Below are 72,089 nucleotides of genomic sequence, written 5' to 3'. Positions count from 1 at the left end.
GCACCGATTTCCCTGCGATAAGTCATCCCGGCGACCATTTACTTCCCGGCTTCGGTTATCCCGGCCACGGGCAGTCCCGACTTTGGTCGTCCCGGCCATTTGAAGTCTGCGAACGGAGGGATGGAAAACATTTAAGACGCGGTAGACATATGAAACAAATTCATATTGAAACAATTCACCGGAAAGTTTTCTGATTTGCTATTTTATACAGTGTGATTTTTCCTTTTTAGATATAATACAATCTGAATAGGGACTATAGTATCAAATTGAAATGATGTCATTTATAGGTAGGTAAAGTTTTCTGGTATCTACCTGCGTAGGTAAGTGGTAAAACGCAATTTTTAAAAATGGGTCCTTTGCACCGGTGGCAATTGTGTAAACAACACAACTTATATAACTCTCGCCAGGAAAGATTGCCGGTCACAGCACACCTTGTGTGGATCTACAATTTATGTTTTTCTTAAGATGCGAGCGACTTCCGGAATAGGATCGTGCCAATGTTGAACGAAAAGTCTTTTTGTTCAACATTGACACGATACTATCCCGGAAGTCGCTCACATCTTTAGAAAAACATAGATTGTAGACCGGGATCAAGTGTTCTGTGACCGGCAATCTTTCCTGGCGAGAGGTTTATGAACTTTCTTGCATATGTCGGTCTCAGGGTCGGTCTCCTATACCTATTTCTAAGCATTAATCACAATGCGTCCAGGCACAATAACAGCTACTTTCCGTACCAAATTTGACATCCGCTTCTAAAGTATATCATTATTTATGTCCAAAAAAAAAACAAAAGAGAAATGACGTTGGACAGACGGCGTTAGGAAAGTGTGCATTGCCGGTAGAACCGATACCAAGAAAGCAATAGTCGCTGAGATAGGTCGTCGCCGGGATGACCGATGACGGGATAGTAATGATCGCCGGGAAAACGGTGCCGGGGTGTACGCCGCCGAGATTACATCGCCGGGGTGGGATGCACCGCAGGTAACAATAGGCATTGGGTGCGGGAGTTCCCAGCCTAAAGTTAAAAGTCGAGATCAGTCCCGGCCTTGTTAGGTGTCCTAACTAACGCGGTTGCAGTTATTTACCATCCCCGTGACCGCCGTCACGAAGACAAGCAACGAATGTTGAGTATAAAATTGTCAAACAATGCACCTTAAGGTGGGAATAAACCAAGCAAATATTGTTGTGCAACAGTTGAATAAAAGGTAGGCAACTGTTGGATAACTTGTTTCCGTGGAGAGTAAACATTGACGACAAACGGTTGGTCAACAGCCGGCTTTCTCCGGTGTTTGTCCAGTGTTCGTTCAGTAAAGTTGACCCGTATACGCGTCTACACTGAAGATGCTGTGTGCACACTGTAGGGCAACATCTCCTTTGAAGTACCGCCTCGTGAGCGAACACCGCGCATCGGTACGGCAACAGCTGCACAACTGTTGCGCAACACGTACTCACTGTGTAAACTTGTGTTTTTCGACTGTTATTCAACTGTTGCACAACAATGTTTGCTTGGTCTATTCTCACCTTTACATTTTAGCATTGGAAATGCTTATGTTTTGTATGGGTATGAAATTACCAGGTTTGCCGATGGTACAGTCAAATTAGATCAAATTTCCACGAATAGCGGAAGTAATTGAAAGAAAGTTGAAAATTGGTATAGCGGTACATTAGGGCTTGTATTCGAACATACTAAAAGTCGGGACCGAAACTCCTAGGGCTCGAGCCGTCATCTTGGAGAAAAGGTACTCCAAATCAATTTTTCGCTGATATCTCGGAAATCGTGCATTCTAGCAAGTAAAGTTTTATATAAAAAAAGAAAGGTAACAAAATTTTGTATAAAAAAGATGGTATGCACTTTTTTTGTATTTTCGTTATTTACATCGATATTCCACATTGAATTGAATATAGAGCATAATCTTTTTTCAGATGTAGGTGCATTACTTTCATCGCTCGCGAGCTTTAAACATGAATATGTTTAAAAAATTGATCTAGCGGACATTTTAGGGTCTGTTGACCAGTGAAGACAAGGGCAGTTTTATCTAAAATTAAACACTTACGACATATCGTAGTCACTCAACAGATGCGTGTTTTGTATTTCTCGTTAATCCAATCACTGTTAATGTATGAAATTATTGGCTGGGGGTATTTTATGCTAGTGAATTCTTATACAGGGTGGTGCCTAGCACGACGCAGCACAGGGATTTCAATGGTAATTTCTTTATAGTTAATTACTAGCTCCCCTAATTATTTTAGAGCAAAAGTCTAAAGAAGTTTTTGTTAGAGAAAAAAATACTGCATATCTATGTTCATACTATTACTTATAATTTTCCGTTTTTCAAACTCGTAGAAATCGACAAAATAAAAAATTACATTTTTATAAATCAATGATGCTTGGGAATCTTTTAACAAACTACAAGCGCATCGCACCTATTATTAAGTTATTATTGTTTGACGTCCAACGATTTTTATATATAAAAAAAATTATTAGTTAGTTTGTCAATTAGATTGTTCATTACTGTTAATTTTATTTGGTGTTAATTCAACTACTCTGCTGCTGTACTTGAGCAAAAATAAAAAAATTCTTATTCTTATTTAATTCTGTATTCTTGTACTACTTGGAATCGGCAAATTGGGGTACATAACACTAAATACACACTCAGTTAAATACATGATAAACAATTTTATGATTACACAAGTATAAATTTAATAAACGTCATAGGCAAATAATGAAACGTGATCGCTGTTTTTTTAGGTAATTCCAAGGCATACCTGTTTTATTGAAAAATGAATCTTCTTATTTTGTTAATTTCTACGGTTTTGAAAATCGGAAAATGATAAGTAGGTAATGGTATGAACAGATGCAGTATTTTTTTCTATAAAAAACGTATTTAGACCTTTGCTCAAAAATATATAGGGGAGCTAGTAATTGACAATAAAGGAATTACCATTGAAATCCCTATGCTGCGTCGCGCTAAGCACCACCCTGTATAAGGAATCAAATGTAATAAATTTACGCCAACTTTACTGTAACAAAATCCTCCAGTTCATAAAAAATCCAAAATTACTGCCCCACATGCACTCTCATTATACACACCAGGAAGACCGCATAATATACTTTTTCCAAGGTCTGAAAAAACAATCGGTCAACGATGTACTCAGTACATTGCTCCAAGGCTTTATTCCATTCTACCGCACGAAATGAAAAACATATCTACCTATCCCGCTTTCAAAAGTTCGGGTGTGGATACTGGAATAGCGCTATGTACTATTTGGCGAATTGTTAATGGAATTGTTTAGTTTAGTTTACCTATTATTTTAAGTATTTTTTTTATGAAATGAAGTCAAGTTTGATTTATATTTTTTTTGTAAATACCCCATATCCTTTACAAGGAGTTCAAACGACCGGATTTTGGCATTATTTATTTTTCTTAGTTTCCTTATGAAGGTATCTTTTGTATTCAGCTATATAGTAGAAATAGTTATTTGTATCACAAGTCCAGAAAATGGATGCTTGCGAGTGTGAGTAAGCTTGCAGGCCGAAGCGGAGCTGAGGCCTGCAATACGAATACTCGTAAAACATTTTTATGGACGTGTAATACACAAGATTTTTTGTGTCGAAGTAAAAAATTTGAGGAAACAACGTTCATTTTAAACTTTATGTTTCTACCTCGTATAATATTATAAGCTGTAGGTAATACTTGCATTCAAATTTCGAATATTTCGATGTTATGTTGGTAGTACACATGATATAAATAAAACAAGATAATGCTAGATTGCCGTTCCAAATTCGTCCAGTTCGCGCATGACGTCACGCGGTGATAAAATTTGAATTTAAAGCCGGATTTTTTTCTTAATTCTACTACAAATACTAAAATTTCTTAATTATAATGGTTTAGGGGAAAAAGAGAGTTGAAATTATAAAACCTAAACGCAAAATATGCCGAAAAATATCAAGAGATCGTTAAAGACCATCTTTAAAAATGCTATAAGCTATAATTAAGCGCACCATAAAAAGAGGAAATGCAGGCGTTTTCCATAATATGGTAAGATACCTACTTATGTTAAAGTATCTAAACATTGTGGAGTAGATATTAAAAACGAAATGACATATAAAATATTGAATTATGTAGGTTCACAAGTTATAATTTACTAGACTCAACAACGCATTCGATAAGATAAAAATATGTTGAATTATTGATCTTTATTGCTAGATACATTGGTAATATAGAATTTAAAAATGTAAATCGGACATCAGGAAGTGTAAAGGAGTAGGTACAAAAAAGACATGTTTGTTATTAGAATAGTCTCAAGTTATTTACAAAATATTAAATAAACAAGTACACATAACATATTAAATCAGTAATCTCGTGAACACTGAGATATGAGATGGAGTCAAACACTAAACAATTTGTGGCGTAGTGAGAAGTGTTAAGATGGATTTTGACGAAACTGAAGATGAAGAAGGTATGTGCACCCCGCCGGACGTTGCGGAAATGGCTAATGCGGTTTCGCATGAATTGCTACCCCAAAAGTCTAAGCAGCGTTTCGGAAAGGAGCGTTTTCATAAGGGAACAAATCGCTAAGTTTTTGGGAGAAGCGCCTGATGAAACATTTGTAATGATGAAGGTTTGTGAATTTCTTATTGTATTTTTAAATAATAAATAAGCATAATTTAATTAAAGGTTGCTCTCGTCCTTGGAGTGGCTGGAGCTTGCCGTCGGAGCGAACGTTGTAAAATGACTGTAACGGATTTCACAGAACAAGATACAATTTTATTGATAACGATTCCTGACTCCAAGAATCATGTCCCAAGAACGTTTTCTGTAGCAGAAGGCCAAGAAAATTGGATATAGATTTATACCAAATCCCGAGCTTTACGTCCCTCTAATGTGCCAACTAATCGGTTTTTCTTAAATTATAAGAAAGGTAAATTTACCGTTCAACCGTATAGGTAAACACGTTTTGCAAAATTCCTCAACAAACTGCAAATGATCTAAATCTGCCAGATCTTTTTGCTTTTACCGGTCATTGCAGTTTTCGCCGGACTTCGGCCACGCTACTTGTTAATGATGGGCAGATATTCTGAGCCTAAAGCGTCACGGAGGTTGGAGTCGTCAATGGTAGCAGAGGGTTACATCGATGAGTCTTTAAGAACGAAAGTTGGTTTCCAAGAAAATAATTGGTAATGCTTCTGATATTTCTGAATTAACTGGTACCTGCACATCGTCTTGGGCGTTCAATGTAATAACTTCCAATCTTTCGATTTCAAAATCTATTAATCAGTTAAAGTCGACAATTCCAGGTGTAAGTACAGGTAATTGTTCATCTTGTACCTTTTAATATTAATATTAGTAATTAGTCATATTTCATGTATGATTTTTTAGTTGTAGTTTAATTGTAGTTTTAAGTGATCCAATTTTTCTGCCATTGTCTTATATAACGAAACTGTGAATAAAGCAATACAATTACAAAGAGTTACTTCGCATATGTTTATTAGCGTGTAGAAAATGCGTGCAGAAAATATTTTTTTCTACAACTGTCAAAAAAACCTGTCATTTTCTGACGGATTTCGAAACGCGAAGTACTAGATTTTTAAACGGTTAATTAATAAGTAAGGTTGCTCTTGACAACGTGCGCGAAATCGTCAACAGTGAAAAAAAGTATTTCGCGCACGGGACAAAGTTGAACTTAAACAGCAAATTTAATTAACAATCGGTTCAGTTGTAGAAAAAATATTGTATATAACGCTAGCGCGAAGTTATTTCGCGCATTTGACTGATATTTTAACTCGGCTTCGCCTCGTCAAAATACCTTCAGTCTCAATGCGCGAAATTGAACTTCGCGCTCTTGTTATATAAATAACTATTGCCGCACTAGTGTTTCAAAGACCTGTTTTCACAATCAATTTACCTACAAAAACAATCGTGTTTCTACACTTTCGTAGAAAAAAAACTTTCCATGTCCCGAATTGTATTAGAATAATGTTATTTCTTTGCTTCAGGGCTTACCAGTTTGCTTACAGGTGTTCATTCACATTTAATTTTTTTCTACTAGTTAGCTTAATCCAAATAAATCTTTTCTCTAAATACTTTCATTGACTACTTGACTACAAACTATCAACAAATGCATTTGATTTGTTTAGGTATTAGTTCTCTTGAATGAAATTGGGCTACGTGCTTGTTGCCGAATATTATTGAGGAAGTTTTTTTTTAAATTAAAAGTTACTTGAAATTGTTTTGGATGATACCTAACAATAATTTAATTACTGGGCCACCGGGTCAAGACGGGTCACTGAGTAAAGCTGGGTCAAGATGGGTCACTGGGTCAAGCTGGGTCACCGGGTCAAACTGGGTCACCGGGTCAAGCTGGTCACCGGGTCAAACTGGGTCACTGGGTTCAAACTGGGTCACTGGGTCAAGCTGGGTCACCGGTCAAGCTGGGTCACCGGGTCAACTGGGTCACCGGGTCACTGGGTCACCGGGTCACTGGGTCAGTAAACTTTCAATTTAATTTAAATTTAAAAATGTCCGTAGGCCAAAAAGACTGTACACAAAACACCTACACAAACCTAGCTAGCTCAAACCTTATCTTTCACGGAACAAAACTTCTCCCCAGCACAGAGGAGGAATTCGACTCTGCTCTCAGTTAAATTATTAACTTCTACCAGATAGTGGGTTGGACCAAAGACCTTAAATTCCAAATCGATCTTAAGAATTTTGATTAAATAAAATGGACCTTGGGCAAGCATCCAAAGAACACAGTAAATGAAAGACAATGAAATCGTTGGAATGACATACACAGAAATTAATGTGAGAATTACAAATTTCAGTTTTAATGGTCACACAAACAATGAAATTAAGACAACAAGAAAAACAAACAATTATTACACAGAAAACTAAAATTAAAACTTATCTACTTACATTAGGTACATGTCCAGGACTTCTAATCCAAATACGGTACACAAAAACAACAAATTTCAACTTAAACAAAAACACTTAAGTCGGCGCCGACCACACCTTATTGATGAACTTTATTGAAGGCCCAAACTTCCAAAAATGCCTCGAAAAATGCCGCAACATAAACTTGCCGCGAACTCGGCTTGTTGCTACGTATAACCAACGGAACCTCTTCTAACTTCCAATGCTGGTTGGCTTCTACACAAAACAAACTACGGCGGTAACTCGCACAAAACAATTAAATTTCTTCAATGTGAAGTAATAACAGCCCTGACTGGCAACAAAACTGACGATAAAACTTCAAGACTCCAAAACAAAACTTCAAACTTCAGCAAACGTGGATCCGCTCTCAAGCTCGCAATACGCTGATTTCAAATTTTAAACAAACGTAGTTCCGCTCTGAACTTGGCAAAAAGCCGAATAACTTCTTCAAAGAAACGTAGTTCTGCGTTGACTGTGGCAAAAAGCCCTTCCTCTTCTCACTCCGTTCTATTTAAAGTGGAAACCCTTCTTCCAAAATTACAAATTATAATAGCCAATGATAGGCAGTTGACAACAGAAAATTTCCCCCCTAACGTATGTTAAACTAGAGGTAGAAATTAATTTTATAATCAATTTTTAACCGACAATAGCCAGGTTGCGGACAGCATTTTCCGTTATGTTAGACGGCCATTTTTTCTTATAACATAAGAAATATAAATTTTTGTAGAAATAATTTACGGTATGAGGGCTTTTTGTACGATATATTTATAAATAGCGGAACCAATGAAAATCAAGTTCTTATAATGTGTCACTGCGCAGTACGTAATCACTCATAAATAACATTTTCCTGCTAACCTACAATTGTGCAGTGTTTATGTTGGCGGTAGTTCTTTTCTTTTTGTCTAAGAGCATAGTAGTGAACTTTGGACATTTTAACACAATGTAAAATAAAAGTGAGGTTAAGACTCCTTCAAACTTATAAGCAAAATTGAACACGCCCAGCACACACCGCAACTTAACTTTGCTATAAAAATGTGTTATACTTATAAACTTATATTATAAGGAAAAATGGCCGTCTAACATAACGGAAAATGCTGTCCGCAACCTGGCTATTAAGAGATAACAGAAAGCTTAAAATACTAGGAAAAATAAAACTTTCTTTCTTTTAAATACAAACAAAAGGCGATAAATAACATCCACCTGTCAATTAAATTAAGCGTTTACAATGATAACAGAATAAAAGCGATATAAAATTCTCAGAAATCTACGTTGAATAAAATTAAAAATGCCATTAAAAAAAATGTAAACAAAAACAACCTTGACCCCTTTCTCGTATGACAATAATTTCTGTTTCAGTAATTAACCAACGACACAAAACAAAAATTTAAATTATGAACATTAATTACATGGAAATAGGAAACCGCCCTTGTCCATCCTAGTTATGAATCACAAAATTTCGTCTTGCCAGACCAAATAACACAGCAATATTATTATTTCCTTCTCTTAGGTGGTCAACAGGCCTTAACAATGTCAGTCAATTTTTTAAACATTAAGCATTAAGATTATGCTCTATATTCAATGTGGAATATCGACGTAAATAACGAAAATACAAAAAAATTACATACTATCTTTTTCATACAAAATTTTACTATCTTTCTTTTTTTATATGAAACTTTACTTGCTAGAATGCACGTTTACCGAGATATCAACGAAAAAGTGATTTGGAGTACCTTTTCTCCAAGATGGCGGCTCGAGCCCTAGGAGTTTTGGTCCCAACTTTTAGTATGTTCGAAGACAAGCCTTAATGTACCTCTATAGCAATTTTCACCTTTTTTTCAATTATTTCCGTTATTTTTCCTAATTTGACTGGCCTACGAGTAGAAAAGAAGACAAGTGGTGTCGCGTCTAGTGTTGATTGTACCGTAATCGACTGCAATCGATAGATTCGGGAAAAGTCGCGGATACTGTCGCTACGGTACTTACTTAACAGTGCGCAGAACTCGAATTTAAAATTCTCGCACATCGCCCGTGATAGTATTACAAGCATGGTACGCCGCTTATTATTCAGAAAGTTTACGTTTACGACGCGAGCGAGATTGCGAGCGAGTGGAGCAAGATTATTCCGTGTGGACAAGGGTTATTTACGGCTTTATAGGTTATACGGTTATCATTTGTAATGTCTCCGATGGTTGCAAATTGCGAAATCTGTGAATTTTTTTATCTACGTAAGTGACGATTACCTGTAGCCACTACACCGCCTTGCTTTACCTTTCATCGTAAGGTATTTAATGAAATTTTTAAAGGCATGAAACGTAAATTTTGAGCTCAACAATCTACTAATAAGAGGGACTACTCATATTACACTCAAAAAGCTATTATTATTCCTGCACAGATTAAAGGAGCAATGACTGAAGAAGTCTTCTCAAATGCGATGTATTGATATGGTACTGTTTTAGTGAAGTAGTAAACAAGCAAAATAAACCACCAGGCACCAAACCATACCAAACCAAACCAAACAAAACCGAACCGAACCGAATCGAACCGAACCGAACCGAACCAAACCAAACCAAGCCAAACCAAACAAACAATCTATAACAAAGTGCCTTAAAAACAAATGCAATAGAAAACGTTCACAGAAATTAAACACATGAAAATTTTAGGTTTCTGTTTATATAAGTAATGTACAAATAACCGTTCTTTATACGAAAATATACCTATTTGAAAAATTGCACTTACATATTGCACAAGATAATGCAGTCGTCTTGCGCAAGGATAGTAATGTCCTCGGTACCAATTTAGAAAATGCAAAGCATTAATGTAATGGAAGGGTAGCAGTAAGTTGGGGATATTTAATAGTTTAAACCTATATTTTGCTTTGATGCGATAAAGTGCTGCAAAATTGAAAGCTATGCAATAATTATTCTATGCATAAATAGCAAAATCCTTTTCACGGACAATCAATTGGCAAGGTAGACCCTCATTGTTATTTTATTGGTTTGGATTTTACTATATGCTGGTACCTTACAGAGGTTAGGGTTTTGAATTTTCGATGCCTAACCGGCACTATTTATGCAAATGGACGATCCATAATGAATGTAATTAATCGACTAAAGTAGTTCACGCTATAATGACACGTTGAAATTGATTACCTTTAATTTTAAGTTATTTAGGGCTAAAACATAGCAAGGCGGAAGTATATCTGTAGTTGCTAATTGAATTTACTAATTTAAAGACGCACTTCACTATTCTAGAAAGGGAAGCACGGCATTATTAATTCAGTACACCCGTTACGTGTTGTGGTATCGGCATAATGCTCTACACTATACTGAATGACAAGTACTCAACGCAAATACATGTATTAGCGTATATTATCTGGAATGTGAGCTTACGAATAGTGTTACTTTAATAGTAAACTTTTCTATGAAACTCTGCAGGAATTAATTGGTTTGACGTTAGGTAGTGTTCATATTGATCCGGCGGGAGTATTATTAATATCAAATTGAGATTGGTATTTGGATATCACTTGCAGAAACCTAAATCAAAGCGATTTCGCAGAAAATTATGATGATCGTTTGATGTATCGTAAACAACAATTACCAATCGATTATATTATTACCTACCATCATATTACCTACTTGTTATCGACGTTAATTTTGGTAGTTATTGTAAAATGTAAATCGTCAATGTCATTAATTCGAAATTGTTTTTAAATTAATGAATCCGTGCTGACAGGAAAAGATCGACGTTAATTACAGTTTCATTTTGATAGGTACGTCTCGTTACGATCACGTAATAAATCCAACTTCCACTCATGCCTTTCAGTGACAGAAGTTTCTTTTATACCTAAGACAGATTAGCTGTGCAATTGAGGTAACTATTTTATTTTACCAAGGAAAAAAATGTCAAAGTGGAATGATGTGGGGGGGGGGGAGTTTCTAAGAAAGCACGCTATTGCTTTTCAGGAAGCTGGTTCAACAGGACCAAGGTTATAGGGTGAGTGAATCGGGAACAGGAAAAACTGCGCGCCATATATACGAAAATCGAGTTCCGACTTTCGCTAAATTATTCCCTATGACCTTAGATGTGTAACAGTTCAATATAGCTCTTCTCTGTGGTTTAGGTCAAACGTTTGAGAATGTACCCAAAATTATTTCTTTACACATGATTTGAAGTTGTACAAGCTTTAAACGCATTATCTTGATGCTAAAAGGGGTAATCACATGCACACATTTGATAACCGCGTCACGCGTGTACGTAATTCAAATATATTGTTAAATTCTTTTCTGAGGCACACAGATTTTGATCAAAACATATCAAATCGTTATTCTATTTTTTTATTCTATATTTTTTGCTAGATATATTATTTTTATTTTTATTTTTTCTTCTTTGTATTTTCTGTTAATGAACGGAATCACATGGGTTAGATGGAAGAGCAGAAATTGTATGTACATATGTTTCATTCCATTACTGAATCTCGCCCTTTGTACACACTTCTATGTAATGTAACCTATAGGTACTATTAAAGACATTTATTATTATTATTATTATTATTATTATTATTATTATTATTCTTGCCCCGAGAACGTTAGGAAAAAGACCAAGAGCATTATTTCAATACCCAAGACATAAATTTAATACATTTTTGATGACCACATGGATTTTGATCAAAACATGTCAAAATCGTTATTTATGGACCAAGATCGTTGGGAAAAAGACCAAGAGCATTATCTCAATGACCAAACCATGCATTTGTTTTATTTTTGGCGACCGCGTGGATTTGGATCAAGACATGTCAAAATCGTTATTCTTGCAATGAGGTCGTTTGGAAAAAGACCAAGATCATTGGGAACAAAATTAAGAGCATTATCTCAATGCCCAAGATATGAATTTAATGCATTTTTGTTAACTATAAAATGTAATTTGTAAGATTATAATAAATGGTCCTTAAAAAGTGATTGCAATACTGTTGCATTCAGACACTATCTTGTTAATTGCTTATTCTTTTGAAAATTTCCAGTACAGTTAATTACAAATTAATATTGTAGGTCGACTATAAAGTTTATAACGACGAGTTTGACTGATGCAAGACTGTACACATACCGGAACACTTTTTACATTCACAAAACTACGACGACATACCTTTCAAAAACTCGGCAAACCTGTGATAGAAACTCAACATTCTTGAGCGCAACAGAGCGCCCGCTAGCGTAGCTGAGTGTTAAGATCCAAGAAGATCTCGCACTTTTCTTTCAACCCTCATTTTATAAACAAGCTAACGCGAACCACATCCACTTTTTTAAAATGCAAGTTTTCGTCTAAGTCCATTTATTTTAAGCACAAATGTCCCTTTGACACGAAATCAGATAATTTCTAAAGATAGTAAAATTCTATAGAAAAAAACACCGGCACCTTTATCATTTTACAATGCCTTAGCAATTTAATTAAGCACTAATTTCGCATTTTTAATTTTAACGCCTACCACTTATCACATTTACTAAAAAGACTCTGATTCCACCAAGAGAGTTCTTTCCAACAAGACCCAACGTGAAAATCTGTTAACCTAAACCGAAGTTACATTCATTTCCTTAAAGAGATGTTCCCCATCCCCCATCTCTCATATTTTATAAGCTATACTCTGTTTTTTAACTAGGAAGACGGATTTAAAAGTTCCCGCAAAAAATCTTAGTTTCTATTGGCTCGCGCTGCGCCCATTTTACACCCAGGTAAAATTGCTATTGACATGATTTAACTGTCAAATTTAATCGCGATTCTCGTCCGTAACTGTTGTACTTATTTTTGAGATTTTCTGTGTTCTGAGTCTATTTGCATAAATTTTAACAAAAAAAAAACAGTTCTTTTAAGGACCAAAGTTGATATATCGCGTCCTAAGTGTACTGGCATTAGTGATGGATTCAACTCCAAGTACCAGTAAAGCAAGCTTATCTCCTCCGCTTTAACTTGGGTCATTTTATCAGTCTCCGAGAAGTAGTTTATTATAAACACATAAACAAATGTTATGTCTGATACTCCGGATATGAATTTTGCTACGCTTGTGTTGAAGATTGCATCTACCACAGGTAACGTACATAATGATGTAGGTATACAGGGTCATTCTTCACGAGCGTCAGTTAGAAAGATATGGAAAACCTTTGAAAATGAAAATAAACTGATAAGCCCTTTAAGGGTTTTGGCACATGATGAATTGAACTAAAATATTTTCAAAATGGCACCACTTCCGGAAATACCGGAAGTAGCCATCAACTTTGTTATTTTAAATAGGGACCCCCTATTTTGTCTACATTTTCGGATTCTACGTCGAATTTGGAGTACAACGATACCCCATAGTTGACCCTTTGCTCCAAGGGCTTCGCCGATATTCAAGTTTTTGTGTCAAAAATTGAATTTGCAGGGATAACTTTAAAAATTTATTATTCGAAAACGGTGAGCGATATTGCAAAATAGTTTTCAATGCTTTATTAAGGAAAGATCGAATTTTCTTATGGTATGCGTAAGAGTGTAAAAAAGTGAGACTACGTCACTTTTTCAAAGCTCTCAACTTTTAAACTTTTAAATATTCGTAACTCCATTTTTTCAAATGGCACCCCCCATTTTGTTCTTCACCCTTGTTTTCCTTTTTCCCAGACCTTTAATTTGATGCAAAATGTCAAAAGCTGCTCCAAACGGTTTCCGAGATATTCCATGTTTTAGTTACTTCTTGTGGAAAGTTGATAAAAAAATTAAGTCGCTTGATGTTATTCTTTTGTTTTTATTATGATAATGTTTAAACGTCAAATTTTCGCTGCTTGACCTTATACTTCTCAATTTCTCGTTGGATATCATTGAGCGATGCAGTTGGATTTGCAGCAAAATACGCCAGTACAGTTATTTCTTGTTCTTCAGAGTCTACCACAGGCTTCCTTTTTTGTATTTTTGTTTGAAAGATACCGTTATTCCTGAAATTGTGTAGCAATTTGCGAATTGTAGCCTCTGTGGGTTGCGCCTTGTCAGGGTATCTTTCGGAAAAAAGACGACAAGTCCTGGCAGCTATTCGATTACATTCACCGTGTATTAATATTAAATTCAAAAAATCTTCATTAGTGTAACCCAAACGAGCCATTATTGACGAGAAGTATAAGTTCAAGCAACAAAAATTTGACGTTTAAACATTATCATAATAAAAACAAAAGAATAACATCAAGCGACTTAATTTTTTTATCAACTTTCCACAAGAAGTAACTAAAGCATGAAATATCTCGGAAACCGTGTGAAGCAGCTTTTGATATTTTGCATCAAATTAAAGGTCTGGGAAAAAGGAAAACAAGGGTGAAGAACAAAATGGGGGGTGCCATTTGAAAAAATGGAGTTACGGATATTTAAAAGTTTAAAAGTTAAGAGCTTTGAAAAAGTGACGTAGTCTCACTTTTTTAGACTCTTACGCATACCATAAGAAAATTCGATCTTTCCTTAATAAAGCATTGAGAACTATTTTGCAATATCTCTCACCGTTTTCGAATAATAAATTTTTAAAGTTATCCCTGCAAATTCAATTTTTGACACAAAAACTTGAATATCGGCGAAGCCCTTGGAGCAAAGGGTCAACTATGGGGTATCGTTGTACTCAAAATTCGACGTAGAATCCGAAAATGTAGAAAAAATAGGGGGTCCCTATTTAAAATAACAAAGTTGATGGCTACTTCCGGTATTTCCGGAAGTGGCGCCATTTTGAAAATATTTTAGTTCAATTCATCATGTGCCAAAACCCTTAAAGGGCTTATCAGTTTATTTTCATTTTCAAAGGTTTTCCATATCTTTCTAACTGACGCTCGTCAAGAATGACCCTGTATATTTGGTTATTAAAGTATGACACATAGGAATTGCACGATCTACAGTAAACCGGATAATTAAACAATGTCGAAGTACCTACTGGGATTGTTACCCCTTCGAAACGTTCCGGTGGTCATAACCTTAAGACTATGAAAGAGAGGGGACCCGTAATAGAGAGCGCGCGCGTGAAGCAAATTGCGATCATACTGCCACCACCAGTGGCGCCCGCTCGGGTATTACATTAGGAAATTACAATTTATTTATACTGCCATCATGGTATGATTAACCTGTGGCGTACAGTTGTCGGACATAATATTAGGTTCTTATCTGAATAGAGAGACAAAAAACGCGATAAACGTAAACATACGACTGGACTTTGATCGTTTCAGAAACTGGGTTCGCGATATAAGCGCAATATTATTGAAAGTAAAGGGTTTTTCATTAAGAGCGCTCGAACTTTGAAATGAAATAAAACAACCTGTTTAAGTGATATTACCACAAGTTTTATAATATTTTAAAGGATATTCGATGACATTATTTATGAAAAATAATTTCAGTGAAATGGCCCCCGCGACTCCGCTGTGGACGTTGCATTGTGATGGACCAAATTTGGACATGTTCGCTTAAACTGGGCTGAATTTCACGAAGAAAGCGGGTTATACTGGTCTTTAGGGCAGCAATTGACTGTGGTTGGTCTGCATAGACTAGGGAACTGAAAACCCAAGTCTCTGCGCAAAATCCGCCAAGTTAACGTCCCAGAAAGACCCATCTCTTGCGCACTCTGCAGAATGGGCTGCCTGGGGTTTTCTCGCACACTATTCCGAACGGCAATAATATTCTCCAACGATCTTGCGTTTCTTTGACGTACAGGAACTGCTTCATCAATCACTGACCCCGTTGTCTCAAATTTTTTATTAAACAACGGATTGTGGACTCTGCAGGATGTCCATGAAAGCCATAAATTGGACGCACCGCACGGAACGTTAGGCGAACGGAGCCCTGATTTCGATAATCAATTGTAACCATTTCTACGCAGCGTTTTTAAAATACTAATACACAACCTCACTCTTTCGTACATTAATTTGTCATTCCTGACCACTACTATATAACATCGTAAAAAAAATGTTGTATTCATTTCACTTCATCAATGACGCTCGGCCTGAAGATGACCAGTTAGGTCAAAATCGATAGCTGCATAAGACAAATACAAAACGTGTCTAAAAAGAATTTCTTTAAACTCCTTCCTCAGTTTCTTGTACTTAAGTAATAAGCTGTTGATACTATAGCAAACCGTTGACGATGACGACTGTGATAATATTGAATTGAGATGTCTTCTCCCCTAACGGGTTTAATCATATCGATCTTCCTTCAGGATATCTTGTGTTTATCGAATGTGGCGGCGATCGATGTGTATTGCTTCGAACATCGATCGATGACCTCTCTCTTTTGAAGACCAAATCCTATCTATCGTACTACATGTAAGTACAAAGGCAACATACACTGTAGTTAAACTACTCCATACAAAGTAATCAGTCGCCTAAGGGCATCCAAACATGTACATATCTGTTACGTCATGTAAATAGATAGTCACGCCGTCACTGGAATATCGCTTGCAGGTTATATCACTTGCTTACTGTAATCGAGAAATTATCAATGAAAAGAAGTATAAGGCAGTATTTTATTGATGCACAAAAATATAGGACAATTGTAAGATTATGAAAATGAAGACCTTAAAAGTGTTTTATTAACTACCATGAAGATTTAATTAAATTAAGCCAAACCAGACAACGTTCCGTTTTTTATCTTGCCTATGAAATGATATTCCTGCTGGACAACGACCACTGCAACTTTTACAGTTGTACGCAGAACAATTCACCACGTTTATATCACACAGTTTTGCACACACAAACTTTATCAATAATGAAGAAATGTCAAAAAATTCACACTGCCACCGCGCTTTGAGTGCCACCGAAAATATGGCGGTCGTCTCGAAATTCGCGTCAAATTCACGCATGCCGTGGATGCGGTATTACGGGTCCCTTCTCTTTCCTTGTCTAAGGTCATAACGGTGTTGCAAATGTGAGCTCTGACGATTGGCGGAATTGTGTGCAACACGACGTTATTAAGGAAGAAAATAAGATGTGTAGATTGGATGGCCTAATGGATACACTAGATACAACCATTCATTATTTCACTCGGATCGGAGGACAGTGACAGTTTTAGTGAACTTTCGGAAGACAGTGACTCGCTTATACATAAAACAGTGAACTGTGCTGTTTAATAATATGAGTATAATTCCATTGTTATGAATTTGTCCAATAACTTAACATTTGTTGTAAATTGTAATGCGGATTGTGTAGTATTACAACTGATAAAACATTTAAAACTACAATTCAAAATAATGTTTCAAAGGTCAAATAATGTATGCAGGATGATTACCTATTATCAATGTATTACCTCTTATTATAATTCGCTTTTAAAAGTATGATGCATGCATAATATAAAGGAGTTCCTACCCAATAATAACCCAAAAGCATAAATAACGAAATCTATCCAAATGTGAAAGAAAATCACATCACGCAACCCACAATACATGTCTGTATAAATTGAGTCTATTATTTTTGTTACTAGATCCTAGATCCTAGAGACATTTTCAGTGTAAATCAGATTTTTAAATCCGTCTTCCTAGTTAAAAAACAAAGTATAGAGCAATATGTGCTGCATCAAAATGACGCAAAATTGATACAAGAATGCTATGCATGTATTTTTTATGCATATTTATTGGGTATATTTTAGAAAAAAAGTAATTTTTCTACTTATAACCTAAAGTATATGTAGAAAGTACCGCAATCATCCGCCATTTTTGGGCAAATTTGCTGCCAACTTAAAAAAATAAAATGTGAACAGCTGTAATTTTTTATAACCTAACTTCATAGTACTGTCATGTTTTATAAAAATATATACAGATATCTCCAAACAGGTGGAACAATCCCTAACATTAAAGTCACTAGAATCTGGTAACTTCCGCCATTTTTGGGCAAAAATCATGCGTTCTCTCTCTAACACACGAGCCCAATGGATGGATGGTACTTTCTATATTTAGTGACTTTATTATAACCATGAATCGTACGCCTTCTAGTGGCGAAGCTAGAAACTTTAAATCAATTCCAGCGATTTCTCTTGGCCCCTTTTGTTAACAAAATTGTTTTCCCGAAGCTGTGCAATTAACGGTTCCATAGATATGGCCTGTGACCATTATTAATGGGACACCCTGTACATTCAAAACGCACGTTATGGAATTATTTAGGTAAACTATAGACCTTAGTGTTTCACAATCAATGTGCAACAGTCACGTTGATATTGGTAACACTGAATGTAATACGATTAACGATTGTATTTATAAACGAATATAAATATAAATACAATGTAATACTTAACGGCACCGTATCATAAATATCACTATAACTTTATTGTGTGGGGAACAAAAGCAGCACATTCGAAGATAGTATATTGTAGCGCTTGTAGTCTTCAAAGTAAATCTTATCATTTCTTTCCCGTCTTGATCTCTAGAGTATAATGAAAAACCTATTATTGTAAATATGCCAAAGGCAAACGTATATGTGACCCTTACGATCAAAATTATTGTTGTGGAAGAACGTAGGTACATAAAGGGACAAATAAATAAAGTGATTTGTTGTAGTTGTATGACGATTGTATCGCTTTTCTCAAGTGATAAACTGATGGCGTAGTCTCATTGACCGGAGACAAATATTCTGTTATCAGTCATCTCTCACGACATTTTCTTTCACGCTCCAAAAATAGTAAGGTAGCTAATTCCCCTTTGACATTAAGCAATTTAGAGCATATATTCTGAATAATTATTACAAAAAGTTCTAACAATAATTTTCACTCGAATTTTCAAGTAATGGTTGGCTATGCGGGTTTTAATATTTAATTTTATTGAATGAGAAATGTTTCGTGTTCACGAGTGTTAGATATACAGGGTGTCTTTATAGGAACTATACTCGTAGTTAGGAGTTGGTGCTAATAATAGGTAGGTAGGCATAATTAGTATTTAGGTTTACTCTGAAAGGTGAATTGAAGTAACTTCGGGAAATCCCGCAAATTCCTATTAAGTTTATTGTTTTAAACAGTAACCATTATTTTTTATTGTCAAATTTTGTTTCCATTAATAGCCACATGTCAATATTCACCATTACAGTTTTTAAGTTAGGTTACATAAAACTCAGCTGCAGCTCTTCAGAATTCATACGCTCAATTTTTTATTTTGTCATTTGATCGAAGATTAAACTGCACATACACGGTGTTCATTTCAAAACTTCCCACCAGGGATTTATCGAAAAGCACTGAATAAAGGATAAAAACGAGTAATGTAGCTTGTTTAAAAGGTCTGTCGAAGTCCTTTATTTTGACGTTTGATTTTTTTAAGATCGGTCGAGTGGTTTTCGAGAAAATTAGAAAAATCTTTATTTAATTTATTTAATCGACCTATCTTAATATGTTCAAACAGAAAACAAAAAAGCCTGTGAAGGGCCCAGAACAAAAGGGAAAATAAATAAATAAATAAATAATTAAATGAATGAATGAATTAATTAAAATTTTAAAATTAATAATTGAAAACGCCGTGATTGGTTTCTGCGGGGTCAACATAATTATCCTTTCGTTTGCTCTCTGACGCTGAAAATGCGCGCGGGGGGTTAGTTAAAACTCAAAATAAAATGTCCAACCCTATGAGTTCAGTTGCATAATAAGTTAAAGCGGATCTAAAAAAGAGGCAGAGCACCTCGGTTGGACTCTAAGACGCAATTGGATTTAACCCATTTTGACTTGTTACATGTGGCAACGGTGCAAAGTTTGAACCGAATAGGCTCAGGAATCGCTCCCAGGCGGCATCAATAAATGGATTCCTTTCTAAATTCTTTGAAACATCCTCACGGATACCGCAGGGGTCGCACCTGGGCCCCTTATTTTTTATCCTCTACATTAGTGATATCAACAGATGTTTTAAATATAGCAATTTTTACTATACGATTTAAAAATATTTCTAGAAATCAAAAACCATAGTGATTGTTACAAGCTAAATTCCTACCTCCAGAGACTTCACACATACTGCAAAGCGAATAAATTATTTTTGAATTTCATAAAATGTTACCAAATATCTTTTACTAGGAACTTCAATAAAATAAATTTCCTGTACAAAATTGGTCCGAACGAACTTAATAGCGTAAAAGACCTTGGACTTGTGTTGGACTCTAAATTGCTGTTTGATAGTCATTTAGACACTATATGTAAAGAATGTAACAAAATGCTGGGATTTATTATCAGGACGACAAAATTTTTCAAAAATCATAAGGCAATCATTACTTTATTCAATGCGTTTGTACACTCTCGCTTAAGTTACTGTTCCACCATTTGGAACCACTTTTACACACGATACATACTGCGAATAGAAAAAATCCAGAAAAAATTTATGTCGTACTTAACTAGGAAAACCCCTAATTCATGTAATAACTACTTATCATCTTGTCTATATTTCGGTGTTCTTACCCTTGCAGATAGAAGATCATTGTCAGACGTAACACTTTTTGTAAAAATATTGAAAGCACAGGTGGCCTCTCCAGAATTGCTATCTCTTATAAATATACATGTTCCAAATCGCTCGTTACGGAACAAAACTGGATTTTATCATAAAAATTGTCGAACAAACTTCAATCTTAACTCGCCGCTACATAGAATGGCACGGGGAGCGAACCAGTTTGGGATAGATGTTTTTCATGAAAGCATATCTTTGATAAAAAGTAATATAAAAACAGAACGATTGTCAGTCTATGAATGTCTATGAAAGTTGTCAGTTAAGTTTATAAATAGCTTTCTTTAGTTTTCTTTGTAGTTTCCTATTATTTTTTGCCATTGTAAATTGCAGATGCCTTGTGTGGGCTTGACCCGTTGGCAGCTCAAATTATTTAAATAAATAAATAAGTGTTTGCCGGAGACAGAGAGCCGGCATATTTGTAAAATATTTTTGAACACCAGGGACGTGCTGTACTCCAGTGGCGTATCAAACTTGCATTTTTTTAAATGGAACACCACATATTTTATTACTGATTTGGAGAGTACTTGAAAACTACTTATTTTTTATATAACATGTTATACCTCTAACTTTAACGATTTCGCGGTTCTAACCTTTTTTCTTCAAAATTGATATTTGGAAATTTTTTTAGAGAAACTTAATCGCGCAGGCCGATAATTTTTGAATTGAGGCACAGTTAAATACCTCTTCCACTGTCACATCATTTTTCTAGGTAAAAAATAAAATTTTTGATTTAACCTCGCCAACTGTCATATTTTTTAAAAATTTCAAATGGCACCCCCTCATCAGAAAAAATAAAAACAGAATCGGTAAATTTCGGGATTTCTGGAATATCTTTGGAAATAATCCCGCTACGTTTACCACTGGTATTGTTGATTATTTGGGCACGTAGCGGGTCTCGGGTTTACTTTCGGGTAACAGCCAATCGTAGACTCGGGTTGCATAGACACAGTACAGTACAATGAGATGACAACTTTTATTTACAATTGATATTTATAATAACAGAGTTTGTTACTTATTTCAAACTCCTCTCCTGCCGCTCCTACTCGTGGACACCGCTGTAAAAGACGCAGCCGGATGGAAGCTGTCAACCCTTAGACCATATAATGGGCGATCAAAAATGAGTTGCTGTCGAGTCACCTTTGGAAGTTCAATTTAAGAATGATTTCCCATGTAAACAAAAATTTCAAAGGTGACTCGACAGCAACTCATTTTTGATCGCATTGTAGTACATGGACTGCTATTAAGCCCATCACGCAATGAAAAAAATAAGGAATAAGAAATATGAAATAACAAATAAGAAATAATAAATAAGGAATAACAATTTGTTACATATTTATTTCAAATGATCGATCGATTTTATACGATCCTTAACGATTATGTTCGCTCTTATGCATTTCGGTAACGTAGCTTATTACTACGAAAATATTCGAAAAAGCTGGCCGTTAAATTTTTCTTCGCTAAAATAGTTGATCTTTAAAAATAGACGCATTATTGATATTGGTGTCTCTCCGAAGTTGTTGGAGGATTTGAGTTAACTATTCTACATAATTACAATTTGTATATCCAAATTGTGGGAGTTAAGCGTGGAAACTTAGAAGGTCAATAAAGAACCACGGACGTTTATTATAACCCTTTGAAATAAAGGTATGTGTTTTTTTAATTAGCTTTCAAATTTTGAGTTTAAATTTTTTAGGGTTTTTTTAATTGTATAAATACTTTGAAATTTAATTCATCTTGGATGAATGGTTTATGGGCCATTTAATTTCGTCTATAATCGAGAATTCAACAAGAAGAGCAAAATCGTTGCGATCAATTAATCACGTACATCTGTTTACGGGAATGCAGTCCGCTTATCAATATGTAACACGGCCGCTCGCACAATAGCTGTTGAAGATAAGAATTTGGGGAAGTTTGCTAATCCACATCAAGGCGTTCAAGGCTCCATCTTGTACAGTGTAAAAACACGTATGTAAGTGCCTGAATACACTATGCGTTTTAAACGCATCCTTTCAAAAGGCATCCTGCGAAACCGGAAGGTTGTGTGCGTTTACATTACTTGCGGCGACCGGCGACCGGAACGCAACCGGATAAGTGTAAACGCTCGCATTTAAATCCATTGGATGCAGTCATCCGTTCAAAACGGTCCGGTCAAACGGGACCGGTTAAAACGCATAGTGTATTCAGGCACTAATCTGTCCTTTTCGTACGATTTTCCAACACATTTTGATCAGCGTGTTTACTAAGAACGTTAATTGATATTTTGATTGCGCTGATAAAATAAAAATTGCTCTGATCTCATTTTTGGGAGTCAATCCTGGAATTTGAATTAAATGGTTACAATTATCAAAACCAGATTGTGTAAAATTAAGGTGTAAATAAAGTGTTGTCGATATTTTATTTTGTATCAATGTTAAGTGGCCTTTTCGCCCTCTTTTGAGAGGTTTATTTTACTGCCCTGGAGCTAGCCAGGTCAATTTCTCTTGCTGTACTGAATTATAGAAAAAAAAATTACAGAAATTTTCGATCTATTGACCTTTATGGATTTGCGCACAACACTGAAATATGAAATAAGCCTAGGAGACAGAGAGCCGGCATATTTGTAAAATATTTTTGAACACCAGGGACGTGCTGTACTCCAGTGGCGTATCAAACTTGCATTTTTTTAAATGGAACACCCCATATTTTATTACTGATTTGGAGAGTACTTGAAAACTACTTATTTTTTATGTAACATGTTATACCTCTAACTTTAACGACTTCGCGGTTCTATCCTTTTTTCTTCAAAATTGGTTTGTGGAAATTTTTTTTAGAGAAACTTAATCGCACAGGCCGGTAATTTTTGAATTGAGGCACAGTTAAAGACCTCTTCCACTGTCACATAATTTTTCTAGGTACTTTATCGAAAAAATAAAATTTTTGTTTTAACCTTGCCAACTGTCATATTTTTTGAAAATTTCAAATGGCACCCCTTTAAAAAAATTATACCTCTGGATAGCCAAAACCATACATTTTCCACTTGTAACAATTTTACGAAACTCCAAATATGAAGTATTTATAGACTGAATTTACAGTCATTTTCATAATTTAAAATTCAGCTATTGAGCTATTTTTGGGATAAGAAGGGTTTGAAACCGTAAGTGCGTTTTTTACTTCATTTCAATAATTAATTATACACATATTTTAGCATCTTTGTTTTGGTTATTGATATACCTACCTAATTGTAATACCGAGCATCGGACCAATCGCCTCGCCAGTTTACATTAAGGACCTTTTACGTTACCATCTACCCAGAACCAGACGAGCCGGAGGAAGACCGGCCACTCACAATCGCAAGTACCTTAATTACAACTTACGAGTAGCAATTTAACAGTAACTCAATAAAGAAAGTTAGCCGGTGCGCATGTGTGCATTTTTATTTTGCCTTCGATATGAGAACAGTTTTATTGTTCCTTTTCTTTTGATATCGAAATACGGCACACACTGATATAAACAAAACCACACATTCCATAAGAAAATTTCAGAGAAAGACCAATTTGTAGTTCTTTTCCGAACCCAAGTGTGCCATGATGGAACAAAACATGTTCAATTCTCACAATTACCAGTACAGTGTCGGCAGTGTATATGATATCTCACAGCGCACACTAGTGACGCCAAGCAATTCAGGTAGGTAGCGGTCTCAGAATAATCACTATATCGACCATTCCTGCTTGAGTTTGGGATATTTTTGCAACGTTGATTAGAAAACAGTTACTTTACTATTAATTGTGAGAATCTTTTGTTTCATCACGGCACACTTGGGTTCGGAAAATAAGGTTTTTTTTACAAATTAGCGTTTCGACTTTTCGGGTTTTCTCTGAAATTTTCTTTTGGTTTCTTTGCATCAGTGGAAAATTTGGTTTGGCTACCCTGAGGTATAATCATACTCAAAGTACACTATGGAATAATTTATTTAAGGAGATGCCATTTAAAATTTGAAAAAAAATAGGTATGACATTTGGCGAAGTCAATCAAAAATTTAATTTTTTTGATAATGCATCCAAAAAAAATTATGTGACTGTGGAAGAGGTCTTGCGCGATTAAGTTCCTCTCAAAAAAAATTTGGAAAAACTGACAAATTTTGAGGAAAAAAGGTTATAACAGCGAAACCGATAAAGTTAGGGGTATAACATGTTACATAAAGAATATAAGCACTTTTTAAGTACTCTCCAAATCAGTAATAAAATATGAGATGTTCCCTTTAAAAAAAAACGCAAGTTTGATACGCCACTGGAATACAGCACGCCCCTGGTGATCAAAAATATTTTAGAAATATGGCGACGGTAAATGTGTACAATTTTGCTCTGTTTTTTTTCGGTATCTTTCATGGTAAAGGAATTATGATCCGAGGGGTCTTAGGTGCTACACCCTGTACTTATAATAGTAGGTACCTAATAGGTATGTAGGTATGAGGGCGCGTCACTCATAGTTGTTCTTCGACTAATGAAACCACGAAAGAAAGCGTTACTTCGAATAGTCACAGCTCTGAGAAAAACGTATCAAATTCACGTCTAAATTATCGCATAAGACGTTAGGATCAAAATACTTGTCAAAAATAAAATAAGCAACAACGAATATTGTAGTTCGAACTATTTCTACTTTATATAACAGTGTACGTAATTACCATTGGGGAGAATTCGGGTTTTTTTCCACCCATGAATTGTTAGTTTTGAACGTGAGTGCCTACCCTCACCCACCTACGAAGCGTCGCCGTCGGTGAGATTTATAAACTAACGAACTTGAAGAAAAGTAAGTAAATTAATAATTTTGCTTTTGAACCTACACCATTTGTAATTTGGAACAATAATTTTTAATTTTATGCCAAAATGTGTAGAATGCTATAGAACCTCTGATTAGCTTTCAAAACCATCTGCCGTGTTTTTGCGCATTTTCAAGGCAGTTCTAGAAAAGGATAAAAACATTTGCAATGTTCAAGCTCTCTGTAGTTGTTGAATTTTATTTTTGAGATACACTTCTCCCACGTTAAATTAAACTTTAAAAATGAATTGTGAAGCGCAGCGGTCATTTAAGCGTAGAACTATTTTCCATATTTACCTACTTTTACAAATGGGGTGATTCGTTCCCGGTTACAAAGCGATGAACGGGGACCGTCTACGGTAAAACAATGCATCATAAGGTAGATTTGCACTGGGGAAGTACTCGGCAAATTGGCGATACAGTTTTGTAAGCAATGATCCTGCAAGTTCTATCAGGATTACAGTGCTAAAAAAAATTTAACTGCTTTTCTTTTGGACTACAAAATGATATAAACTCCCAAACAGTTATAATTTAAGTAGCTGTATTTTGACCGGGAATTAAAAATTGTCCAACAGAATGTTGTGTGTATGTTTATAACTCAACAGGGAATTGTCACGTGCAGGTGATCTGCAGTTACAATCTGGTTACGTTACCTAGAATGTATATTGACAATTCCTGCTGCAAGTATATTTTATTTAAGTGAGGATACTTGAAAAAGCGCTATAGAAATAGAAGTGGAGATGTCTGTTTGCATTGAAACATTTACATATAACGTAAAAATGTTAATATTGAGAGCTGTAAAGGAGAGGTTCTTCAAAGTACTTTCAATAAAATCGAATCAACCAAGCGCAAGTGAAAACGTATATCTATAAAGCACGGTCGAACGATCATTAATGGATTTAATTTATTTAATGCTGAAGAAGCACCTCACGAAAACTACTCTGATATCACCTTTTGTAAGGGATTAATTGTTACATGCCATTTTAGCAAAATTAAAGTGTTGTACAACGCATTACATTCTAATGTTGCATTGTATGAGTGTCTACTTTATTTTTGTTTTTATAGTTTGTATTTGATTGGTATTACTAATTCCCTTATGAAGTGTATATAATTACGTAACTGCGGCTTCGAGTATGAGTAGTGAAATAACGTTACTATTTGACTGCTCATTAACATGGATATGCACTAGCTTTACGAAAGCTTCCATTAGCACTTGCACTTAACCACTTTGCACATAACTGGATATCCTTACTGTCGCGTTACACTCTTGCACCGAATACATTATGAATTTGAATTTATGCCATGCAGTAATCCATTGTCTCAAAAACACAAACTTATGCATTCGCAATTCTATTTAGCACAGCCTAAACGCAATGTAGAATGTCGCAGCATTATTGAAAGGTATAACCGATCGATAGGTACTGGTAAACTGGCTTTAATAAAATTAAACACCATAACGGAACTTCATACAATGGAATAGCAAGACTTCCATATAAATGCTAGTAACGTTTTATAGATGCACTTAGTAGATACCTAATAGTATAGTAGTCTCTACTACCACATTTACATATCCCGCATTGGTATAGAAGTTGTTAAACTAACTAATCAAAAATTGTCAATTTGTTTTCTTGAAATATTAATGTTAAAACGCGTTTGAATGTTACCCATCGCATATTTTCAGTAAAATGGCTAAATTATGAGATAATGTAGAGTAGACGTTGACGTGGACGTGAAAATCGTCGTGATATTGCATGAATTTTTATCATTGGAAATTATTATGTTTTGTATGGGTATGAATTTACCGGTTTTGCCGAGTAGAAAAAAGACAGTGGTGTCGCGCCTAGTGTTGATTGTACCGTACTCGACTGCAATCGGTAGATTCAGGAATAGTCGCGGATACTGTCGATACGGTAGGTACTTACTTAACAGTGCGCAGGGGTTTTGTTAATTCCAATTGAAAATTCTCGCACATCGCTCGTGATAGTATTACAAGCAGGTTTATTCTGTTATCATTGTAAACGCTTAATTTAATTGACAGGTGGATGTTATTTATCGCCTTTTCGTTGTATTTAAAAGATAGAAAATTCTATTTTTCCTAGAATTTTAAGCTTTGTGTTATCTCTTAATGTCGGTTAAAAATTGATTATAAAAATAATTTCTACCTCTAGTTTAACTTACGTTAGTGGGGAAATTTTCTGTTGTCAACTGCTTATCATTGGCTGCTTTAATTTATGATTTTGGAAGAAAGGTTTCCACCTTAAATAGAACGGACTGAGAAGAGGAAGGGCTTTTTGCCAAGTTCAGAGCGGAACAACGTTTGTTTGAGTTTGAAATCAGCGTTTTGCGAGTTTGAAAGCAGATCCACATTCGCTGAAGTTTGAAGTTTTGTGTTGGGAGTTTTGAAGTTTTTATCGTCAGTTTGTTGCCACTCAGGGCAGTTTTTGAGTTTAGTGAAGTTGTTATTTTCGCTTCGGCGAGTTACCGCAGTAGTTTGGATTGTGTAGAGGGTAGCAGCATTGGAAGTTGGTGGAGTTTCCGTTTTACGGAGTGGCAAGCCGAGTTGTAGCAGTTTTGGAAGTTTGGACCTTCAGTAAAGTGCGTCACCAAGGTGTGGTCGGCGCCGACTTGAGTGTTTTTTTGTGTAATTTTGAAATTTTGTTGTTTTTGTTTCTGTGTACCGTATTTGGGATTAGCAGTTTTGGACATGTCCCGAACGTAAGTAAGATTAAGTTTTAATTGTAGTTTTTTTTCTTTGTAATAATTGTTTGTTTTCCTTGTTGTTTTTTTTTATTGTGTAACCATTAAAACTGAAATTTGTAATTCTCACATTAATTTCTGTGTTTGTCTTTCGAACGATTTCATTTCCTTTCATTTATTTTTTTTTGGATACTTGCCCAAGGTCCATTTTATTTAATCAAAATTCTTAAGATCGATTTGGAATTTAAGGTATCTGGTCTAACCCACTATCTGGTAGGAGTTAATAATTCAACTGAGAAAAGAGTCGAATTCCTCCTCTGTGCTGGGGAGAAGTTTTGGTTCCGAGGAAGATAAAGGTTTGAGCTAGCTAGGTTTGTATAGGTGTTTTGTGTACGGTCTTTTCGGCCTACGGACCGGTGCACACAGCAATATGTGTCTTGATCATGTTTAGTATATAAACAAGGATCGTATGATGATCTGCATAAGTTTTCCCCTTTTATAAAGTCGTTAAATGTCTGATTCCAACAAAAAGATGCCTGTCTTAACCCATATATTGCTTTGTTAAGCTTTAGCACTTTTCTACTATCGCTGCTCTGCTCGTGATTTGATAAGCCTTTTGGTTTTTCCATGTATATGTTTTCTTCTAGGTTGCCATTAAGAAAGGCGAATTTAACATCCATTTGTCTCAGAATAAACTTTTTGTGATTTGCGATTGCTAAAAGAGTTCGCAATGTAACTAGCCTCGCTACTGGTGCATAAGTTCCTTCATAATCGAAACCTTTCTTTTGCATAAAACCTCTAGCAACGAGTCTTGCTTTATATCGAATCGGATTTCCATTCTTGTCCTTTTTCACCTTGAATACCCACTTGCTATCGATAGTTTGTGTGTTGTTGTCTGGTCTTTCCACTTCGGTCCAAGTGTTATTGTTTTTCAGGGATTCAATTTCTTCTCCTATAGCATTTGTCCAAAATTTACCATTTGGTCCACTCTTCGCTTCATCAAAATCAGTGGGATTTCCATGGATAAAACTTGAAATATTTAACGCTAGATGCTCAGTTTCATAGTCGTTCAAATAATTGGGTTGTTTTCTAGTTCTCATACTTTTCCTTGTGGGAATTACTTCTTCTTCTTCTTGAGTTTCGGTTTCCTCGCTCACTTCGATTTCTCTTTCTGAAACTTTCATATTGTCTTGGGGAGTTTCGATTTCTACGCTTGCTTCAATTTGAACGTTTGAATTTCCATTGTTTTTACCGGAATTGATATGTGTAATAGTCTTCCGTTCGTCGAATGCAACGCTTCTGGCGACCGTAATCTTTCTGGTTATTGGATTCCATACACGATATCCGTTATGAGTATATCCAATCATAATTCCTTCTTCTGCCTTTGGTTCAAATTTGCCCTTTTGCTTCTCCTTTGGTATATGACTATAGACAACGCAACATGCAATTACCACATTGTTTTTAATTATATGTACACTTTTATTTGCAAAAACTACTTTTAATCCTTGACTTTCAAGTTTTTGTACTGATAACAAATTGTGCCGTAAACCTTCTACGAGTAATACATTCTTTATTTCAGCCCGTTTTCCTGTATTTAAAGTTACATTTATATTTCCTATTTTACTAGCCTTTAAGTTTTCATTTTCTTTTGCTACAGTAATATTTATTGGCTTATCTAATTTATTAATTTGAGAAAAATAGGATTCATTACATACCATACGGTCGGCGGCCCCTGAGTCTACATACCACATGATGTGATTGACTGGACTAACTTCCATTGATGCGACAGTTAAAAATGCGGTAGGCTCATCTTCTTCTTCATCGTGTCCCCGAGCATGTCCCACTTCGTTCGCTTGTTTCTTGTTAAACCAACAGTCTGCTCGCAGATGACCTGGCTTTCGACAGTTGTGACAGATGATTTTCTTTCGGTCCATGCTTCCGTGGTTTTTCTTTTGCTAGTACCCTGCTTTATTTCTGCTGTCGGAGAATGCTACATTTGACGGTGCACTTCGCTCTTGATAACTGTTATTCTTCTTTAACTCAAGAATTCCAGAGTTAGTTTTTCCGTTTCAACGGTTTCTAGAGCTGTAACTATGTTGTCGTATTCACTCGGTAGTGTTATTAACAAATGACAAACTACGTCAACATCTTCTAATTTAGCACCTACTGATTTTAATTCTCTGACCGTTCCTTCAAATTTTAAGAAGTCCTCTTCCAATGTTCCTTTATCGAATTTCATCGTCAAAAGTTTTTTTCGGAGATAGATTTGATTGGCAATACCTTTCCTTTGGAATACTGCTTGCAACGCACTCCACATTTGAAAAGCTGAATGTTTATCCTTTATGTATTCTAGATGTGTATTTGCCACACACTGCACAATGATCGATTTACACTTTTTGTCCTTCTTAAGAAGCCCTTCTTCTTTAGAATCTGCATAATCAGTCAGAATGCATTCCTTGACCTCGTGTTGATCAAGTATAATCTCCATATGAAACTTTCAATCGTCGTAATTTTTGCCATCAAATTGTGTAATTCCATATTTCTCGACCGAGTTACTTTTCATTTTGGTATATTGTCGTTTGAACCGTAAGGTAAGAACGTGTATTCATTTTTTATTCCGTTAAAAAAAACGTGTCGGATTCTTAACCTCAAAAATATGCAGTTTTTAGCGCATTTTTGCAAATTTATTTGTAAAAAGTAGCTTTTAATCTCACTTTGGCTGGCTGGCTGGCTGGCTGCAAATTTGGGCGCGTAGAAGAACTCTTGTAGAAAGGCAACGGGTGTACGTGTATGTACAAGGCCGTGAAATTTGTCAACCTTAGGGACATGGCTACATGATGTGGTGTTGGCGACATCCTCGAGCGTAGTATGCTAACGTGAAGGTTTTTCAGTTTTTTCCTTCTACTACAGTTTTGGTCCGATTCTTTTCAAATTGGTGTCGTCAGAAAGATGTTGTAAACGCGCACAACTCCTGCGTGGTGGAATTTTGTTTTTTGTCCTAGGGGCGAAATTAACGATCTTTTGCGAGGCGCGTCTTCGAGAAGTAGTCAACTTCGGGCGCCTTTTACCATCCGTTGCGAACTCACGCGGTTTAACGTTTCGTAAATCTCGAATCGCTATCTCTCTTTCTCGTGTCGCCAATAGAAGCGAATTGCGGGTGAACGGGACGTCGGAAGTGGCTACCGTCAAAGGGAATGTGGTAGCCCCCGACCCGATTTTAACTTTAAAAGCGAATTGCGGGTGCACGCGGAAAGTGGGAAACGGTTAGTGAATGTAGTAGCCTTCGACAAGATCTGTTATGGATGGTTGAGTCGAAAGTGGCTAATAGAATACTGATCTGCCACACAAAAATGCGCTGAAGTCCCTTCGATCTCACACGAGGACTTTGATAATTTTTTCAAGCACAAACACTACTGGTCCCATAACCTATTGTTGTAATTGTAATAAATGAATTGCACAGTGTACTTTCCTTATAAATTTGTTTAGTTAGTGAATATACTTGAACAAAAACATGAATGCATAATTTGTAAAAAACGGTAACGCAGTTGTACTTCATATTCGTAACCACAGACTATATCAATAACATACAATGTGATACCTAAACTACCTTCTGTATGGCTACACTCAACAGAACATACGCTTTTGTAATGCAATGTAATTTCCCTATGTTCGATTTTAAAAAAAAATTCACAAATTTCGCAATCCTTGCAACCATCGGAGACATTGGAAATGATAACCGTATAACCTATAAAGTCATAAATAACCCTTCACACGGGATAATCGTAAACTTTCTGAATAATAAGCGGCGTAACATGCTTGTAATACTATCACGGGCGATGTGCGAGAATTTTCAATTTAACAAAACCCCTGCGCACTGTTAACTAAGTACCGTATCGACAGTATCCGCGACTTTTCCTAAATCTACCGATTGCAGTCGAGTACGGTACAATCAACACTAGACGCGACACCACTGTCTTTTTTTCTACTCCGCAAACCTGGTAAATTCATACCCATACAAAACAAGCATTTCCAATGCTAAAACGCATGAATCTATGAGGTGTGCGCGGTTCACATTCCCACTAGCAAAACGCGCAATTTGCGTGACAGAACAGCATAAACTGTTTCTATAGTCTTCATCATGAAGAGCACTCGGTAAGATTTTTTTTAAAGAAGCCATGTGAGGCCCTAGCAACTTTAGGATAAATTTTTCCGAAACTTAAGGTAACTTTACCTCACAGGACACGCGCTGTCACCACAATTCATTGTGAACCAACCTTCAATTATTTATAGGTCATGTGCACCTGGTATTCTACTAATTTGATCTATTCAATACATACATGAAGAAAATAAGTAAATAACTAACGAAAACAACTACAATAAATGTTCAAAGTGTCCTCCTTGACATTCTGAGCAATCACCTAACCGATTTCGAAATTAAATTAGACGGCGGTACTTTTAAAAATATGACAGCTGTCAATTTTATCTACTACTCATTTGAACTACCAATAGATTGTTGTGTTCTTTTTAAATCGAACATAGGGAATTACATTGCATGCAAACTCCTATGTTCGCATTTTAAAAAAATTCACGTATAGCAGAGTAGTCTAAGAACAAATAAGAAAACTTTTCAATCTAGCATTACTTACTGAAGGATTTCTAAAAATATGAGTAAAACATGTTACCTACAGTCCCATAAAAAATCAATCTTATTACATTTTTATTTTGCGGAGATGTAGCCGAAGCGACCACGAGCAGAAACTATATATTTCGTTCTCTAACTGCACAGGCCTCATAAAGTTTTAACAAGTATATAGGTGATGTGAATTATTATACAATGTATCATTCTACCATTACGCAAACTCATTTCTTTGACATTTCTTTTTATCCTGGACAAGTTATGGTTACAATTTCTATTTCAACTACACACTGTGCAATCTTATTACTTATAGTGAGAGTGAGTTACATAATATTTGTACTGTTAAGTTTCGAAACCACAAATTAAATTTTAAACCGTAAGACAAATACAACAGCCAAGTATATATGTAACTCAAAAGCAACTAGTTTACTAACATGCACAACTAACTTTCATCAAGAGCACATGGTATGTTAACGACCAAATGAAACCGTGCGTCACATGCAATAAATGAAGTAAATTGAACCTGATGTTGCTATTACTATAATTAACAAATGAAAACACCGATTACATAAACGCATTTAGTTTAATTAATTGGAAGCAAAAAAATCAACTATTTTTAATTCAGAAAGTAATTTTAAGAACCAGGGGCGTTACATTTTACACCGCGTTAAAGCATTTTAATGGGCCTGTTATGCAAATATAACTCATAATCAACACGAAAGGTTCTCAATAACAATTATTATTTTATTTCGCATTAAACACGTTTTGAAGCACCTATTGTATTTATTATTTTGTTACAGTTCAATGAAGAATTCTCTCGTTTCACTGGATTTGAGTTATAACCAACTGGATGCTATTCCTTTCGGAGCGTTCCGAGATTTACGTAGTCTACAATGGTTAAATTTACACAGGTAAATTAAATGGTGTTTACACAAATTAATTTAAGTTTGTTACCGTCCCATAATTACGTTCGCGATTTGACTATTGTGTTTGCCAAAAATAATAAAAGAGTTAACTGTAGCAAATAACGTTGTGAACGTCGAATTCAACATCATTACGTATTTAAATAAACTTTTATTTACTCTTGCAGAAATCAAATCAGTTTCATTGTGGGTGACTGGTCACACGTTAAAAATACGTTAGTCAACCTGTTTCTTGGAGAAAACGACATCACAGAATTGTCTTCGGAAATTGATGAACGACTTCCGAAAGAATTTCGTGGATTCCATCAATTTAAATCATTAGTATGGTTGAACTTGGATGGAAACAAACTAACCAAAATCTATAAACATTCCCTTCCTATTAGTCTACAAACTCTAAGTGTCTCCCACAACCTAATAGAAAACTTTCCACTCGACTCAATTTTAACTTTACCTCGATTGCAGTGGCTCTATTTGCGTGGTAATCACATCGAAAGTTTGCCAGATCATAAATTTGACAACAAGTTACGACTAGAGAAAATTGATTTGGGAGAAAACGATTTAAAAACTTTACCTCGTTTACTATTTAACACCTCTGTTTACGTTCGTGATTTAAACTTGGCATTTAACGATTTAAATGGCCTTATTGCCGAAACTTTTCTAGGAGTTTCGTGTAAACGAATAATCTTATCTTATAATAAAATTGAAACTATCGATCCGTTGGCGTTTCACGGAATTGAGGACGATTTGGAGTATTTGGATTTAGATCATAATCGTCTGTCGCAATTTCCTTTCAGTATAAGTACACTACCGTCTTTAAAATATTTGTATCTATCTTCAAATTTCCTCACTGAGATACCAGATGATGCATTCGCAAACTGCTGCTACTCATTGAAAGCAATAAGTTTTAGTGGAAATAGAATTAATAAAATTCCATCCGTCTCTTTTCAGAACTGTACTAAAATTGCGCATTTTAATTTTGCTTACAACGACATTTATGATATCGAAGAGAATACGTTCACGGAGTGGGCTTCTACAATTGAAACTTTAATCCTAAGCAATAATCACATTACAAACTTAAAATCCGATATATTTTCCAATTTAGGTAAATTAAAGGAGCTTAGCATAAGCTTTAATCCATTAATGTACTTAGATCCCAAGGCATTTTCAGGTTTGCACAATTTGCAAAATTTAGAAATATCATTTGGATTAAATCGTGAAGAGATACCGGAAGAAATTTTCAAACCTTTGGTTAACTTACAGTTCCTCTCTGCCGATAACAATAAATTTCACACAATGTTTGAGCACTCTTTTGAGCACTTATCCAATTTAAGATTTCTGAATCTGGAATTTAATGACATTCAAACTTTGCCAAAGAATTTATTTACATCGACCATTCATAGACATTTGACAGATATCAGGCTGAATAATAACAAAATTTCCGTTCTCAACCCGGATACATTTAATAATCTACCTGAATTGGAAGTCATATTATTATCTAGCAATACTCTACAAAGTATTCATAAGTACAGCTTTTCATATCTGCCAAATTTGGAACATTTGATTTTAACGGACAATTTAATCGCAAAAATTAGCGAACACGCGTTTGCTAATCTTCCCCTATTGGCGAAACTGGATTTGCAATTAAATCGTTTAACGGAATTTCATTTTAATTACTTTGTCAATATATCAAATTTAATTCAATTAAATGTTAGTTGGAATAACATTCATAATTGCCAAGCCGGCAAGCAATTTCTCAATATTGAAGTGCTGGACATGAGCCATAATAAGATATGGAATGTGCCTAGATGCTTGGAAAATATTGGATTACTCCGAAAATTGTATTTAAACTCTAATAATATCTCCGCTATAGAACCGAAGGGTTTTATGCATTTGACGTCACTGGAACAACTAAATTTGAATGAAAACTCGATTGAAATAATACACAAACACGCCTTTGCCGGTTTACAGAATGTACAAATTATAGATTTATCGAAAAACTTTATTCCCCAGTTACACAACCACCAATTTTCGAGTACTCCCAAATTACGCGTGCTCCGTCTAGGTTACAATAAATTAAAGTACTTGCCTAAAGAAGTTCTGAGTAACACAATGCTAGAAATGCTAGATTTGAGCTTTAATTTTTTCTCTGTTGTCCCCAGTCTGAGTTTAGCAGAAGTTGGTGGCAGTTTGAGACATTTGTCGATATCTTGGAACAATATCGAGCACGTTGACAGTACGACATTTCCAGATATTCCATATCTCCGATATCTAAATTTAAATAAAAACAAGCTCACCATTTTGCCCGATAATGTATTTACTAGTCTCGGTTTCTTGCAAACGTTGGATATAGGTGACAATCCGTTACGTGCCAATTTTAAAGAGTTATTCCATTACGCGCAACATCTAAAAGAACTCAATCTCGCCAATACAGGTATTATTTCTGTGCCATATTTACCACTGCCAAACCTAGTTTCATTGAATCTATCCTATAATAACATAGAATACATCGAAAAAAACTCCCTACAGAATTTAAAGCACTTAAGGCATCTGTACTTGAACAACAACGACCTAACCCAAATCCCTTCGCATTTATGGATACATCTGCCTTTTCTAAAAGTGGTAGATTTATCATTCAACGCAATCAAGGTAACTTGCATGTTTTCTATTTGAATGTTAAACGACTATCATACCTTCCCTTAGGAAATAACGTCTGAGAGTTTTTACGGATTACAAAGCCTACAAGAATTGAATATAAATGGAATGAAAAATCTAAAAAAGTTTGATAGCAGAGCCATTAAAAAGATTCGAATTTTAACCACCCTTACTATGCAAACGTGGCCCAATATAGAGGACTTTTCGACGCAAATGTGCAATTTGCTGTCAAGCTTGAAGCAATTACGCATATTAAAAATTTACCTACAGGAATCGGTGTTAGACGAGCAGTTAATGTGCGTCTCCAATCCTAAAATACGACACGTCGAAATTTCCGGAAAGCATTTGAAAATAATTCAACCGAAAGCATTTTCAAAGTTTGTACGAAATCCGGATTTAGTCTTGAAAATAATTAATACTGATATTGAGGAGTTGCCTAGTGGATTATTTTCCAGCTTTCATAGAACTGCGCACCTAAGCATAGAGTTAATTAACAACAAACTATTGCATCTCAGTCCTGAAGTTTTGTACGTCAACTATAGTTCTTGGAAGAAAGTTGGCGCTACATCTATAAAGGGTAAGTAGACCAATTTAGATGTGATAACTTAACTAGTTATAAATTCCCCTACCAACACATGATGAATAGCTCCAGAAAGCTCTAAAACATTAATTAACTAAGTAGCAGTTACTTGCTTTCTGATGATCACTTGCATAGGATTTAACACGTTTGAGCGGCTTTAAAGGAAAGTTTTCCTAGAGAAACTTTCTACAACTTACATTTACGATTGAAAATTTGTGTTTTAAATATGTTCAACAGGCCGTACTTGTCATTAATTCCTTGAAATGAGACATTGAATAATATTATTGGCGCGTGTGAGAATCTTGCACCGAAAAACCGCATAACTACTCTTTCTTTTTTAACTAGGATGAATTGATTCACACTGAAAATAACTCTAGAACCTCGGCATCAAAATTAATAGACACATTTTATACTAATATATATTCTGGGTTGTGTGATGTTATTATTATTTATTTATTTATTTATTTATTATTATTATTATTTAACCCTCTCTCGTTCTGGGCTCTCAAGAGGCTTGCGCCCAACGCTATTTAGAGGTACCCTCGCAGAAGAACTTCTATACTACTCCGATATTTTATCTTCTAGGAAAACTGCAGGGAAAGCTAATTCACAGTAGTTGACAGAATGGAAATTCCCATCTCTATCACAGATGAAAAATTCTTACTTAGTCCGAGGTTCGAACACCCGACCTCCGGCTATGTAGCCCAACGCCCTACCACTGAGCCACATAGACCATTTCTTTCACATTTTGATAGATTTCATTTATGCTTTTTTATATTATTAGGTAGCAACTATGAGTCTTTCTTTACCTTTATTGTGCATATGCATTATGTTTACATCATACTTTAAAAATGTATAATATTCTATCAGGTATTCTATTCATAAGGGGAGCCCGTCAGCATTTAGGATCATTAGTGCCTACCCCCTTTCTTGTGCAACAAGATTCAGAACCCGTTGCTGTCAATACAGGATAGGACCTAATTTAACCTAAGCTGCTTCACCCTCCTCGGTTCCAGATAGCTGGAGCTCTGATCAAGGCGCCACAGTGACAGACCACATGTTCGGTAGTTTCAGCTGCCTAGCTACTTGCACGTGGGCTTTCCTACAAGCCCAATGTTGTGCAGGTGATCTGGCTTCTATTTAGTTTTATAAGCTTGGGAGACCCAGATTTACCAAAGGGCCCTGTTAAATAGCCCTGGACTGTCTGAGTCCGGTTGCCTGTTACCCAATCTTTAATCCTGGCCCTGAAAATATAGGGAGCAATTCCTAAGGTAGGCTCGGGCCCGACGAAGACTCCACCACTGCTTTCACAAGCTACCTCGTCTTGCCCTTTCGTTGCTCCCTATTCCGCAATGCGCTGGCACCCAGATTAAGTTTAACCCGTTAGATTCACCTAAAAAGGGGTTTACACTGGTCGATTTTCGCCGCGCGGCAAAAATCGACCGTCGGCTAGGCCGCAAGTGACCAAAATCGCTTGTTCCAAAGCTGATGTCATCTCTATCGTTCACTATATATATCCATGCCCGTTCCCCTTACCGTTAGGGAACCGTCGGGGACCCGTCTGTAAACTACACGAGCCCCTCAGGTTTGAGTAATGGACAATCTGAGTTCAGCCGCTGCTTCCTGTCCGGGAGCATGACCACTTTGGTCTTACTAAGACAGGCCGAATCACATTCCTTCTAGCGAGGAAGGGATCGGTTCTGAGGATTTCCCCCCAGATCTTTCCGTGCCCAAGGCTGCCTCGATCTTTCTATTCGTTCCAATCGTTCAGCCGTATTTATACCGAGTCGAGGGTTCAATCCCCATGTACAACCAAAATCCCTTCTACATGCCCATTGACATGCAGTGAGCTTATTCGCTGGATATGCCCGTTCCAGGTTAGGCGACCTGGTCAAACCCAGTTAACGTGTGCTCTCCTGCTATTTGTAAATGGAACAACCTCGGTCTTTTCCGTGCTAACGGGGAGACCATGGGTACTGACCCTATCCACCTGTTCAAGAGCCCTATGCATGAGCTCTTTCTCCAGCATGCACATGAATCTGTGAAGAGCCATCTCCGTGGACATACCAGTCCCGTAAGTATGGTGAAATGGATGTAGTGGTCTGAGGACCAGTACCCCATTCTTTATGTGCGCTTCTATCAGCTTCTTCGCCGTTTAAGAAACGATGGTAGGGGTCTGTAATCCTTCGCCATATATCACATTTGGCACGAGCCGGTTTATGTAGATACACAACTCTTACCTTTCTTCAGCATTGGGTGATATACTTACCATAAAGTCAGGCATGCTCTAAAAAGATCCAACAAGTGTTACAGCAGCGACTTCAGACCCTTTTGCAAAAGAACCGGCAATATTCCGTCCGGTCCTGCACTCTTAAATAGGCTGAAAGTGTTGACCGCCGATCTCAGAGATCCCTTGGTAACCACCCGAGTAGCTACTTTCCAGTCGATCGGCATTACACAGACTTCTATTCTTCTTGCGAATAGGAGATAGCCCACCACCAGGTCCTTGAATAAGGTCCTGCGTTTGAGCCGTCCCCTCTTTCAAGGAGCCTACACCGTTACCGGGCCCCTTTTGAGAGCACGGATTGTTGGTCCTTTCTGACGAGGAGCCCAGAAAGGACGTGTTTGAATTATCATCCATACAATTCCCATGAGTAGTAAGGCAAAGGCGCTTGCCCAGAGCTTGGCTACCAGCCCCTTCTCAAAGAAATGGGTAATCCGATAGCCGAGGGACATCTTTATCGACACTGCACCCCAGCGTCACGCAAAAGTGACAAAGCTGAATGAAAGAGAGGCTGTCAGTGCCTGTTTACAAATACTAAGCGATCAATAGACAATTAGTTAAAGAAATCTTAATTATTTAGTTTTTAATAATCCAATAATCTGGTGGTTAACTACAATTTCCTGTCGCACAAAGAACTAAACAAGCATTCATTGATGGCTACAAAAACTTCGCTTCTTTTCTATTACTCTTAATCTTGATCACACGAATTGGCTTTGTTGAATTTGATGATTATAGATTTGTGACTTCTACAATGGTGGACAGGCAAGTCTTTAATTTAGTTAATACATCCCATATTTTGTTTTCTTCCTTGATAACGTGTTGCACACACGCCAAGGCTCACAACAGCATTATGAAAAAGTTTCTTGACTTTTTTTAAATTTCAAAGTATCTATTTTTCAATGCCACCTAAGTTTTGTTTTGCCCATACCGTTTCAATTGGGTTCAGTTCAGAATGATGGTAATCTCAAGACGATTTTGTTACTGCTCCGAGCCATTTTCTGAATTGAATTTATTTCTGTGCAGCTGATTGAGGTGAAGAAGTTCTGAACGAACGATATCTGCATCAAAATCAATTTGCAATTACAGTGCGGACATAATATACCCCCCCCCCCCCTCCATAACTGTTGAAGTTCGGTAGGTATATTAAATTTGAAACGGTGCTACAAGAGACAAGGAGCGACGGATTCTATGTATATGCCATTTTCAGGTATCTATGTTGGCTCACGAAGGGCAAAGTGTAACACTAAAGACCTTTCCTTACCATTTTTTACAAAATTTTTCGAAGCCAGTGTGGCAAAGCTCACGTCGTAACAAAATTACCACCTTCTTGCTCGTTACGTCTTACTAAAAATCAATAGCAGTGCCTTGTTTGTCGTAGTTTGATATTTCAAAGAGATTGGTTGGTTGTAATGCTGCTTGTTTAGCTGAACATAATGCATTATCGATTTTAGGAAGGTACAGGAAATCCTGGGCTTCGGCACGTAATATACAACAATAATTCCTTCGTCCTTTATTTGTCAAATATTTGCACGGATCTTTCGTGCTTCATCCGGGGACAGTTCTGAAAACAAATGTAGTTCTCACCAAAAAATTTGATGTTTATAAATAAGATGTAAATTTGGCATATGGTTCAAAATGACATTAATTTCTTGTATATTAACTACCCGTCATAGCTAGTATTTAGGTAGCTGTGTTCGCTTTCAATTCCAAATCAACACCAAACCCCTAATCTAACTGAAAGAACCCTTAGAGACGTTGAATTAACAGAAACTTAAATGAAAACACCAGTAAACAAAAAAACACTTCAACAATTTTTTACTTATATAGGTAGCTTTAGTCTGGTTCGTAAAATGCGCTAAAAGCTAAAAGCTGCCATTCAAGCATTGAGAATGATTCCAAAAGTTCCACTTCGCTTGGGGTCGATTCATCGCCCACATCTAAGAATTTAAAAAATATTGTAAGTGAATGTTTATCCCTGTCACCTAAAGTAAAGTAAAGTACTGTTTATAGAAGATGTTTACATATATGTTCATTTAATTGTGCGAAAATGTCGACCGTGTCTTATATGAAAGGTAATCATATACTACTACCTACAATTTTTTACATAAATTCCATAATAATAAGGCGCTAGTCAGGGCAATTCGCAAAAGATACAATATTGAGCTCGGAAACCAGTATTTATTTCCCCTAATTGTCGGAAATCGCTACTAAATATGAGGAAACACGCTTAAAATCACGACTAGTTTACTAACAAATAAACCTTTAATTACTCTTACCTTGCAGAACGTTGGTTCTTTATCTCATCGTAAAACCATGGACTATGATAAAAGAAAAACATAGTCCATGGCTACTTAGACTAAAAACTCGTGAAAACAGAATCTTTATAATTAATTTTTTCGCGTAGGTACAAGAAGAGGTAGAATAATCGTTTCACATGATTTAGATGCAGAATTTATATCTCTATAACTTTTATTTGAAGTATTTTTGTGTAAATAACGTTTGCGCAAAGGAAAAGTAATTTCTCATGTTAAACGCCTATGTTCCACTTTTCGATTTACACCCTGTACATTACTTATAGGTACCTACAACAAAATCGGTAGAATAGCTTGAATTATGAATAAACTCTGCTTTAGAGTGGGCTCACTTGATAGGTTTAATGAAATGCTTTTCAAACGAGTGCACTTTGCAATCATAAATCAAATTTGAAATATTTATTCATTTCGGAACAACATAGTTTGGGCACATTACATCAAGTGGTAATTTAACAGGAATTTGCGGCACTCCATTATTTTTGTGTACTGAACGCACACGCAATGACTGCATTCATTAACATAATTTATTGAACTCAATAACACGAACATCTGTTTGTTCTTTAGGTATTAAGTAACCCTCTTTCAGTGTGAATTCCGGGTGCCTACCTATTATATGGGGCAAATATTGGTTTCTCTTATCTCTTGTAAGGGAACTCGGTTAAAGTTTCTACTCCATTATTAGAACAAAGAGTTTTAGTACTCTCGTCTTTTTGTTCAAGTTATGAAAGGTGTACACTCGTCTTTTAATAAATAATAGCATGAAGAGGGCGCAATATCTTTGGACTTTACGTGTATCAGTTTCTGGTACTGACTTCTAATAATGGGGACTGTCAAATACATACAGAAAATGTATAATTCCGGAGAACAACTGGTGGAATGTTTCATGTCATGCAATGGTGACAAATTTTTCGAGTTTCAACGCTGCGACTTGGCAGGAGAAAGTTTAGTGGCCAAATCTCTGTTTAGATTAGATTTTCCTACTGTTCTAATCTTACAGTAATGAAAGAAAAAATTATATGGAGGGAGTGTATTTTATTAAAACTAATGGTCAGTCTATTTAGGTACCTACCTTACCTGTTGTTAAACGTATGTGACAGTTAATTTCCATAGAAATAAATACACAGAGTGGGCCATTAGTGCGTGGGTATTATTAGAAATACCGTCTGCTTATATCGTTAGAAAGTTAACAAATCCTATATTTGATGCAATAAAAAAAACTTGGTAGTTCCATTTACAAGATTCAAGTTACCTTTGATTAAAATTTTGAAAATTTGAAAAATGACGAAGTGATTCCTTTTAACACAAAAAAAGGTTAACTTTGATCGTTCGGCGTATGCTAGTACATTTTATGATACTGCGGGGCCTCTAAGTTTTATGATAACTGCTATATTCAATTTTTACTGGACATGTACTTTTTCTAACAGTGAGAGGTTATGTTCAAATAGTAGTAGGTATAAGTGTAATGTGTATGCTGTGGTTCTTCTTTGTAGGAATGTATCATGCCGCCATTAGATATAAATTTTCTAATATTTTGAATTGTCATTACAAAAGAATGGCCCTTTGTGGATCCAAAACAAGCCCCGTACAGCTCTTAAACTGTAATTACCACTTTAATACCATGTTAGCATTCCAATCTTTAGTCAAATTTAACATGAAAACTTATCTAGTCCGTAATATTGAGCTCGATTAATCACAAAACCAATCATTTACAGATGAAACAAATTCGTTTGACATAATACAATCAGGCCGAAGGAAAAGCAGGCACTCAGGGCCAGACAACACACACCACGTAAGCAAGTGGTCTTCGATTGCGCTCTCAATCTTCGATTTAAACGACACTAACTTTGTTATATGTAATTACAATTATAGTGAAAAATATGCTTTCGCTAACGTTCACTTTTAACGCAACGACTTCCATCTCTTAGTACCCGTACTTTTTACTAAAACGTGAACTACTGTTGTAGTTGTAGTGTAAGTATGCTCAAATAAAGCTATGGTTTTAACGTCCAAAAAAACTCGATTTACGTCGTCCACAAAAAAATCCACCAACAAACGAGCGCTTGGCCCACAATCGGAGTCGTTTAAGACGGGTTTGCTTCCCTCTCCTCACTACCTTTCTTCCTTTCTTAACAAAATAATGCGCGTATTCGAAAGATCAAACTGCATCTGGCTTCAATGCGGCGATAAGGATATAACAAGGATCTTTAAATTTAATTCGCGTACGCGGCGATAAAAAAACTTCTTATCTACAACAGGAGAAAAACATAAGATAACTTATAAATACTACGCAAATAATTTCCAGATGTTTAAATCTAATCTTAAAGGGTACCGCTCACTAGAGCGTAGCGACGCGAGGCGCATGGCAGCGCCGCGGAGCGCATTTGCGTGTCATAGAGCCCGCTGCACCGAAGCGACACGGCGCAGCACTCTGTCATCTGTAAGTTATCCTAATCTTCATTTAACAAAGGTATCCTCTGGTGAGGAAGATACCTTTATAATTTCCGCTTTATGCGGAGAAATAGAAAAAGGCCGCTTCGATGCGGTGCCAATCGCTGCGCTTCCGACAAGTGTGCGCACTCTCATTTAATCCTATGTTTTAAATAAAATCCGTTCCGCTGCGCTTGGCGGCGCTTCGTTCTAGTGAACGGTACCTTCTTATTAATTCCTTTACAATTAAATAAACAAAATAAACAAGGTAACTATTTAAATTAAAAAAGAACCAATAATTCCGATACAAAACAAAATCGACCCATGACCACATGGACATTTAATAAAAAATTTAAATTACATATACAGGGTGACCCATCATTACTGCAGGTGCCGAATCCAAACAAAACGTCCGCCTGATGACCGATGCAAAAGTATATGTCCTTGGAGTTGGGAATTTTTAAAATTTGTTTATTTTTGATACTTTTTTATGACATATTGGGTCGTATGAATAAAAGTAAGCAAATGCTTATACTTGCAAAATTCAAAGTAAATACTCATAAGTGCTCCTTCGCACTGGGCGACTTAGCAGCCCTTCTAAGCAGAAGGACAGGACGCAGTGCAGCGCTGCTAAACCATGCTAAACAGACCAGTATGAAGGGGCAGTTACGAGTATTTACTTTGAGTTTTGCAAGTATAAGCGTTTGCTCACTTTTATTCATACGGCCCAATAAGTCCGTAAATACGGTATCATCTGATTCATTACAATCTCATTCCAATGCATACTGTTGTTGGCAATCACCAAAAATAAGAGATTCAGTAAAATCCGTTATCTTTTTTACCTTCACGTACGTACTCAAGCCTTTGATTATATGACGGTAAGCGGAGTGTGGGGTGTTATTTCATTCCCTCATTACATATGCTTTGCGTATTTACTAGGTCTGACATTGTAAAGCAACATTATTACCATTGCTATACCAGCTGCGGGCTCGTGAACTTTCGCAATTTTTTTTATGAATTCAGAAAACGAAAATATGTTACCTTGATTATAAGAACACGGTTAACCTACTATAAGTAGGATTTTCCTTAATTTGGGCGCACGCTGGAGTATTATGACGTCATCAATAAGTACGTTTAGCATGCAATCAATAGAAGAAAATACGTATGTAGTCAGTCATACGGACAGTGCTGCATAGTGGATACTCATTACATCAACAACTTCTATTGACCGCAATTATTACTAAAAGAATGCTTCGGTAGTTATTTGTAACAAATTGTCTATGTCGTGATTTTTTACTAACCAGGTGGACATTATTATTTGGACGTAATCGAAATAATATATTAAGATACAAGTGTATAATCAAGTCTTTAAAGCACGCACAACGAGTTTAATGGCACGACGCGAAGCGGAGTGCCTTTAACGTTGCAAGTGCTTTAAAGACCAATTATACACGTGTATCTTATAGTATTTTTTATTATACCTGCAGTATAATCTAAAAATAGGAAATACAATGAAATCATATTGACGTTATACTGGAATACATGTCTAATTAAGTGGGCTGGGTTTTCGTAATTTCACGATTGCCATGGAAATATCACTTGACGTTTGCTTTTAAAAATCATCTCTTTGTGAATAAAACGATTTCCGTTGAAAAAGATAATACACCGTCCATTAAAACGCTTGTTGTAAAATCTAAAGAAAACTTGGTAGGTGTAAAATCCAAATACGAAAAGATGTTTTCGTGGATGAATGAGAAGCATCTTACGAACAAAGTCTTAAATGCATCGATAATGGTGGCATATATGAAGGAAATGTCAAAGGTATTTAAATCTTCTATCTTTTGGTGCATTCATTCAAAACTTCAAACAATGCTGCGATTAAAAAGTGGAACACATTTGGGAGCATACCTACCCTAAATTACGCGCGTTTATGAAAGCTTCAACCAAAGGATAGGTACAAGCCAAAGACATATTCTGCATTTTACAGAAAGCGACCTAAGAGGATTTTTTATTTCAGTCCCAGATGGCAGTTTCAAAAGTCATACTTGAAGTATCATTGCTTAACAACTTTAAAGCACGTGTGTTTTAAAGGCCTTTTTTCGCACGCATTTGAGTGTTTAAAACGGAGATTGTGATTCAGGTATAATAATAGTACTTTGTGTACCAAGGCTGGAAAGTGGATGTTTTCCGGGGCGAAGGAAGATATTGCCAGGCGAGGCGCAGCCGAGGCTGGCCACTTCCTGAGGCCCGGAAAACAACTTTCGTGCCGTGGTGCACACAATATTTTTTATCCTATACACTTACATTTAAAATTAATCCCTCAACAACGTCCGACGGCAAGCGCTTGAATTTGGATTTGCTTTAACGCGTCAACGTGCACGCGTTTGTTTTGTTTATTTCCACGTATCCTGCTACTACGCGAAAAAAATTTTACGATACGGTGCAATCTAAGTGGGCCCTCGAGTATATTTTTTACTCGTAGATTTACCCCTTTCCCTTATAATACAGTTCAGCGCAAATTCCAATTCTAGCGCGCTTGCGATTGCACAGTGCGGAGTCACCGAAGGGAGTCACGGTGCGGAGTCACCGAAGGGAGTCACGGTGCAACAGAGCAGAGTGCACCAATCATTTGCGAACTGAGTTGACATTTCCGGCATTTCACTGGCGCGTGATTATTTCCTTAGAAAATAACGGGATTTAAGGGGTTGTAATTAATACCAGGCGCATTTGAAATTATTACTGGTCTTGTGTATTAACAAATGTGTTTTAAAAATTGAATGTGTGTTTTCAGGGAGAAAATCACACCGGTTACATTTTAAATCCTTGGCAGGATCCATGTCTTGTCAAATGTTAGATGCTTTTAAGACTGGATTTATGCTTGGTGACGAACGCGCAATGGGCACACTTTAAATCCTTGATGATCTTGTATTTTAAAAAAATGTGTTTTATAAATAGATTTATTCATTCCGTACAGTCACACTGGACACATTTGTGACACTTAACTTCGGGGTAGTCTCGTATGTTAAAATGCTACTTATTGCGGATAAGCGGTGTTCTACTTACAGTGCAAAGTACATACATCTTGGTGTTAAATGTATTGACACAGATGCTCGTTATTGAAAGTAAATGGAAGATTATGACTTAAGTTTGAAACGTCTGAATTGGTCACGTGATGTTGGGAAAGTATTCAAATTCACGAAACATTGATAGGTATAATTATAGAGGTTCGCGGTAATTAAATAAATTCTTGAATTCAGTAAAATAAAGTGAACATAGGGTAAATTTAATTATTAAATCAGTGTTGACGATTTTATGTTTCTTATTTGATTAAAAAGAAATAATCTTCTTTGACATTTTATTACAACCGCGCCATCTAGCTTACATAAGGCGTATTTTTTTCTCGCCTAGCCGACAAAATTGAATTTTCTCGCTCCATGCGTGCAATTGTCTTCTTTCGCGTCCTCACACAGGCGAGAAAATATAAGTTTCTCCTTGTATAGGATAAAAAAAAATTATTTTAATTGTTTTTTGGTACCTAATAAGAACGCCCGCAGTACCCACGGTCCGTATACTAAACGATTGCCCCACTTCCAAACAACCAATAAAACGCGCTGCCAATTGTGACGTACTTCAACCCGCAGTAAGCACCGCCCACCACACAATTCTCATGTATTATAATTATGCATTTGGTCATAATTCTAATAGCAAAAAGAGTTCATTTTTGCATATTTTTTTTGTTATTGTAATGATATTTTAAGCAACAATCAAAAGTAGTTTATTTCGTTGACATTTCCACAGTGGCCTGTGCATACGTACGATCGTTGACGTTTGCTATACTTACGTTGAGGTACCAATAAAACCAGTAAGTTTTACATATGGAATCGAAAGGTTTATAATTTAGTATTACATGCATAATAATTATCTTGATATATAAAATTCTTCTGTAGGTAATGATGTGTGTGACTGAACTCCTAAGCGGCTGGACGGCTTTTGATTTTTTTCCATGACCATTTTGTTTTTCGCTTCTTGACTTTTACAGCTGCCTATAGTCTATAATTCAGCGTTTACCAACACTCCTTTTTCCAGCAATCTGAAATAGATTTGGTAATTATAGGTAGTCCTTAAAAATATGATTTTACAGAAATTTAGTTCCTTCATAACTGAGAAACCTTTCTTGGCATTGTATAACATTACAATCAAGCAATTTGAAGTTTTTTTCTCATTGTTAGTGAGATTCAGACGTAACACCACTCTAAATTTCTCTAATTGAATGTAAAACCGAGTGTAGGCAATGAAAATTATTTACAGCTATCCAGAAACTCATTGTAAGCTCGCGTCAAGCGTACAGAAACATCAGAAAATTCTACGGCGGGCGAGAGTACGTCACTGGCGGGAAGTTCCCCTCTCTCTCCGCGCCCATAAACTGCAGTGACTGAGGCAACCGTTTAGTATACGGACCGTGCGCAGTACCATCGTTATTTTTTCATGTCACATGTCACTGTCGGCACTTTCGAATCTGGGCAGCAGTCGGTGTTAAAACGGGCGGTTCTTTTTATACACAAATGGGAAAGGAGATTTATTAAAAGCTCATAATTTTGTGCGTAAATCGAACCACATCGATTGATTCCTTTCCAGATCTTTCCGTGACTTTTAAAACATCCTTGACCTTGACTTCATATCTTGATGTTGATATCTGAGTAAACCGGAAAACATTAATCTGAATCACAAGTTACAAAAATATCATTTTCATATGAATCATTTTCCAAATTAAATATTAGAGGGGCTAAATCTTGTCAGGTGTTACTGCCTTCTTGCCAAATATCTTAACAATTTTCTCTGCCATAACTTTTCTCACCAATGTTATAATGTTGTATGCAAATTTCCCATATGTTTTAGATGGCATTGAAAACGCAATGGTAGGGAGGCAACCGTCCATGTCCATTTTGTAATGCCATCTCACCAGCAGCATACCCTTTTGAAGGTTGGTTTCTGAAATAACAAATTTTTAATCCCGAAACTAAAAGTATTACTACGAATAAACCACGCTGCATGGAATTTAAAGAATCAAACCTTGCAATAATCTCCAGCAGTTCCACTTTTAATGCATCATTTGGAAACTGTGCCGTAGCCATGCCTGTATAGGTAGTTGTGCTTTAATCCAGGAAGAATTTGGCAAGTTTTCCAGTAAGCTACTGTGATAACTGGAATTGTTCATAATAATAAGCGATGGTTCTTCTAAATTTGGTAGCAAATGGTTCTCGAAGCACTAAGGTTCCTCTTTGAAGCAAAGTTTAAAGATGCTCTAGTAATAAAACCATTAATGTTTCCGGCACGTAAAACCACAGTATCTTAAATAGTTCTAAGATGATATTGTTCTCATCAATACCAGTATGCTACCTACATCCGTCGCGTTTAATTTTTCTTACGCATTTTGCATTGTCGTGTTGCCATGACTACATATTGTTACATTTTCAAATACCCCCGTTTCATCCAAAAAGACCCATTGGCGCCCAGTTTCAGATTGCATATTTTTTACATACCCATCTAAAAAACGGACTGATAGTGCAATATAACAAATAAGATTAGAAATAAGTTGCTTACTTTTTCTTGGTAAACCCGATAGCATTTTTAGCTTATAGAGCTTTTGGCACAAGATATCGCAATGAGACTTTCGGAAGTTATGCTTCAATAATGGGTCGGTATTGCATTAATGGATTTTTTATAGGCTAATGTAGCAAGGCGCGATAAAATAATGAAAACGGTAGCAAACAGTTGTCAAATTTGACGTGTCGCAATGTAGACGTGAACCATTGACATATTTATTTATTTATTTATTATCCCTCTCTTGTAAACTAGGTACCACCATTGCGATTGAGAGGTAACTTGAAAACAACATAAACACATATTTATATTCAAAGGTTTAGTGTGGTTTAATAGAGCGCAAAATGATATATTGTCGATTGAAAGAGAAAGTTGCCGCGACAATCTCTTGATATCGACAATCAATTTGCGCTCGAATTACACACAAGATTTTTTCTACAATCGAGCAGTTCACATATTTCCAAAAATTTTAATTTTTCACTCAAATCATAGATTATTTTAATCTTATGCCCAAATGAAAGATGTCATTTACTCGTTGTCATTGGATACTCTGAGCAATGCATATTTGATTTATAGTTATTAATTGGGAGAGCGAGCGTTTTTTAGCACATTTTGTAAGAATAAAAAAAATGTGCTATTTTATGCGTTTTGTCCGCCCGTCCGTCCGCCCGGACCCACTTCTATCGTTTTGAACTACTTCTAGGAGAATGGTCCTAGAGTCCTGGAATTTTTTGCAGTAGGTAGCCTATACCTTGAAGGTGTGCCAGACGGCCATCAAATTTCGCTGTCTAAAAGGGGCTCCCCCCCCCCCACGAATTATTTCCTGAGATGCTGTTTTTGAAAGTAAAACGTGCATAGCTTTTACATACGGCAACACATTGGTCTCAGATTTTGCATACGCATGCCTTTAATGGTGGTAAGTTAAACTTTAGGAGGGGGGGGGGGTAAACACATGTTCTACCCTTCATGGTATTCAAATTGGTACCGGGTGGAGGGGGAGGGCGGGGGAGAGAACTAGTTTTATCCTTCATGGTACTCTAATGGAAGGTCCCAATGAAAGGAATTGATTTCTACCAACCATGCTCTCCTCCTGGTCCTCTTATCGTGATCGGGTATATTCCCTTATACCTCAAGAACGAATTGTCGGAAGAGGGTACTCACAAAGAGCGATCTGCAAGAAGTATATCCATTGGTGATGTAAAAACAAAAGCTATTTCGGCTAAAAAAAATGCGCTTTATCTGCACAAAAGTTGTGCACAATTTATAGGTACTTGTTTTATTTTGTCGTTTATAAGAGACAAAGTGACATTCCTCGAAAAAGATGACGTTTGCGTTGTCAAATACGAGCGCAAATGCCTACTTTGGTTATCGATTGTAGAAAAAATGATTTTTTTATAGCGTTATACAGTTGAGTCAAGGATCTTTCACTTAACGGTTATACTATAATACTCGAGATAATACTATAATAAACCATGTTCACTCGATATTTTGTTTTCTAATCGTTCTTCAGAGATTCTTTCCAAAATCACGAATTTGACGATATACCGCCTCTCAATGGTGTATTTTAATTAAGAGTAATTGTTCAGATTGTTTCTCTACCCCTAAGATCAATGATTTTCTGAAATTGTGAATTATTTCTTATTTCTTTACACACAAGGGTTTAATTGAATTTCACTTCTCAGCTAAAATTAAATTATTAAAACTTGTTGTTCCGGTTTCGGCTACGTCCAAAAGGGCTCCTGTTTAATGTATATTAAACAGGTGAGGTGACAGTTCCTCTCAGATCCGAAAGTAGATTCGTTAAATAAGTAATATTGTTCCATTGTACGACACCATCCCCTTTAGTTAACGTATTTCTTTGCGGTTGATTTAGACAATTTTATTTACCTAATGTCATTAGAAACGATCACGCTTTTTATGCATTTCAGTTTCTGTGAAATTTTCATGGAATATATGCTATATAATAATAATAATAACGAATATAACCTATAAAATCTATGACATAGGTACATTACTGTTCTAATATCACAATGTAAATTTTCAGGTGGCCTCGTAATTTCGGAAAATAACTTTATTTGCGGTTGCCATCTCGCCTGGTTGGGTCACTGGCTTCGAAGATGGGCCAGAGAGACACTTCAGTCTCATAATGCGCCAATTGAAGCAGCTATACGCATGAATGAACTACTAAAACAAACAACTTGTGTTGACGCTACTTCAAATATTAGGAAGCCCATTGTGCAATTACCCCCGGAGGACATGAGTTGTCAAGCAAGTGCGCTAAGTAGGGCTCAGTGTTTAAACAAAACGTCTGTGATCTTCATCTTTATTTTTTTACTTACATTTGTAGATATAGACGTAGCTCATATATTAATGTAAGTGTACATTTTTTAAATTAAGTAATCTAAGCTGAAATTGTACATATAAATTAAAAAATTACATATCACATTCCCATCAGGGTATGCTGTTTAGTAGTAATTAATTGCTCAAAATTCAAGATGTACTCGTGTAATGCACATGTATTGTGTAGGTATGGCAAATTGTAGAATAAACATTTTTGTAATTATAAATAAACTAAGAAAGTGCATTTCTTATTTACTTCCAATCCTACAATCTCAACCGAAAAGTAAAAAAATTTGTCCATCCCGTCGAAACATATGACAAAAGCACACATCATAGTAAAATGTGCAAAGGACCACTGATCACTTTCACTAAATCAACCTTTCCAAGTAGGTAACTGAAATTAAATCCAAATCCAAATTTTGGATAAATGAAATTACTTTCACATTAAAACATTGGTCCTGCCATCTAAAAAATAGTACTCCAAATGTACGTAACATTGAACTTCTTTTGGCAGTTAGATAAATAAAACGTATCTTGAAGATCACAACATATATATGTATACCTATATGTATATTCATGACTTCTGAGGTTTCTATAGGTTAAAAGCAACATCCTGTACCAGATACATGCAGGTAAGATCTGTGTATGTTTGTATCTTGTTCTTAAACAAGTTATAGGGTGTTATTAGCGTTGAGTTTTAAACGAGACGGTTATGCTTTCTCCCAATCGTCCGTCCTTCGAACGCTTGCTCGCTCGATTGCTTCATGTCCATCGATTTAAAAGAGAACGGATGAACTGATTATTATGAAATTTTGCAGGTGGATTCTTTATCAATCATCAGTGGAGTTCGTGAATTGGCAATGTAGGTCAAAACAAGTAAAAAGGTTTTCACCCTAAGGCGAGTATAACTGCAGCGTATTTTCCTGTGCGCTGTGATTTTCTTTACTAGAGGCATATATGGTTAAAATTTCACTCCATAAACAAAAAAGTCGGCGTTGCGCAGTTCGCGCATGAGCACATTTAATTTCGAGTTTAATTTATTCTATATAGGTAGCAATGCGATGTTTGTTTTTACTAGAAGCGTCTATGGTTAAACTTTAGATAGAAATTTTCATAAGTAAAAAAGTTGGCATTTTGCAGTCTGCGCATGCGTGGATTTGATTTTTCCTATGTGCGATATGTTTACTTTTCCTAATGACATTTGAGTAGTTCTCGATTTTTACTACATGTGATATGTTTTTCTTTATTAGAAGCATCAATGGTTAAAATTTCAATGAAATATCTTGATAAATAAAGAAGTTGGCACTGACTGCGTATGCGCACATCTAATTTTTGCAATATCAGTATTTACCTTTAATAGAGGCATCTATGATTAAAATTTCAAAAAGATATCTCGATAAATAACAGTTGATATTGCGCATCCTGCGCATGTCCGCATTAATCTGATGTTTACAATATGCGATACGTTTGCTTACACTAAAAGCAATTTTGGTTAAAATTTCAAAGAAATATCTCCATAAATAAGAAAGTTGCCAATGCGCAGCCTGCGCATGCGCACATTAATCTGATGTTTACAATATGCGATACGTTTGTCCCTGAGGTTATTCGTGGGCATACCTTCTGGGCACTGTAGAGAATGTTACACCGACGACGAGACGGGACACCACATACTCTGTGAATGTCCCGCTCTAGTCCAACTGAGACGATCCATGTTGGGGGAATCCTGGCCGGACATGGCTACGATTAGAGCCGCCTCCCCTTCCAGCGTCCTAAGGTTCATCTCACGTGTGGGATGGCTTGAGTGAAGTTGAGGGGTCGGGCGACCATAGTCAGGGAGGTAGTACAAAGGGCCCGAATTTGAGGCCTAAGTACGCGTGGACCCTGTTCACCCTTCTATCGTAATCCAGAATCCATAAAGTCTAGCTAAAAGCATCTTTGGGTAAAATTTCAAAGAAATACCCCCATAAATAAGAAAGATGCCATTGCGCATGCGCACAACTGATTTTTACTATATGCGATATATTTGCCTTCACCAGAAGTATCTGAGGTTAAAATTTCAATAAGATATATCAATAAATAAGTAAATTGACATTGCGCAGTCTGCTTAATATCTCGAAAACTGTAGGAGTAGTTAAGGCCTTGGACAGACGGACGGACAGAGAAAGTGGTTGCAATAGCGCACTCAACTTCGTTGGAAAATGCGCTAAAAAAATAAGGAAGGCCCTTTTGACATCTCCGTTAGTTATTAATCGAATTGCATGAAATTTTGTAAGTAGACACCTCAAATGAAAGTAAAACTGCTGCCGATCGAAAAATTTGTTTTGCGCATCTACAACCCGATTTGTTTTATTTTTTAAGATATTTGATTGAAATTAGGAAGGTTCCCGTAAAAGTAAAACTAATACCGAATCAAAAATGTATTTAGCGCATGCTGTAACAGTATTCCTGTACAGCTTAGATTTAAAGTTCATTTTACGTAGGTAATTAAAATGTTAAGTCTAAATATAACTATGACTCTCAAGTGCGAATGTCAATGTATGAGATGATTGCATCAAAAGGAATTTATCGATTTCAGTTTGATTTTTGATCTAATTGTATACCAATACAATAAACATAGATTTTCCTTTTTGTGCAGTGAATTTTGTGAATGAATGAGTTAACCCTGCTCTTACAGGAATCGCCTCAATCCCCATTTCTCTTAACATGTGTTACTTACAGATTAAAGGCTAATTTCTAAGAAAATAGAACGAAATAGGTTTTAATAAAGATTATTGGTTTTTATTCATTTATCCTTTCCAATTTCCTCGAGGCAAGAAAAGACCATCAACTGAATGTTAGCCGGAGCCCAACAACAATTGTTTTATGTAAGAAGAACCACCCCAAAAAGTAGCTTGAGAAAGAAACGGTAGGAAGAATTGAAAAGTAACCAGCCGGTTACAATGCGCAATTCGAGTTTTTATTTTTCAGGATATTTGAATGAAATTTTGAGTGGGTGTTGCTGGTTGCTCATAATTATTATAAACAACTCGCAGGTGCATATTTACTTATATACAAATATTTTGAAGAGTGTCGTCATATGTACGGTCATCGACAAAAGTAATCGCTTAATACTTATACTCTGCAGCATAAGCAACCATCATGCCTATCACATTGGACTCAGTCGGTTCCTTCAAGGAAGAGGTTACATACCTTAATTTGTGGGTTCGCATTTCCAAGTTGCAGAATGTATTCAAATAATGGTTGCGTGTGCTGTAGGATTTACCTATTCGGCGATCATTACCTTTTTCAAAGTATCTATCCAGTCGTTCTATATTTTAAATAAATATGGTGAAGAACATTCGGAGTTCATCATGCAATGAGTTGAAAACGAGCACGAGAATAGCCCTTTGTACCTGCTTCTCACCCGTTCATGGACGGGACGAACCAGCGCAAAAAGAACCCCAAAAGGCATTGAAATTAACGAAGAAATGAATCGCTTCACATTACGAGGATGGGAATGGACACGATCGTGTACAGTGGGTAAATTACATTAAGCTTTTGCGCATTTAGAATGCGTGGGTTTTTACCAAGTTGCAGCGACACGTTTGGATTCGGTAGTGTTCATTTGCCAAGCTGAAAATTAATAGTAGATAAGAATCGGCACTTTCGGCTTAGCTGAAAAGGGGACGAGGTCCCGAGAATTGCGTTGGGTCCGTTTCAGGTTTCCTACTCGGCAGGTTATAAATAGCAAACTAAAAGAGAAAGCAGATAGATAGAACCAGGCAGCAGTGAAGTCGTCCTCTAAGTTTGCGGTTACTAAAACGAGATCGCGGTAAGTCAAAAAGTTAAAGGTGTCGCGTCTTTCTCAGACATTTCTACGAAAATCTAAACAAACACTATTTTTTAAACATGAATAGTTAATTAAATCTCAGCTGCAGTGAGTTTTTAAAACGCTTACGTTATCGTTCCCGTACAGTTCCACTCGCAAGAAAGTAAATTGTATTTCTTGCATTAAAACAAAACTCCAAATCACGGAGTTACAAAAACAAACGGAGTACATTGCCGTACGCCCATTTTTAATTTCGCATTGGAAAATATAATAATAATATAGCTTTATTGGGTGATGCAGCAGTTGACAAATACGATTAGGTAGTACATATTTTTACAGTTTAAAGATACAGATGCACGTATATGCAATAGACTGCAACCCCAAAGGCGAAGTTCGGTTGAAGAGCAATACTGAGGGACTGCTCTTCTCCGCTCTACCACTTAACCTCAAAATTGCTGCGAAAAAACCCATAACTGACAGAATGTAAATATAATCCGACCAGTGTTACCCTATAGACAGTGATGCCTACTGTGATTGCCATATTTGCTTTGTGCACGTTAATCGTCTAACATTAAAGATGTCATACGATATTTAAATAATTTTAAGGGCAAGCGTTTCAATTCGGGTGAAAGGGCATTGTACATTACAACTGCATATAATATCGTAATTAAATTCGTGTGCTTTCGAGTGGTTGCAGTATTTCGGGAGAGCGGTATACGAATAGTTTTTTTTCTATATAGTAGAATTGATCGAAGGCAAATTAATGTCGCTTTACAATTGACCAAAGCAAATAATAAAAAAGCCATATTCAAGCGAAATAAACACTATTTTGTGTGCGCTACATGCTTCGAGCGATCTCCAGCTCATAAATCTTTATCGCCATTTAATTATTACATTATCAACCAAAATCACCTTGACATCAGATGGATGAAGCAGTTTTAAATCCTGTAAGTAATTTTTTTCTATCTGGATGGAACTTAAAGCAAATCGATTCCATTTTGTGGGTCATTGTTCATTGCGACTTCATATAGCACGAAATAGTACATTATATATCAAGGTAGAGAAGTACAGTATTATTGCCTGAGCACCAAGATTACATCTCGAGGCGCTTGCGCCGAGGGGTGTAAGGTGCGAAGGGAATAATAGACTTCTCTGCCGTGGTATATATACTATTTTTTTCACTACTAGCACTTGAAGTCCTCTAAATTAACATATTATATTGATAAGAAAGTGAACGGTTGGGCAGAATTTTTTGTCTATTAATTTATCATGTCTATCAAGTGCGTGGAAGTACAAGTCAAGCAGGCCGTATTTTGTTCATCATTGAGGTATTTTTAAAGAGTCATTTCGTTCGAATTTTTTCAAAATGTGATAATTTTAGGTATGTAATTTCTCTGGAAATGGCGGATGGCAATTATTCATTTTAGAGAACTTGTCTAAACGTTTATTGAGCGAAATTTTGGGTTGTGTTTTCTAAAAGTGACAGCGTGACAGTTCTCATTATTGACTACTAGTTAATAATGTCCACATTATTAACCACTTTGAACAACTGCCGAGAAAGCCTACTTTACAAGTGGAAAAGAGGTTAATAATCATGTCATCAGACGCTAGTAGTGAAAAAAATATCGTATATACCTTACGAGTGAAGTAGTAGTCTTAATCCCCCAGGTAAATTATAAACTTTACCTTCGGGATTAAAAGTGCTACTTCAGTCCCGCGGTATATAATATACTATTAATGTTGTAGTAACCGCAACATAGCAAATGCAGTGTGATAAATATTTCGTAGTATTTATTCATAAGAATTTGTACATTTTAGTTTAATTTGTTTTCATAAACAATTTAAGAATCGGACTAATAGCGTACCGTATTTTGATAGTTAGTACATAGTTTGAGGCAAAGATTGTTATCGGAGCAACCAAATACAAGAGATAAATTCCAACCTCGATTTATTAATACAACTACCGTTGCAAAGGTTTGATGTAAATAGAAATTCAATTTATTCTTTTGCTGTGAATACTTTCATTCGTGCATAACAATTATTTATGTAAAAAAAGCTCTGCCTCGGGCTAAAAATTCGTCGCCCGCCATAAAGCAAGTTATGTGTATGGTACCTACATACAGAAATCACAAGAGCACAATTTTCCACTTACATATACCTACCCACAGTATTTATTATCTCAAGCGTGCAAGGTAATTTGGATGTCATAACGACAAATTTAACATGCTATCTGGTATAAAATATATGAAATGGGGATCCTTGTAGAACAAGTTAGGAACAGGAGTACATTTGAATATATACTTGGAACCAAGCTTGGAACTGTAGAGCGCAATTTCCATTTACCCCTAGTTTTAGACATTAAGGATTTTGACAATTAATGACAGTGCATCTCCACGGACGTCTACATTATGATTATAAAGGCTACTTGCAAAAATGTTATCTCTGATTCGATTAATTAATATTAATTGAAAATAATTTTCCTTGTAGTGAAGTATTCCTTTAGTGGGTTCGCACTGAGTATAATTAACAAATGCTTCTAAACTATACTCTGTTTTTAAACTAAGAGGAGTAAATTGAAAAGTCTGATTTACATCCGAAAAAGTTACTAAATTTAGTAACTTTTGGGCAATTGTTTTAAGAATGATACATACGTACACATGTGCATTATGGGTTGCCTACTACATAAGGCATACATTATAAAAAAATGCAGTGTTTATGGCTTTTTAATACACTTTACCCTACACAATTTGGTTGACAAGAAATTTTAATTATTATGTAGACATAAATGCAATCATTTTATAAAATCAAAAGGTGCTAGCTACAATATATTGTAAAGTTACAGCATTTTCAGGAATTTTCACTAAGAAAGATGCAAACCATTCTTCAAACATTTCCGCATTCATTTCTTCGTGATAATGGATGTTTTTCTTCCTTCAAAAAGTAGTAGACCCTCGTTTACGAAACTGTTTTCAGAGCCAACATGTAAAATAATGAGACGTTTCCCTTTTCCAGAAGGATTTTTTAAACCGGTTGACAATCCTACCTCAAACGCTTGTCGTCGAGTACGAACGTTATCATCAGTCCACACTGTTTTGTATGGCCTTCATTTAACCATGTTTCATCTAAGTAATATATGACTCGTCCTTGGTTCCTATATTGTTTAATAGATTTTCTTACTAACCTATCATAGCACATTTTATATCTGTGATACGCGGGCATAAAGTACCACTTTATGCCCTAGGGCATTAAGTATCACCATAGTAACTCATTTATACTTAATGACAAAACAAACAAATATTTGCAGGTCATTGAAAATTAGAAACGTCAATTATTAATTGTCAATACCTACTAAATCACAAGATTGGCCTTATTTCGAATAGTTTCTGGAACTTCCTCCTCATTCACGATGAATTGAATTATTTAAAATTACGTTTGACGTTTGGATGGTTTCAATCACATTAACAAATTCGAACCACGCATACTCGATCAAACATAATGAATTATTTTGTAAACGAATTTTGACGAAGAAAACTATTTGTAAAACATAAAATTGTGTATGTACCACGGGCATAAACTGATGTTTATACTCTCGGGCGTCTAAAAAGCTCTCGGGCCATAGGCCCTCGAGCTTTTTAACTCGTCGCCCTCGAGAATATAAACATCACTCTTATGCCCTTAATACATAAATAACTATTAAATGCTTTCGTCTCCATCTTATTATGTCGTCACGTTCAAGTAGATGAAGGACACATTTGTGATAAATCTTCACGACTATTGATTTTGTCCAACGTGGGAAGTTCATTGAGATAGAAAAAGTTGTGAATAATTTGACGAACTGATGATTTTATGCTATCGTCAAATTGCGATACCAAAGGTGGGCGACCCCCCGAACGTTTAGAAGGTGTTACAGCTCCCGTTTTCTTATACTCCTTTATTGTTCGGTAAACCGTGGATTTTGCAATTCCTATATAAAAAAGTGTGTGTTAAATTAACATTTAATGTGTATTTCGTTTCTTACCTGCGCCTTCATCAATTTTTGCAACAATGGTAACCATCTTTGTGCCAGGGTCATCATTTAACATCTGTTTATATAAGTCGAGTATGCACTGCTCGATAAATGCCCCAAATTAAGACGCGTACGCTTTTTTACAGGTGAAATGTTCGCTTTACTAAGTACTTGGCGTGGAATCCATATTTCGAAGTATTTGCACCAACAAAATCAAGTACAGGTACCCGGTTTAGTTCTAATAAGAACTGATTGTTTAATTGAAATTTGAACAAGAGTTAAAACACACGAAAAAGGCAAAATTAATTAAAATACGAATAACACAATTGTAAATGACACAGCGAATAAAGATGTCAACTGAATTGTCAAGATCCTCAAATTGCGTCTGTGTAAAAACGGCGCCGTATAAGCCAATCACAATGCAGATTTTTCGCGGGCGCTATTTAAATCACTCCTCTTAGTTTAAAAACGGACTATACACATTTCTACTCAATCGGTGTCAACGTGGTACCTTTTCTAATAAGTAAGTTACTTCTTTTAAGTTGGCACATTTTTACATCTTTCTCGGGTATGCTTGTCTACCCACTCGAACGCTTTCTTTACAAGTTTCTATCGACCACATATTAAGCGATTCGCCAGACTCGAACGTAAATTTTTATTTCTGTTAATGTTTTTGTTGCACAACCAATTCTCTGTATTTAGTCGTGAACTATATGCATTAAAAGAATTTATGGCTTCGAAACCGTCACAGCTTATATTGTTTTTCTTAGAAAAACTTGTTTAAATTTTAAATACGGGATCGACGGTTACCCATATTACCAAAATAGGGTATCTAAAATTAGAACGACTACGAATTCGTTATTTCGCCTTGCTTAATTATGAATTAATCACTATTTATCAAGCCGGACCACTTCATCACTTTTAATGTTTCCGCTGGGAAAGTGATCTACTATATTTAGTGAAAAACGTGATAATCCAGGATGCAGCCGAAAAACGATTGCGCAACTCAAAATCGAAAATTAAAACTCTCGCCAAAACTACCTGAAAGGATCGACCAAGATAAATATAACCCAAAAATGGGGAGACTAAAAGTTAATGAAAACGTTGGAACACTTCATAATCGAAATACAAACAAGTATACACTCGAGAGTAGCCCTAGGGATTACAAATAAGGAAAAAGAGCTACTCAAAACTTTCCAAGAAATGTACCCACTTACTTTCTTACTTCTTTACCAACTTGAGAGTTTTCAGACTGTACGACAACATATGGGAATTTTATTTCCCTCATAATCATGATTACATCGATATTTGAAATATTGTGCCACCACCACCTTTTACGAAAATGAGTGTATTTATTTAAGCTGTTATGTACATATACACCAGAGTTGCACGGGGAAGAATACACATAGTATATCATTTTTGTTTATGGTTAAGAGCTCGTGCGCCTGCATTAGGACATGACCTGTCTCACCATAACAATATATGGGGTATAGGGTTATGATCTTCCACCTGGCTTGTCTTCCGACAGAGTAAAGGTGGTCCATTCAACAGCTCTGACAGTTTTGGGGATTCCAAAACCTACAGGACCCGCAGTGGGATGCATGTGGTCCGAAAGCTATGGCTGATCAGACACTCTCCAATTCGTGATCATTGTGAGCTATTGAAAAAGGCCCCACCTTAGAAGCCACACGTCACAAGAGGGAGCCCACTAGTTCGACAGTACTCTATCCGCTCAGCCAGTTCCGTGGTAGGTGGAACCTCTTACTCGTCCTCTGTAAACCCACGGATCTTGTATGGCGGCCTATTGAACAGGTGCGTGAGACTCCCGCGTGCGCCTGAAAGTTTTGCGGCTAGAGTGCCCGATAGGATACCTCATCGACACCAAATGCGAGGAGGACTCTACCAGGCTCCTCCTTGCGGAAAAATGTCCTCCATACCTCTGGATTCTTTCATTCATTCATTCACTCATTCATTCATTCATTCATTCATTCATTCATTCATTCATTCATTCATTCATTCATTCGTTCGTTCATTCATTCATTCATTCTCTCATTCACTTCTTCACTAATTCTCTCATTCGCTCATTCACTCATCCACTCATTCCTTCACTCATTGTCCCTCTCTTGTTCTAGGCCCTGAACAGGCTTTCGCCCAATTACAGAGTGACCCGCATAATGCCCTTTTTAGAGGTGCCCCTGCAGAAGATCTTAAGTTGTTCTATACTAGTCCTGTATTTATTTTACTAATTAGGAAAACTGCAGGAAAACATATAATTCGAAGTAGCCGGCAGAATCTTCGAAACTGATCTAAGGAAGTTCCCATCCCTGCCACGAAAAATTTTTATTTCAGCCCAGGTTCGAACACCCGACCTTCCGGCTGTGTAGCCCAACGCTCTATCACTGAGCCACTTTACGATCAATCAGGTGTCTGTATGGGCGTCACCCGGGAACGCGCTCGATAGGTGCTTCCACCGCACAAAGTTCCATAGTCAGGTACAAATCATTTACAATTAAAATAGAATCAAAAACATGGTCTCTAAACTAAAAACAAAGCAATCTCTAAGGATGAATTCTATGGTCCTTAATTAAGTCCTTTTGAAGCTCCTTGCGAGGGTAATTTTTATTCGCATTCACAGTGAGCTCTGTGGCTTTAGTGCAACCATAGACATGAAGCCTGAAGTCCCTTTTATTTTGACTCAACAACCGATTATACAATTCTTCAACAAAAGCATAATTAATTAATAATTAATAAAAGTGTATGACAATAGAAGAACAAATTAAATAAATATTTTACGCCTCCATAAAAAAACAAACTAAACCCACGACTTATCGCACAAGTAGATATCAAATCGTATTTGAATTCCAAAGCTACTTTCTGCGAATAGTTAAAATATAACATACACGTGAAAAGTTACATAGCACTATAATTACAACATTTTTCCCAGATACTCTAAGTTGAACAAACACCCTGATTAATCTTAAATGAAAGCCAACCACACCTGTTGAAAGCTCCCCCTGTCTAAGTGTGGAATGAAGACTATAATATAACGCCCTGTACTAATCTTCAACATTCCTCTAACAAACGATATATCTACCTTGACCTCAAAACCAGATAAAAATTAATTAACCTGGGTCTTATTTAAGTTACCAAATTAGCCAACGTACACTGAGTGGTAATTCCCAGATCCAAGCCCACTTTATACCAATAATATAATTTGAGTTTGTTTTCATTTTTAGCGCATTTTTGCAAATTTATTTGAAAAAAGTAGCTTTTAATTTCACTTTGGCTGGCTGGCTGGCTGGCAGCAAATGTGGGCGCGTAGAGGAACTCTTGTAGAAAGGCAACGGGTGTACGTGTATCTACAAGGCCGTGTAATTTGTCAACCTTAGGGACAGGGCTACATGGATGTGGGGTTGACGACATCTGGGCGTCACCCTCGAGCGTAGTTTACTAACGTGAAGGTTTTTCAGTTTTTTCCTATCTTCTACTACAGTTTTGGTCCGGTTCTTTTCAAATTGGTGTCGTCGGAAAGATGTTGTAAACGCGCACAACTCCGGCGTGGCGGAATTTTGTTTTTTATCCTAGGGACGAAATTAATGACATTTTGCAAGGCGCGCGCGCGCGCGTCCTCGAGAGGTAGTCAACTTCGAGCGCCTTTTACCTTCCGTTTCGTAAATCTCGAATAGCCGTCTCTCTTTCTCGTGTCGCCAATAGAAGCTTGAGCAATGAGAAGTGCCCCAAAAATTAAGTACTATCTTGTAGAAGGTTTTTAGCAAAATCCACCAATGTGGGTGTAATATAAGTATGCACCGAAAAAGGAAAGGTAGTAACCTCCGACAAGATCTAACTGATGGTGGAGTGAAAACTTCAAACGCGAATTTGGGGTGAACGGGACGTCGGGAGTGGGTATCGTCAAAGGGAATGTGGTAGCCCCCGACAAGATTTTACTGATTGTGGAATCAAACTTTAAACGCGAATTGCGGGTGCACGTGGAAAGTGAGAAGCGGGTACCGACAAAGTGAATGTGGTAGCCTTCGACAAGATCTATCATTGATGGAGGAGTCAACACTGGCTATTAAAACACTGATCTACCACACAAAAATGCGCTGAAGTCCCTTCGATCTCACACGAGGACTTTGATAATTTTTCTATTTACCTAGGTTAGCTCAATCGAGACGACCTCCGTCACATACTCAATTGTTGCAATCGTCCACCTCTTCTTAAAACAGAAAAGGGAAGTTCTTCTACTTATCAATGTAAAGAGACAATAAATGAAAAATATGGAAGCCACATTCACGTAATATATTCCAATCTTGTTTGAAATAAAATGTTAAAATTTCAATATTCTTGAATACGTTTTTTAGTCGTTTACATTCAAAGAAAATACATTAACTGCAAAAAAGATACAAGTACACTGGACAATGACGTAAATTTTTACGTAATGCTATGGCTGTACATTTCCAACCCTCAGATTTTTAATAAAATGAAGTCGTATAAAAAATTATGCACGTGAACATAACTTTCATATTCGTAGAGGAAATAATATTAAAAAGTTATGACGGAGTTCGATAGCCGTAATAAATTTAAAGGGTCCTTCTAGTAAAACTACCTACCAATATCAAATCATATCTACAGAGATTTGAAGGACCCTAATTCGACCAAAACGGAAAAAGAAACAAGAACGCGTATTTCATATTAGAGGTATTAATATATTACTTATAATTTTTCTAGCGCTTTTCCAATTTAAGACGCGGCGTTTATAAATTACGAGTTCCGTATGTTACTGCTTTCGATTGTTTGTTCCGTTTTGGTCTAAATTAATAAAATCCTACGTGATCTCCATTTACTGATGATTTAAATGGAGTTGATAAAAAGCTCCGAAGCTATTTATTATTGATCGTGTCGCGAAATTATTGAATCAGTGCAGATAATAACACCAAATTAAGTTCGGATAATAAATAATGTCAAAGTGGTCATTAATAATTTCGGTGGTGCTTTCAAAATTCATTTACGCAATTAATACTTTTTGCTTTGAAAAAATAATTTATTACCGGAGCGCAATGTAACGTAAAACTTCTAGCTACATTAATTATACGTTCGCTAAGTTCGGTGGGAAAACTTTGGACACTTTAACTCTGCTTTCGTTTTTATATGCAATGGTTTACAAGATTGTGGAAAATAAAAAAGTTATAGTAACTTTATTATGACAGTTGAAAAAATTTAAGTTTTTCCTTTAGGGCAGGTAGCACATTGCCCATTCAAATTTAATTAATTTAAGCGTCTTCTGTAGAGAATCTTTTAAGACTGTGGCTACTGTCTGATTTTGTGCCTTGTGGCCTTAAGTATCACCCATAGTATGTTTTTCACTGGTTGCATGTATATGAGTATTTATTTCTGGAAAAACTATATGCTTTAATAATTAGAACAAATCGTTCGCAAGAAATATCCATATAGATATACCTAGTGATCCGTAGGCTATTATAACGAGTCAAGCAGTCAAGTATTTCTCTGCGAGATTGTACTAAGGATGGTAAAAGAAATAGTTAGGTCTCAAACTGTTTGCTGTATCAAGCGATTAAAAAAATCATGGTCATAGTTCGCAATCAAAGTTTAATTAATGTGTTTGATACGTGAAAATATCCCATTTTTTACGTGTTTTCTCGACTTGAATTTACGTTACTTCTAAACGTAAATTAGACGAAAAATTCACATGAAGTACATGCATTTAACGTAACATAAACATGAATTTTGATCCAATAATAAAATAGACCTTTAACATTGAAACGGTACCTATTCTTTGAAAACGAGAAAATATGAAATGAAGCATGAGTCCCTATAAATTAAAACAATAATTTTCGATTAGACAGTAGCAAAGTATGGATAATTCTAAAAATAGCGTTATTGTATTTATATATATAATTATCGTTAGTGCAATTTCGCATATTGTATATCATGATTTTCTAAATTTAATAAATTAAACAAATATAGCAAACGAGCTCCTGGGTATGGCTATAGCATGTGCAAAACCAAATTTTAAACCTGATGTTAGTTTTGCTTTTATTTAAAGTGTATACCCACTTGACAAGCAATGTTAAAAAAACGTTTGGTACGTTAAACGAATGTTGCATTTTGAAACAACTCAATTAAACAAAACATCAACGTTATACCAACGATACTTGAATGGCTTTTCTTTCTACGACGTTTTTGTAATGTTAAAAATTGTAACCTTTTGGACTTGCGTCGCTGGAACGGGACATTATTACGTTAAAATAACATTCAGAAGGCTAACGTTATACCAATATTACTTTAACAACGTTTTTATGCAAAACATTGTTACGATGTTATTATAATGTTAAGGAATGTGATGTTATGAGCGTATGTTGACGGAACCATACATAACTACGTTAGTTCAACTTTTAAAAGCTTAACATTACAACAACGACATTTTGGTACTGTTAAGTTGCACAGTTACAGTAACGTTCTTGTAATATAAAAATGTGCCTTTGGGCATTGCGCAACGAAAAAATAGCTGGTCGGTGACTCATCACTCGGTTTATCTTCATTTGCAGTTTAACAAGTTTGTTGAATGTTGGTTCTCTGTGAATTGATTGATGTGATTCAAAATAAGTGGAGGATAGTTTGAATTAAGTGCTTAAAAATTGTGGAGTTTTTTGGGTTAAACATTGGCGATTGTGGTTTTTTTCATCAAGGATGAACGACAACGACTTCAACAAATAAGCTGAATAAGCTATCCATTTACGGCGATTTTTACGTGTTGATTTTCTCTTTGTATCTTCCACCTTATACGCTCATCTTTTTATTTTAAATCAAACAGTTCTACCAGAGCTCCTCCTAGGCGTTAGCAGTATGTAAAAGTAAGTGAAAGACGTAAATTATTTTATGGATGTATAACCTTACTTTTTTAGTATCTTCCACAATGTCTTTTTCACCAAAACATGACGCGTTCGTCTTAAAGGAACATTATCGAAGTGCAAGTCTACAGGATGGAACATGGACGTATTCCATTCAGTTCTGTCGCCAGCAATTCTATCAAGAATTTCCTGATATGCAACGTTTTCCTACAAGGTATTTTCTTTTCACAAATACCGGGTAACTCCACGATGCCGAACAACAGTTTTACGATGATCGATTAATTAGCAGAGGGTTGTGGTCACTACGTTCTCCAGATCTAAGCCCGTTAGATTTTTTTTCTGATTTTGAAATACAATATATTTCGAGAACGTCTGCACATCACTGAGGAACTTCAAAATGCAATCGAAGAGGAACTAATGAACATTACACCAGTAATGTTAGAATGAGTTTTCGATGATATGAAAATATGTGTGTAACTGTGCATTCTTTATAATGGTGGGACATTTTTAACAATTTTGTGAAGTGATTGATGTGAATGAAATAATTTTTTATACATTAAATTTCTGGTAAAAAATTATTTGAATTATTTTGAATTTGAATTTTTTTAAATTGTGCACTTTAGTATCAAAGTGCAAAAATGTTTGTTAAACAATACCACAGATTCTGTGACAATACTAAATTACGTTTATGTCATCCTTGTACATTGACGGCCGGTATTATAAAGTCAGACTTAACTTTGTTGTCAGCTAACGGTGTTGTTAAGACATTCCTTAACAACACTGTTAGCTTACAACATAGTAAATATGACTTTTTCTACTCCTATGTCGTAAACATACCCAAAATGTCACCCTGTACTGCACGTCTAAATCGTTCATTATATCATACGGTTGCATAATGAAAATTAGAACTGTTACTTAATATATATTACGTAACAGGTTAAAGGTCAAACGCGAAATGTTAATTTAGTAGGTTGTCAGCCCTGCCAAATGAATGAAGTAACGTCAGATTTTGTTGTTGTAGGTTATGTTTCACATTTTGTAAACTTCTTTGAACAGAATTACTCATAATTTGTTTAAACATTGCCATTTGTATGAGAATGGAGAATGGAGCCTGTATGTAATTTATTAGCCGTGGCCAATTATTTTTCATAATCGTAATGGGCTACTCAAGAATGGTTTGAAGCTGCGTTTAGTTAATTAAGCAAACTCTGTTGCTACTATTTTGTATTTTAGAAAACTACAATAAGTACTCGAAGAATTAATGGATGGTGCCAATTACGACTTGCATGGAACACGGAATAATGCACTTTGGAATACTGGGCAGTCCGATGCTTCCTTCCCAGGAAAACTCGTTAAAAGACGCAGCGTTTTGAAGGCCTTAGTATTATCGATAGTTAGGTACCTAATACATTGGCAACTACAACAATAGAAATCGTTCAAAACTGTAATGAAAACGAGCACAAACACCACCTGAGCTAGTTACATAGTAATCTTCAACTTCAACACTTGTATCTTGTATCCTATTGGCTATTGCATCTATGGGGCTAAAATGAAACTCACATTGCAGTAAGGAATAGGGATGTAAAAACCCTGCAATACACTTCCAATCTAAGTAAAAAGTATTTATAACATTCTTGCTCGCTGGCGTGCATTCATGGAATATAAGTGAGGTTACGTTGTATTTTGTATTCCTTTTAAATAGACCATGACATTTGACACTTGACAGTTCTAATTTTTAGTTCGAAGTTCGAATATTTAGAACCAAATCAATCGTAATCTATCAATCTTTTATCAATTATATTCAAGTCGTAGAAAAAGTATAGTACATAATTCGAGTGCTAATGCCTATTACGCACTCGATTTTATTACAACACTCGCTCGCTGCGCTCGCTCGTGTCGCAAAATACTCGTGCGAAATAGGCTTCTTAGCACACTTATTATGCAATATACTATTATAATACCGACCGTCAATGTATAAGGATGATAGAAACGTAATTTAGTATTGTTTAATAAACATTTTTGTACCACGTTTATACAACATAAGAGAGTTACATCGCATTGGCGTTTGTTTCAAACGTTCAATTAACGTTAAATGCTGATGTTATAAAGTGTTATATGATGTAACGTTTGCTAAACGTAGGTATTTAGACGTTACAGAGACACGTTCTTGAAGGCGGACATTAGCAGTCGCGGTGACGTTAATAGTAAGTTAATGGTACTTATACGCTAACGTTACAAGTCACCATTAAACGTTTATTAAACGCTAATGTTGCACAATTTTGTCATGTGGGTATGTATGAAATTTCATTTGAATGCCTCCATAAATAAGCTGCGCATGCGCAGAACCAAATTTTGAAACTGATGTTAAATTTTCTTTTATTCCAAGTGGTTATGTACCAAATTTCATTTAAATCCCCCTATAAATCAGAAGTTGGCACTGCGCATGCGCAAAACGAAATTTTGAAACTGGCGTAAAATTTTGTTATATTCCAAGTGTCTATGTATCAAATTTTATTTAATTGCCTCCATAAATAAGGAAGTTGGCACTGCGCATGCGCAAAACCAAATTTTGAAACTGGCATTAAATTTACTTTTATTCCAAGTGGCTATGTATGAAATTTCATTTAAATCCATCCATAAATAAGAAAGTTGGCACTGCGCATGCGCAAAACCAAATTTTGAAATTGGTGTTAAATTTGCTTTTATTCCAAGTGGCTATGTATCAAATTTCATTTAAATACCTTCATAAATAAGAAAGTTTGCAACTCGGTCTGTAAATGGTCGAGATGCGAGGGCACTGTCAATGCTGATCGATTAGGTTCAACTTTTGGAATTGTGTTTATATGGCTAAAGCTATGCGCATATTGAATTTCATGCAATTCGGTTCATAACTAACGGAGATGTCAAAAGGGCCTACTTTATTTTTTGGGCTACATTGCCAATTCACGAACTCCGATCTACAAATTTGATAAAGAATCCACCTGCAAAATTTCATCGTAATCGGTCCATTCGTTTATGAGTTATCGTGCTCACGGACGGACGGACGGACGGACAGACACAACAAAATTATAAACTCGCTAGGAGCTCGTTAATATCTGGATCACAAATATGTGGAGACTTAAGCTGCAAACCCCCTGAGATTAAATCACTTGAAACACAAGAACTCTTTTCAATAAGATTATAGGGCTTAACAGTAGATTTTGATTAAATTGGGTGTGGCTCTTGTTGGGTAATTATATTTATATGCCTCGGCTGCTCGTCGGTCAATAACCCTCTTATATTATTCTTAATCAAATAAAAATAAAGCGAACTGTGTTACGTAAATAATTTAAAAATGTCCAGATAAGAGTCGAAAATCTTACAAACAATCAGTATCCGCAAAAAACCGTCCTAATAAAACTCGCAAGTAGGTAGTTAAAATTACTTTTACATAATATATAAAGTTATACTATTGAGTCACAATGAGGCCTATGCTATAGTAAATACAACGGGGCAAACTACGGTACGCGTACGAGGCATTGTACAATGGAGCGAGCTACGACACAGGTGATTGTAGAACAGGGCGAATTATAACGTAGGCAATTGTTTATGAATATCTTGATTGTTTATGCACTAGGAATTCTCGATGCGCTTTCGTGGATGCCTCGATGTGAAATGATCTGGTTCCGCCCACAGAATTTGGATGTAGTTGAACGTACACGGACTGACCGAAATTTAGGCATGGTTTATCGTTCATTTGATGTGGAAATGGAATTGGGTGGGCTTTGCACGGACTGGTCCCGAAACAGCCGCGCAGTACCTTGTTCTCAAAATGCCGCTGAAACTTCGTCCAGGCGCTGCTACAGTTCTATAAGAATGATACTTGGTTCTGAGTATAATTTTCGTTCTTATAAGTATCGCTGCGAAGACAATTTTCTTGACAACGCACGGTTTGATTCCGCAAAACACCTAGCGCAGGTTCTGCGTCGGTGATACCCGTGGAATCACTCCAATTACGAGCTTTGTTTGGTGAGCTGGATGTTTCAGCAGCCCTAGCTATGAAGTTTCTACTGCTTGTGGCTTGTCTGTTGTTTTGTTTTCCTCCTTGTGGGCTTTTTGCTCTTAGAGCGAGGCGATTTTCCGTTTCCAGTTACCAGTTTATTTTGTGGGTACGGTATCCATCAGGCTGCGTCGCCCATGCTGACGTGATTGGTGAAGCTGGAATGGGCGTGTAACTTCAGTCTTCTTGCAGCTCCCTCTTGGGCCGCTTCTTCTTTCGCTCCCATGTGGCGGCTACAGGAGCGATGCCCGATGTTCCTTATGAGGTTGGAGTTGTATATCCTATGGTAGATTCTTGCGGTCAGCGATTGAATGTGCTCTGTGAGCGTTTCTATTTGCAGGGTCTGTCTGGTGGTAATGTTGGAGAGGGAAGTAGAGAGCTCTAGTTATTGTGCGGAGCGCGATTGATTGTACTGTTTCCAGTATGTCACCAATGGACGAACGTAGCTCCTGAATAAGTGTAGCTTCGTTCTTGGCGCCAGCGCTGGGGATGATGGAAGAGGGCATAATCTGGTTCTTGCCCTCCGCCCCTTTGGCGATAGTGACCTCCTCACTGCTTTTGTCTTGAAATCGCAGCGGACGAACCCTAGATCGTTCCCGTACAACCTGAGTTTCTTCAAAATCTGAATGTATACTTCTGCTAATTTCTCTTTCTCTGCATCAAGGTAATCATCTTTGAAATAGGATCAAATTTTTTGTGTAATATAAAATCCACAAATTTCACAACCTTTTTAGAACGAACCATACAAATTTAGTAATTGAACTATAAACAATTAAACATATCTTGTCCAAAAAATAACAAGAATAGCCTGACCTGCTCTAAAAAGGTTACAAGTAACCCAAGGTGCCAATTTGCTGGTACGTTTGAATGATGCATTGCCATGCTATATCCAAACGCAATTGTTTATTGTGATAAAACGATACCACACCACATTCGCTTTGATCTTGGAGTTGAACGTACCTCAAAACTTGTATCTAAATCACATAAGCAGCAGGTGCAATTGATCACATAATTATGTTTAGACACAGGGTTCAAAAACGTACCAACAAAGGACACTTTAAGGTAAGGCAATTCATAGACTTTTACATACATTCGTACCACACGAACAAAAGATTTATTTTTAATAGCTATTTGTGTATTAAAAGCGCAAAATGATATATAAGTGTTAAGTGTACCTTCAATCCGTATGTTTCTTTGCGATGCATTAATAAAAATTCGTTTTGATAAATTATATTGAGTGAGGTTTTGTCGCATTGCTTCCCACAAATTGAGTGACTGGAATAGCTTATATTAATCGGATAACGGGTAACTACTCCAAATAGTTAATGCTAAGGCCTTGCTGATGTGAGAAAAAGTTCACTGATGTTTGGGGCCTTTCACACATTTTGGCCCCCGCCCCATCAACCTGGAAGATTGAAAGTATCCACGTGTTCAGTTATAAAAAAGTAAAACAAGAACACCAATCAACCATAATAATATTAATTTAAAAGATAGAACGCGTTTCAACAGCAAAACAGTTATGATCAAAGCACAACTGAAAGATAAATACGACCGGATTTGTACTAATTACAAGCGTATAAGTGAATTAGAAATGTTTTCTACCATGCAGATCGAAAGGATGAGAACTTACATACAATTAAATAGACAATGCAGTCATCTACTAGTATTCCGAGTCAGTGATAAAGGGCTTCCGACCGCCAACCGTTAACTACGTTGAATTTCAAACAATCGAAGGAATTTTGAAC

General features: G+C 36.2%; 1 protein-coding gene across 2 annotated transcripts; it reads left to right on the top strand.

Annotated features, from left to right (window-relative positions):
• Window positions 1-21,829: 21,829 nt before the first annotated feature.
• On the top strand, window positions 21,830-51,860 carry LOC116164854 (chaoptin-like). Of its 2 annotated transcripts, none has more exons than XM_031479086.1 (6): window positions 21,830-22,017; window positions 22,067-22,338; window positions 33,301-33,411; window positions 33,591-36,069; window positions 36,124-36,652; window positions 51,324-51,860. In XM_031479086.1, the coding sequence occupies exons 3-6, from the start codon at window positions 33,305-33,307 to the stop codon at window positions 51,653-51,655; spliced, it is 3,447 nt and encodes a 1,148-aa protein (XP_031334946.1). In that variant the 5' UTR covers window positions 21,830-22,017; window positions 22,067-22,338; window positions 33,301-33,304; the 3' UTR covers window positions 51,656-51,860. The 2 variants fall into 2 exon arrangements, with proteins under 2 accessions (XP_031334946.1, XP_031334947.1); XM_031479087.1 differs by having other exon boundaries at window positions 22,067-22,342.
• The last annotated feature ends 20,229 nt before the right edge of the window (window positions 51,861-72,089 follow it).

This window comes from Photinus pyralis, unplaced genomic scaffold (genome assembly GCF_008802855.1).
Source record: "Photinus pyralis isolate 1611_PpyrPB1 unplaced genomic scaffold, Ppyr1.3 Ppyr1.4_LG2, whole genome shotgun sequence".
NCBI lineage: Eukaryota > Metazoa > Arthropoda > Insecta > Coleoptera > Lampyridae > Photinus > Photinus pyralis.
Note: the sequence above shows the minus strand (reverse complement) of the source record. Positions and strands in the feature narration are given on the sequence as shown.

What these genes read in the sequence shown, in the direction of transcription:
- LOC116164854 (XM_031479086.1), top strand. Translation starts at nt 33,305, where the DNA reads ATGAAGAATTCTCTCGTTTCACTGGATTTGAGTTATAACCAACTGGAT. An exon ending in TATCATTCAACGCAATCAAG is followed by an intron (nt 36,070 to 36,123) that starts GTAACTTGCATG and finishes ACCTTCCCTTAG; the next exon opens with GAAATAACGTCTGAGAGTTT. An exon ending in TGGCGCTACATCTATAAAGG is followed by an intron (nt 36,653 to 51,323) that starts GTAAGTAGACCA and finishes GTAAATTTTCAG; the next exon opens with GTGGCCTCGTAATTTCGGAA.